Below are 59,697 nucleotides of genomic sequence, written 5' to 3' on the forward strand. Positions count from 1 at the left end.
GGATCAGGGCTGGAGTAGACCATGATCCCTGCAGGAGAGGCTCTGGTGTGTCACCTTGTTCCCACCACGGCCCCTCCTGAGCTGTGGCACGGCCAAACCTGTGGCCCTGGCTGTCCCCTCGCTGCTCCAGGGCCAGCTGGGGATGTGGCCCCCCTAGGGGCGGCTTCGCAGGCCCGGGGCTCCGCAGCTCCCGGGGAGAACAATGGCGCATCCCTGCCCCGGCCCCTCTCCCAGGGACAACAATGGCAGGAGCCGGAGTCGGAGCCGCCTGAGCTCATCTCCCCCCCGAGAGCCTGGAGGGGGCTGGGGCGGGCGGGGGGCCGTGGGCTGTGCGACAAAAGCTCCCTCCCAGCCCGGTCTCTGCCTTGCACGAGTGGCCTCGCTCCCTCCCAGCCATCCGCACACACACCCCAGGGGATGCCGGGCGGGAAGAACACAGCAGCAGAATTTTGGGGGTTCGGAGAGTTCCCCTTTAGCTCCCGCAGCCTCACGGGTCGGGTCTCCCCACTGCGGACTGCCCGCCAGATCCCCACCATCTCCAGCTGCTTTGTGTCTTGGTGTGCCAGGGCATTGTCTGCGAAGGAGAGACCCGGCGAGGCAGCCTGAGGTCACAGCAGCATTTCCCCAGCACCCTCCCTGTGTGCGCGGGGTGGCGCTGGCCCGGGAGGAAGCGGCTTGTGCCCCTTGGCAGCCCGGAACCGGTGCCCACCGGCCCGTTTGTCCCTTGCTTTAAAGCCCTGTGTCCTAACTGTGTGTCCCTGCTGGGAAGCGGGTGGCTGGGCAGAGGGAATCCCTGGGGGAGGAATGGTCCAGCCTTGTTATCAGACATCAGAGAAGTCTCCACGGGCAGCGGCAGCTTGGACACTTGGCTCCCAAGGAGAGCTCAGCCCACGGAGTGACTTTGACCCACGGGGCACGCACAGGGGGAGAAATGTCCGGTCTGTCCCCTCCCCACGGTCCCGCAGAACCGGGACCCCGGCATGGGCTGAGACGCCCCCGGTGCCCGCGCTGATACCGAGATTGGAGCACGGCGAGTCGGGATCCCTGAGCGGGACCCGAAATGAGGGGGTACAGGCTGGGACCCCCGTTCAGAACTGAGACCCTGGGGCCAAGAGCGGGACCCCCCGCGGGAGCAGGTGCGGGTCCGGCCGGGGCAGGGGCCGTGGCCGTTGCCGGGGCCGTTGCCGAGGCCAGACCGGTCCCTGCCCCCGCCAGGCTCCACCCCGGGCGGTGCGGGATAAAACTTCGGGCACCTCCCCGGCAGCTCCGCGTCAGGGCTGCGCTCGGACCGGCTGCAGCGCTCGGGAGGTGACACCGCACCCACCGCCACCTCCCCCCGGGACGTTTCTGGGGTCTCTCTCCCTCTTCCTGCCACCGGAGGCAGCTGAGCTCCCGCCGCGCCGGGATCCGCGGGGCCGTGCTCGGTGAGTAAAGCCGCGCCGGGCCGGTGGGGGTCCGGGTCGGGATGAGGGGGGGATCAGCGGACCGGGACCGCGATCTCTCGGTTGTTTCCCCAGAGCGGGCGGGGTGGCCCCACTTCCCCGGGGCTCCCGAGGGGACGCACGGCAGAGCCCCTCTCCGGTTGTTCGGGAGCTCTGCTCACCCTCAGGGACCCTCCGTGTCCTCGGTCACCTGGAGCTTTGCCTCCCTCGGGGGAGCGGAACCGGGACCGGGATCGGTTCTCCCCGCTCCAGCTGCCGGCGCCCCGGTTCTCCCGCCGCGTCCCGGGGAGCGGCTCCTCGCTACCGAGACCCGGTATTCTGTGGGGGGGGGGCTCCCGGGGCAGGGGCTCTCCATCCCGGTGGGCGAGCAGCGGCTTTGGGGCGCACCCCGGCCGGTGGCTCGGTAAGGGCCAGCCGGTGTGTCGGTAAGGGCTCCCCGGCGCGCCGCCGGTGCGGCCCCCCCGGGCTCCGGAGGCGCGGCGGGACCGGCAGAGGGCGCCCGCGCTTTGCTGACTCATAGCCCGCCCCCCCCCAACCCCCCCGTGGGTGCCGGGACGGGGCCCCGGGGCTGCGGGGTGTCCGTTCCGCTCCCCGGGAGCCGCCAGGCGGGGCTGGGGCCGCTGGGGTGGAGGTTGCAGCTGCAGGATTCGGGGGTCAAGAGCGTGCTGGGGGGGTAGAGGGGGCTTAACCCCTCACCGGGACAGTTCCCGTAGCTGTAACGGCGTCACCGGGAGGGTGACCGGGCGGGTGCGTGCGACCGGGCGGGTGTGACCGGCCGCGGGTGACTGTGCGTGTTCCCCCCTCCCCATCCCCCCCGCCCTTTCCGCCTCTGTGTCCCGGCGTCACTCGGCTCCGGGGGCTCCAGCTCCCGCCCGGCCCCGCGGGCAGTCACCTCCCGCCGCGGCCTCCTCCGGTGCGGGGGCCGCTCACCGCCCCCGCCGCGGCGCTCCGGACCGGCGCCTGCCCGTGTCCCGCGTCCACCCCTCCGTGGCGCCTCGCACGCCAAGCCCATGGGCTCCCCAGCGAGGGGCGGCCCGGTATTACCGGAACCGAGCCGGACCGGACCCGCAAGCCCCCCGCGCCCCTTTGTTGTGCGCCGGGATTATGAATGGCTCCAGGCGCGGCGCGAGGGCGCGCGGGGGGCGGGGCCGGGGCGGGGCCAGCGCGCCCGCGTGGGCGGGAGGAATCCGGCCGGACCGCCCCGCCCACCGGGCCACGTGGGGAAGCTGCGCCCGCCTCCCATTGGCCGCCAGCGCGGATGTCTGGGCGCTCGGCGAGCTCCCATTGGCCCGCGGCCGCCGGAGGAGCCGGAGTGAATGAGGGCGAGGCCCCGCCCCCCGGGACGTTGCTACATTGTAACTTCCCTCCCCCCCCCCGGTGCTCCCACGGCAGCGCGAGCGGCGGCCGGTTCGGCGGGTCCGGCCCCAGAGAAGGGGGAGCGAGGCGGCCTCCCCGCCCCTCGCCGCGGCCTCGGGCCTCACCCCGCCCCCAGACACCCCTCAGCGTGAGCACACAGCGGCGGCGAGCAGAAAGAAAGGAGGCGGCAGGCAGGAGCAGGCAGCGCCGCTTTCCACCACCCCCCCTTCCCACGGCAGCCACCGGAGCGGGGCGAGAACGGGAGATTTTATATATTTTTTAATTTTTTTAATATATATATATATATATTTTATTTTCTCCGCCGGGGCTGTGGAGGGCACGGCCGGTGCAGCCCTGCTTGGGGACCCCCCTCCTATAGCCGCCCGCCGCCTCCTCCCGTCCCCCGCCCGAGGCCTCAGCGCGTAGCCGGAGCTCCCGTAGGTCCCGCCGGGCGTGCGGCGGAGCGGGCCCGGCTCCCTCCTTTGTCCGATCCCCCCGCCGCCCCCCGACACCGACCGCCGCTGCCCCCGCAGGTCGGCGGATGGACCCGCAGCCCGGCGCCAGGAGCTGCAGCCGCGGGGCTCCCGCCTGCGAGGTGGGGCCACCCGAGCCCCCCATGAACCTCTACATCCACACCACCACCGGCACCCGCTATGAGCTCTCGGTGCCCGCCGAGGAGACGGTGGAGGGGCTGAAGCGGCGGCTGTCCCAGCGCCTCAAGGTGCCCAAGGAGCGTCTGGCGCTGCTGCACAAAGAGAGGTACGGCTCGGCGCGGCGCGGCTCGGGAGGCCCGGGGTCCCCAGCCCTCCACAGCGGGGCTGGGCGCGGGGGCGGCCCCCTCGCACCGGGCTCGGCACCGCACAAAGGCTCCCGCCCCCTCCCCCTTCCCGGCCCCATTCCTGTGCGGGGCGGGGGGGGGCGGCAGCCCGGGGGGCCGCGGCGGGGGCGAGCGGGGGCCGGGCCGGAGGGAGGGAAGGAGGGAGGGAGGGGGAGCTCCGGGGCGGAGGGAGGGGGGCTCCGGGCCGGGCCGGGAGCGCGGCCGCCGCCCCCTCGCCCGGCCCTGCCGGGGCTCCTTTGTGGGCGGCGGGGCCCGGCCGTGCCCCGGCCCTTTGTTCTGGGCTCGGCCCCGGCGGCGGCGCGGCCCGGCCCCCCCACCCCGAGCCCCCAGCGCCGGGGGCGGCGGGGGAGCCTTTGTCTGCCGGGGGCCCGGGCCGAGGGGCTGCGCGCCCCCCGCGTGGGGTCGGGCCGGGAGGAACTTGGAGAGTCTTTCCCGGATCAGGGAGGAAGGGGGGGACACATGGGGACACCGCATCCGTCTGCGGGGCTGGGGGAGCAATTTCCCAGCGCTGCCTCCCCCACCTACACCGGTCCCAACTTCTCCCCAAGCGCCCCCCCGGTGGGCAAATTTCCTGTGCTATGGACCCTGTGCTCCCAGCGCCCTCTCTGCCCACAGCTCAGCTCCTCTCTGACCCCTCAGCACCGCCCCGTGCCCAGGGCAGGGGTGCCCCACACCGTGAGCTCCCCCGGGAGCAGTGGGGTGCCAGGGTTCCCTTCTCCCTGTGAAAGCTGGGAATTTATTGAGGTAGGGGCGCTTTGAGGGGCTGTTGGTCCCCCAGACTTGCAGCTGGTGTCCCCCTCTGGTGTCCCCCCCTGGGGGAGCTGCCCGACCTGCACTGACCCTGCTTTTGGCATCTCCTCCCACAGCCGCCTCAGCTCTGGCAAGCTGCAGGACCTGGGGGTCGTGGAAGGCAGCAAGCTGACACTCGTGCCCACCGTGGAGGCCGGCTTGATGGTGAGTGGCCTTTTCCTGCTGCTCCCTCCATCCCTCCCACTCGTCCCTGTCTATTATTAAAGCCCCGGGCAAGGATGAGGATGTGATGTGCTGGCAGCCCCGCGGCTCTGCTGCCCCAGCTCTTGCTGAGGAGGCAGCGCTGGGTTGGGCACGGCAGCAGGTTTAGTATTTCACTCCTTTCTCAGGGCTTGTGTAGAAATAGTGGAAGTGACATGTCATCCCTCCCTCCTGCTGCGGACGCCCCCTCCTTTGCTGCATTTGTAACGTTAATCCCCCCCTCCTCCTTTTCTTTTTTTTTCCAGTCCCAGGCGTCCAGGCCAGAACAGTCGGTGATGCAAGCTCTGGAAAGCTTAACTGAAACTCAGGTGAGGGGCTGGATGCCGGGGCAGGATGGAGACAAAGGCAGAGAGGGTGGGTGGGTGGGTGGGGAGGAAGGACAGACAGCTGCGGCCTCGCTTTGCTTCCCCTCCCAAAAGCTTTGGCGCTGGTTCCTCGCTGAGGTTTCACAGAGTGCTGAGGGTGGTGCCCGGGGCGGGCACCGTCACCCTGGGCAGCAGCGCCGGGCTCGGGGAGGTCCCACGCCGGCAGCCCAAACAAGCCGGGAGGGAGCCGGGGAGGTGAAGTGACTCACTCAAGGTCACGCCGCAGGTTGGTTGGTTGGTTGGTGGTGGCAGAGCCGGGCGGCTCAGGGCCCTGCCCGGGGGTGTGGGGCTGCAGCTCCCCCCAAATGCCCACGTTGGGGGGCAGGGAGCGGGCTGCCATGTGCCCCACAGCTGTGATGGGTGTAAAGGAGGCTGGCTGGGGGGGCTCATGGGGCTGCACAGCCTGGCCCAGCGCCCAGAGATGTCCCTGCTTTCCTTGGAGCCGTCCTTGGGGTGCAGATTGGCCGTGCTGGGGCGTTCTGACCCTCTCCTTGTGCCGGGGCATGCAAGGGGCCGAGTGGGCGGCGTTGGTGGGGCCGTGGCTGAACCGCTGTGGAGTTGTTGGAGGGGGTGGGATGTCCTCGCTGCTGGGGGGTCTCTGCGGTGGGCTGGGAGCGTTCCCAGGGTGGGAGAGCCGTGGGAGAGCCGTGGGTGTGTGCGCAGCTCCTGCCGCCAAGGTGGAATTTACCCCCAGCCGTGCAGGCCCCGCTCCTTTGTTTTCCGTCTCTGTTGCTGCTCTGTGAAACTCTTTCCTTCCTTTTTCTGGCCGCTCTGGTTTTTGAAGGGTTGGGGTTTTTTTGAGCGTTTTTATCGCCTGAATTCTGGGAAGGGGCTGAGCCCCGTGTGGTGCCAGGGCTCAGAGAAGGGACTGGTGGGGCACTGCTGTGCCCCCCGTGTGGGGATGTGCCAAGGGCTAGGCTGCAGTGCCCGCAGTGCCCTTGGCTGCCCGGGGTGACCTTGACTTTTGGGAGCTGCTTTAACCCCTTGTGCGGGCTCTAGGGGTAAGCTTAGACTGGAGCTTTAAGTGGATCCCCAGTGCTGGACGCTGCTGTGGGGGTCCCATGGAGGGGTTGCCCCATCCCAGAGCTGTGGGAGGGGGCTGGTTCTGCCAGCCTGGCCTGGCAGGTCACACATCCTGCCCTCAGGGCTGCAGATATTTCTGCTGGGGCTGCACAGTTCTGCTGTGGGCAGCGAGGTGGGAGCCAGGAGCCTGTGGAGCTCAGTGTACCCCCTTTGCACCGGGCTGTGGCCCCCCCAGAGCAAGCAGAGCGAGGAAGAGGAGGGCGGGTGGGTGGGCTACGCTCTGGCAGCGGCTGCGGGAAGCGGCTCCGCAGCTCCCTGCCCACCGCAGGTTCCTCCGGCTGGTGATTCAGGAAGCCAGGGCTGAGCAGGAGGAACCGCCAGCACCTGGGGGGCGGCGAGGGGGGGGCAGGAAACCACTCCTCCCATTCATGCTTTGCTGGGCTCTGCCTGCGTCACGCAGCCTCCGGAGCACGGGGAGAGCTGAGCCGCTTCCTCTGGGGGCGGTGAGGGGGGGCCGGGGCGCTGCCACCCCCTCCCCAGCCTTTGGGGAAGTGACTGCCGGGCACGGGGGCTTCCTGGAAATGCTCCTGCACTTCCTTCCTCCCTCCCCTCACACGCACGGCTGCCCCCGCTTTCCAGCGATGGCAGGCAGGCGTTGGGTCCCGCTGCCGGCTCTGCCTTCCTTCCCCCGGTCCCTCTGCCCGGGAGTGCTGAGGGGGAGGAAGAACAGAGGATGGGGATGACACATCCTGATCTTCCAGGGCTGGGGGAGCGCGGCCAGGGGGGCTCTGTCCCTCTGCCCCCACCCTTGGCACAGACACAACACAGGTGGCTGGATGGGGGAGGCCCAGCTGTGCCCAGCTGGGGCTTTGGGGGGCAATTCCCGCAGGGGCTTGGGAGGGCAATTTCTGCAAGAGCTTGGGGGGGCAATTCCTGCTCCCCCTCCTCATCCTTGCCCTGGCCTTGCCTTTGCCAATCTGCATCTCTTAGGATGGTTTCCTTGTGCCTGTTTGGGGGTGCTGCCCTCCCCATCGGGGCAGCTCCGGAGTTGGGGGTGCGCGGTGCTGCGGGCCGGGGTGACGCGGGGCCAGGCGTCGGAGCGAGGCGGGAATGCGGCGTTCTCTGACTCATCGGCGTTTCTCAGAAGCAGCTGGGAGACACTTTTGCCCCATCCCCGCAGGGCCCCGAGCCCGGTACCGTGCAGCTGAGCCCCGCAGGGCTTGGCAGAATCACAGGGGACCCCTAAAGGCGGGATTTGGGGGGGCTTGATGGTTCCAGCCCCCTCGGCGAGGCTGTCCTGGCCCCCGCGGCGGAGCCGGCTGGGAGGGACGCGGGGCCCTCCCGGCGTGGGCGGCCGAGCGGGCGGCTGGGTGGGACGTGTTTGCATTGGAGCGGGCTGGTTTCGCCGGGGGGGGGAAGAGAGAGGTTGGCATCGGCGTGGGGGTGGCTGCTCGGAGCCCCAGGGCTGGGGCGCCGCGGGGACCGGGCGGGCTCCGTGCCACGGGCAGGGAGGCCGTGAGACCCCTGTGTGTGAGGATGGATGGATGGATGGATGGATGGATGGATGGGTGGTGGTGCTGCTGCTGGGAAGAGTCAGCAGAGCGGGCCTGGCCGCGTTGGGGTGCTCTGGTTTCTGCTGGCAGAGAAGGGTCAGGCAGGGCAGGGGTGAGTCAGAGGGAGCGGGAGGCGGCCGCGGGGCCGGCTGACGTCAAGGGGCCCCGGGGAGGTGCACGGGGCTCCCCCGGGCACACCTGGGTGCAGAGCTGGGGCTGTGAAAGAGCCCACTCAGGAGCTCAGTGGGAGCAGAACCCAGCTGGGACCCCTTCCCACAGTTTGGTGAATGGGGCTTGGAACCAGCCTGGTGTTGGAATGTACCCCTAGAGTGGCTCAGAGAGCAGCAGCAGGGCTGGGGTGGCCCAGCAGCCTCCATGCACGGGCGAGAGCTGGGATGGGACCAAGCAGTGAGGATGGGGCTGCCAGCCTGGCATTGGGCCATCCAGGCCGCTATGGGAAGGGAAACTGAGGCAGGACGGGGCCAGGTGCTCTCAGTGCACGCAAACGCGTGTGCACACGTGTGCCCCTGTGCACGCCCGCCCGCCGTCCCCTCCCGCCCCCTTGCCCCGTAACCTCCGTGTCCAGAGCTGCAGCGTCTCCTTCCCGCCCACCCCTTCCTCTGCAGCCTCCGCCTGACACGCTCGGGGCTTTGCTGCTGGTATTTTTAAAGCTGCTTTTCCCACGGCTTCTCAGAAGCGGCCTCCGCGCCAGCGGGGCGTGGGGGAGCAGGGCTGGGGCTGGGGGGGCCCTGCTCTGCAGTGCTGGCGGCAGGGGGGGCCCAGCACCCCCACTGGGGACCCCAAAGGTGCCGTGGGGTGTGGGTGGGTGATAGCAGGAGCTGCACGTGACAGGCTGGGAAAGCTGGAGTAGCGAGGGGGGTGTGTGGTGAAAAGGGGGGGTATTGTCCCCATTAACCCGTCCGGGCTGGCAGGGTGAGAGGCGCAGCCCCCCTGCAGCAAACATGAGGGCAAGGGGGGGCTCGTGGCTGTTCCAGCCCCCCCTAGAATGTGGGGCAGTGCTCAGGGGGCTCCCCTGTTCCCTGGCACAGCTGCCGAGTGATTTATGCGCCTGGGGGGAGGCTGAGGGGTGTGAGCTGGGGGGTGGCAGGTGCTGGGCACTGGGGGCCCCCCCACAGCTGCAGCCTGGGGAGGGTCAGGCCCTGGCTCTTGTCTCCAGGCTGCAGCTGCTCCATCACCTGCCAGGGCTGGAGCCTCCGGGCTGGGCACGGCCTGTCCCCCACCCCAGCTGCCTTCGGGGGGGAGGGAGGAGGGCAGGTGGGCTGTGAATCACAATGGTGGGCGCGCAGGGACCGGGCATGTCCTCACCTGCCCCCTCCTCGTCTCCCTGTGCCAGTCCCTCGAGTTGGGGAGGGGGGACACCCCTCCCTTGGCTGAGTGTGCAGCTCTGGGCAGTGCCAGCTGCGGCCCCTGCCCGTCCCTGCCCGCCGGGGAGGGCAGCCAGGCAGGCAGGCACGGCCACTCCGTGGTGGGGAATAAAGGGCAGGAAGGGCAGAAGGAAGAAAAACACCCTCCAGCACCATCAGCTGACGGAGCTGGCACCGGGCTGGGGTCGCGTGGGGACGGCAGCTGGGCTCGTGTGCCAGCCTGGCACGGGTGAGGGCCTGGGAAGGGCTGTCAAAGGGGGTCACCCCTTCTGTGCCCCAGTGACCCATCCCTGTAGCCAAGGGAAACCTGTAGGGGCAACTACATCACCACGGGGGCAACCACCACCCCGCTGCTTGTGCCGCAACTGATGAGGATCCCTTTTCTCTGTCTCTCCCCAGGTCAACGACTTCTTGTCGGGCCGGTCCCCGCTGACCCTGGCCCTGCGTGTGGGTGACCACATGATGTTCGTGCAGCTGCAGCTGGCGGCCCAGCAGAGCACGGGGCAGCTCCAGCACCGACACCTCATCGCCAGCCGGGGCGAGGCGGGCGCCGGCGCCAGCCCCCACTGCCGGACGCTGCACGGTGCCGGCGGCTCCGGCTTCGCCCGCATCCCCGTGGTGCCCTCGTGCCAGCAGAGCCCGGCCCCCAGCCCCACGCCCGCCCCGCCAGCCCCTCCTGTGTACTGTAACGCCCCTCACGCCGCTCCTGTCACCGCCGGCATGTTCCGGTCGCACGGGGCCAGCACGCAGACGGTGAACAGCAGCGTGGTCTCCTCCTGCTCAGAGGTGAGGCTGGGGGATGTCCTGGGAGCTTTGGGAAATGGGGGTGAAGCTGTGGCTTTTCCAGCTCAGCCTGGCCCTTCCTTGGTTTCCTCATGTGTGGAAATGGGTTGTCCCCAGTCTGGCCTCCAGGATGTCCCCAGGTCCCAGGGAGGGGCTCAAGGACAGGGTGTAACCCAAGCTAGCTCTTAACCCTGCCTGTCCTCACACCTTGCCTGTCCCCATGGGTGGACAGGAGCTGCTGCTGTTGCTTCCCTTTCCCCTTTGCACAGCACAGCAGGGTAGGGGGCCTGTTGGGACCCCCAGGCTGGTTCCTTGCATGCCAGGGGTGCCTGTTCCCTATCTGGGCTCTCCTGACCTGGCTTTTTGGAGGGTGGCAGAAGGTCAGGAGGAGCAGGGTTGTGTGCCCCAGCAGACCCCTACCCCGAGGCTGATCCCGTGTTTTTCCCCTCGCAGGTGGACTGTGGCTCCCGCAGCAGCAGCTCCCCGGGCAGCAGCCCGGCTCCCTCAGCCCGATCGCGCAAGCCCGGGGCGGTCATCGAGAGCTTTGTCAACCACGCTCCTGGGGTCTTCTCAGGGACCTTCTCCGGTACGTGCTGCCCCCCTGAACTGCCAGCGGGCTCTGGGGGGATATTGGGGGGCAATGGAGCTGTGGATCTGGGGGTGCTGCTTGTCTCACACTCACTTCTCCCCCGCCTCCAGGCACTTTGCACCCCAACTGCCAGGACAGCAGCGGGCGGCCGCGGCGGGACATCGGCACCATCCTGCAGATCCTCAACGACCTCCTCAGCGCCACGAGACACTACCAGGGCATGCCCCAGTCCCTGACACAGCTCCGCTGCCAGACGCAGTTCTCCTCCTCCTCCTCCTCTTCCTCCTCCTCGCCGCCTGCCTCTCCAGACTTCGCCAGCAAAACTACCTCAGAGCCGCTGCCGGCGGCCGCCGCCCCCACCCTGCACCCCGTCGTCCAGTGCCAAAGCCAGATCCGGATGTGCAAGCCCAGTGGTGAGTCTGGCTGCCCTCGCTTGGGGTGTGAGCTTGGCACCTCTTGGGGGGTCCCTGGTGCATGGCTGGGATGAGCAGAGAGGGATTAGGAACTGGATGATTGACAGGTGTCAGTCAGGAGGGTTGTGTGTTCAGTGGCAATCAGCACCCCTGCGGACTCAGGGAGGTCCCCCCACCCACCCTGCATTGTCATCTCTGCCAAGCCCTGTGGGGACAGCGCGTCCCTGCGTGGGTGGGGGTGTGGAGGAGTGGCAGGTGGCTGTGGTGTCCGTGCTGCCCCAGAGCTCAGGGCCTGTCCCTCTGTGTGGGCAGAGGTTTTGGGGTCACCCAGGCTGTGGCTCCTTCTTTCTAACCCCATCTCCCCACACTGGGGGTGAAGGTGGGCCTGGCCAGAGCGTGGCAGCAGCTCCCCCCAGCATTTTTGGGTGCACACCTGTGAGCCCTGGGGCCGGAAGGTGTCGCAGGCACCCACACCAGACCCCCTGTGATTTGCTTAGAGGAAAGAAGTGAAACCACCAGCGCTGGCTCTGCCCCCTCAGGGTTTGCTGTTCCTTCTTTCCTAGCCAGGGGTGGTCCAGGTCCCCACAGGGGGTGGCTCCAACCCCTGCTGGTGTGACCAGGTCTTCCAGGGCTGCCCTCCACCCATCCAGGGGGATAGAGGGCGTGTTGTGGTGGGAATGCTGCACCCCAAAAAATGGCTGTAGGCCACTGGGGATCTGGTGCTGTAGGACCTGGTGCTGTGGTGGGCACACTATTTTTGGGATATCCAAGGGACTGTGCCATGAAGGGCTCCGTGATCCCCCCAGTATGTGGGTTAGGCCACCCTCACCCCTTTACTTTTGGAGGGCACCTGCTCTAGGGGTGTGTGCTGTTGGGGGCTACCTGCTGGGCTGTGGATCAGGGCGCCCCACCATGACCCATCCTCCTCCATTACAGGGGACACCTGGCTGTTACAGGGACATCCACATGTCCATGCCATGTGGAGCTGGCATGTCCCCCCATGTCAGCCCCCCATGACCCCCTTTCCCCTTTTGGAGGGCACCTGCTCTAGGTGTGTCCATTTACCTGTGCCATTGGGACTTACCTGCTGGGCTGTGCATCAGGGCACCCCACCATGACCCATCCTCCTCCATTCCTGCTACAGTGACGCCCACATGTCCGTGCCACGCGGGGCTATCTGGGGGTTGGCATGTCCCCCCATAGAAGCCCCCCATGGCCCCCTTTCCCCTTTTGAAGGGCTCCTACTCTAGAGGTGTGTGCCATTGGGTGCTACATGCATCAGGGCACCCCACCATGACCCATCCTCCTCCATTCCTGCTACAGTGACGCCCACATGTCCGTGCCACGCGGGGCTATCTGGGGGTTGGCATGTCCCCCCATAGAAGCCCCCCATGGCCCCCTTTCCCCTTTTGAAGGGCTCCTACTCTAGAGGTGTGTGCCATTGGGTGCTACCTGCTGGGCTGTGCATCAGGGCACCCCACCATCCTCCTCCATTCCTGCTACAGTGATGCCCACATGTCCGTGCCACACAGGGCTAGCTGGAGGCTGGCATGTCCCCCCATAGAAGCTCCCCATGGCCCCCTTTCCCCTTCTGAAGGGCTCCTACTCTAGAGGTGTGTGCCATTGGGTGCTACCTGCTGGGCTGTAGATCAGGGCACCCCACCATGACCCATCCTCCTCCATTCCTGCTACAGTGACGCCCACATGTCCATGCCACACAGGGCTAGCTGGAGGCTGGCATGTCCCCCCATGGCACCCCTTGTGACCCCCTTTCCCGTTTTCCCTCGCAGGGGACCGGCTGCGGCAGACGGAGAACCGCGCCACGCGCTGCAAGGTGGAGCGGCTGCAGCTGCTGCTGCAGCAGAAGCGGCTGCGGCGGAAGGCGCGGCGGGACGCGCGGGCTCCGTACCACTGGGTGCCCAACCGCAAGGCCGGCCGCACCAACAGCAACAGCAGCGTCTCCAGCAGCGAGGGCAGCCTGGACCTGGACTTCGAGGACTCGGTCTGGAAGCCGGAGGTCAAGGCCGAGATGAAATCCGAGTTTGTCGTAGCATAGAGGAGAGCCAGGGCCCCGGGGGACTGTGCCGGGGGGTCCCACTGGCTGGCCCCGCTCTGGGGAGGCAGCGCTGGCGTCGCGGGCTGGGGCTCCTCCAGATTTGCTGCGAGCGGACGCGTTGGGCCGACCTGCGTGTTAGGGGGAGCCCCCCATCCGTCCCCCTGCTCGTTTGGGTTTGGGGAGATGGGGACGAGCAGCAGGAGCCGCCCCCTCCTTGCGGCCTCTCCAGCTGGGGTGTATGGAAGCTGCTGCTTTGCTGTGAAAGGGGCACAGCCGGGTGGGCTCCGGCCCCACCTCGTGCCGCCCCAGCCCGGCGCAGGCAGGAGGAGATGAAGTCTCTCTCGGAGGTGCTGGAGCCCCCCCCGATTTGGGGGCCGTTTGTTTTCCTTCCCTTCTATATGTAGCATTGCTCGGCTGTGGGGCTGGGCCCCCCCACAAAAGGGGGGACGTGTGTGCCTGGGCCCCACCGCCGCAGCCTGGGGAGGGGGGACGGGGGTGGGGGGGGCTTTGTTTTTTGGGGGGTGTTCAATTTTGTTTGGGGAGGGGGAAGCCAAGGCGCCTTCCCTCCGCGGCCGAGCCCAACTTCCGAGTCCCTGGACTCCTTCCCACCCTCCGCTTGGGTGGTTGGAATTTTTTTTTTCTTTTTTAACTTAAAAAAAAAAAAAAAAAAAAACCCAACAAAAAAAAAGAAGAAAAAAAAAAAAGAAAAAAACCCCGAATAAATAACCCCAAACTCGGTCCCGGCTGCAGGGCCGGTATTTATAGACATTAATGACCCGACTGAGCCAATACTGACATAGTCTTCATAGGCCGTAGGATCCTTTTTCTCGTCCGACTTGGATTTTTTTCTGTCAGGATCTGTGCAAATAGAGCCCCCACGTGATGTGTTTTTTGTCTGTAAAAGTCTTTTTTTTTTTTTTTTTTTTTTGTGTGTGTGTTTTGGGGAAAGGGGGGCGGGGGGGGGGAAGAGCAAGGCTGTTTCGGTCTTTAATATTTTATTTTTTATTTTTGAAATAAATTTGGGCAGTCTGGATGCAATCGTGTCTGGTGTCGGTGTGGGGGTGACAGGAGCTGCTTGGGTCACCCCAGCAGTGTCAGAGGGTGCCATATCTATGCACATAGCTGCTCAGCACCCACATTTGTACCTGCAGGAGGAAGGAGGGCAGTGATGCCCCATCCTCCCTGTCAGAACAGTTCTGGGGGTTCTTTGAGGTGTTTTCAGCACTCTCTGGGTGCCAGCCCCCAACCCGTCGGTGCTTTCAGACTCGGTGCTCCCAGTCTCATCCCACTGGCCACTGCCTGGAGGAGCTGGGCCGGTTGCACCAGCTGGGCTGGCCATGAGTGCCAGCTCCCTGCCAGCTCCCTCCCTCCCTCCTGCGTCACACCCGGGTGGCTGCGGGCCGGGGCGGGGGGTTGGTGGCCATAAATGTGGCCGTGCCTCAGTTTCCCCACCTGCCCTTGCCCCGGGGAAGGTGATGGGGTGGGGTGGCTCTGGGGATGTGTGTCAGCACCATGTCACCCATGCAACCCTGTTCCTGCAGCCCCCAGGAAGCTGGAGGCTGGGGGGGTGTCAGATGCTGTGGGAGGACACTGTGGGCTGGGACACCCCCAGAGCTGTGCTGTGACACCAACACGGTGACACTGTCACCTCCAGGCACACCTGGGGTGGGGTGAATCCTGACTGGGCACAGAGCTGTTCTGTGGGGAGGGGTCAGGAGTGGCTGCCCACGTCCCCAGGGCTGGGGACAGAGAACAACCCAGAGCTCCAGGGACCCTCAGCACCTCACAGACAGGCTGGGAAGCGAGTGGCTCATCCCATGGGGGGCCCAGTGTGAGCTGGGCAGGGGGGCTTGTCCAGACCCTGAACTCCAGGAGCAGCGAGTGCTGGAGGAAGCCGGGAGGGAGCGGAAGCCGCTCAGGTTCCTGCGGTGGCTTTGTGCCGCACCGGGCACCCTGCGCCCCGGCCTTGACGTCATTTCGGGTAGAGCAGACCTCGGGCTCCCCCCCCTGCAGCCCCTGCACCCCCCCACACCCCCGGCCCGGCCAAATTTGGCAACGGGAAGAGGCTCCGACCGCGGCAGGAGCAGCAGCACGGCCCTTGTAAGGCAATGGCTGCCGGGAGGGTACGCGGGGGACACGCACACGCGTGTGCACACGGGGACAATGCCAGCAGCCACGCACGGGGGGTGGGACACGCAAACAATCCCGCCCTGGGGAGCCCCGCAGTCCATCCCAACAGCTGCTGCCTCCCATGGGCTCAGCTCAGGGTTTGGGGGGTCACGGGGGTGCTGCAGGGACAGGCCTGGCCCCGCAGCCACGGCGTGGCTCGATGGCACAGGACGGAGCAGGTACCCGCAGGAGGTGTCTGTGGCACAGAGAGACGAGGCAGGGCACAGGGCGCTGCCTTGTGCCACACCACAGGGTGACATCACCACACCACAGGGTGACATCACCACGCCCAGGGCCCCCAGATGCTGCTGATAACAGGGGGGTCACTGCCCAGCCCAGGTGACACCCCCTGCACCCCATCCTGGCTCCTCTCCCCATGCCCCCAGCCCTGCACTGCTGCCAGGCCGTGCTCATCCCAGTGCTCCCAGTACGGAGCAACCCACAGCACCAGCATCGTGCCCGCTGTGGGGGCAGCGCGGGTGTCACCTGCCAGGTGCGTCCTTCACCCACAGCCAGTGGGTGGGGACAGCCGGACCGGGTGCCCCTCTTGTCCCTGCGCCCAGCCCTTGCCGCAGAGGGCGTGCCAGGAAACACCCACAGCTCCCAGCGCTCCCGGCACACCCGTGGGCTCCGTGCACGCCCACGGTGCCGGCCCTGCCGCGGCCCCGCCGTGCCGGGCACACCCCGGCACAGGCAGGCACGCCAAGCCTTGCACGCCCAGCCCTTACACACCCCAGACACTGCACCCCCGGCCTGCAAACACGCGTGTGAACCCCACGGCCGTGGGACCCCCGTGACCGTCGCCAGCCCCTCACAGTGGGGGGAACATCGCGCACCCCCAGCCCCCCGGAATCTCTGCGGCTGCACCCGGCGCTGGCTGCGGGCGAGAGACGGGGCTGGCGCGGCGGTGCCAGACGCCGGGTGGGCGACGCTGCTGCTGCTGCCGCGTGTCCCTGGCACGGCTTGGGAACACGGCGTCTGCCGCAGCGGGGTCCCGCGTGGGGGCGAGCCCGATCCCCCGCGTGGGGCTGCAGACGGTGCCCCCATCACCCGGCTGTGAGGCACCCACCGAGGATGGGGCACCCATGGGTGCCCTCTGCATATCCCTGAGGGTGCAGAAGGTTCCTGAAGGGCTGAGCCCCCACGCCAGTTCGCGGTGCTGCTGTGGGGCCGGCAGTGCTGGTGTGGGGTGCAGAAGAGGCCGCGGGGAGGGCCCGGGAGCTGCCGGCGCAGGGATGGATCCTGGAATTAAAAACATTCCAGGAACTGACTTTGAACCAGATAAAATAACAAGCGCCGTGAGGAATGTCTCACCCCGCCCACCAGCCGCGGCCCCACGGCGCTCCCCACAGCCTCCCACTGCCCCACACGTGTCCGCGGGCTCTTGCACACGCGTGTGCACGCACGGCTGCGTGGGGCAGGGGATCCCGGCGTGTCCAAGCTACTGGGGGTTCTGGGGATCTCCGGGGGGTGCTGAACACCCCCGGCTGCTGCGAGGGGCTGCAGCACACCTGGCTGGGCTGTGGGGATGCACACATGGCCGGTGTGCAGTGCACACGCGTGGAACACAGCGGGACACGCGTGTCTGTTGTGTGCACAGCAGCCCCTCGTGGGGCAGAGGGTCCCTCGGTGTCCTCGCCGCCCCCGGGGCCTCCCCGGCTCCCCCAGGCTGGCCGGCAGCCGCGGCCCGAGGAGCCCGGCGTGCATGGGCGGTGACATCACGGGGGCGGCGGGCCCGGGGGCGCGGAGCCAGCCCAGCCCCGCCGGGCCCGAGGTCGCAGCGGGGCCGGAGCAGCAGCAGGAGCCGCGCTGGGAACCGGGAATGGTTCCCAGCCTGGCTGCCTGCCCTCGACAGCGACAAAAACCCCAAATCTCCCTTTTGGAGAACACCCCAAAAGCATCTCTCAGCTGAGGTGTTTTGGGAGGGGGCACCGGCTTAGCTCCCCCTTTTGCCCCCATTCACATCCACTGTTTAAATGGCCCTGGTGACACCGGGATGGGGACACATATTTGAGGGGTCACTCCTGTGTCACCCAGACGCCACAGCCTGTGCCGTGGGGGTCCCGTCCCCACACCGTGGCCCCGGGCAAACACGGGGCTGGTGGGGACACGGGGCAGAGGGCATCGCCGGTGCGTCACCGTGTTTACGAGGACCTCGAGGAGCTCTCGTGACGTCCGTGCTGGTCCTGCCAGCCCAGGCCCTGCCAGGTGGCTCAGTGCCACCACCGCCACGCTACCCTCCGGCCACCGCTCCGATTTTCGGGGCTGGCACGGCGCCACCTGTCCCTTGAGCCCCGGTGGCGCTGGGGGCACGGAGCGGGGTGTCCCCCCCCCCCATTCACAATGTCACAATGTCACGGTGCGAGCGGCAGATGGGGCGGGCGCGGGGCTATTTATAGCAGCGGGACCCACAGGTAGCGACGGTGCGTCAGAGCGGTGACGCAGCCCCGGCGACGCTCGGCCGAACGCCCCCGCAACCGGCTCCGGGCCCCCCCCGAACCCCCGAGGAACGGGGGAGGTCCCCACGTGCGCTGGGCACAGCTGGAGGATGCGGCGAGGGAGGGTGAGAGGGGCGTGTGGCTGCACCGCCCCCGAATCTGTATGTGCGTGTGCATGTGTGTGCACATCTGTGTGCACACGGTCGCTGAGAGTGCGTCTGTGTGTGTCCCAAGCTGTGTCACTGCGTGTTCCCACGCATGTCACCGCGTGTGCCCAGGTGCACGCAGCGCCGCGTTGATCTGCACGCTCAGCTCGCTGCGTGTGCCACACGCGCGTGGTTCTGCTCCTCCGTGCACACGCGCTGCGTGTGTGGCCGTGGCGTGTCCCTGCGTGTGCGCGTGGCCGCGGTGGCCGGGGCTGACTCAGCCCCCAGGCAGCCCAGGAATGCCCCCTCCCCACCCTCTCCCCGCCCCTGGCCTGTGCTGGGAACGGACTGTCCTGGGGGACGGTGACACCCAGGGCTGACCCAGACCCTGCTGGGAAGATGAGGCGGTGCCCCCCCGCCCCGCTCCCCCCATCCTGCCCCCCCCTCCGCCTCCATCCTGCCCCCCCTCCCATCCTGCCTTCTGGGAACCGCTTACAGGGGGGGAGGTGAGGGGTCAGGGCAGGCTGGGCAGGGCTGGGGCCCTGCGGCTGGCAGGGAGGGGGCCCGGAGGAGCCGAGGCTTCCCCAGGGACCCTTCCCCGCTCTGCCATGGGTACTCCAGAGCCCGGAAGGACATCCCAGAGCTGGGATCCCCTTGGTAGTGCCGGCAGCAGCCCCCACCATGATCAGCCCTGGGGGTGGCTAGGACAGGGGTGCACGAAGAGGGGTCCAGCTTTTGAGCCCCTCGGCCACCGGGGCATCAAGGTCTGGGGCTGTCCTGGCTGGGGGCACAGCCGGGTCCTGCTCCGTTCCCCTCCGCTCGGGAAATCCGTGCCGGGTGTTTCCCCCAGCCCGCCGGACCCCTGCCCGCCGCGCCGGCAAAGCCCGGCCCGGATCCGCAGGCAAAGAGCGGGACAGCACTCGTGGGTACCCCGCGAGTTCCGGCCCCGGTTCCCGACACAGCTCCGCTCGCAGCTCGGAGGGGCTCGGAGCGGCCGGGGCCTCTGGGGGATCGGCGGTCCCGGCCGGGAGGCGGAGCCCGTGCCCAGGCTCCGCTCCGTGCTCCGCGATCCGTGCCGGGCTTTCCGCGCTCCGGGCCCCGCTCGTTCATTCATAGATCGCGCGCGCGCTCCCGGCCCATTCATCCCGGCGCGCGGGGAGTTCCGTTACCGTGGCAACCGCGCCCCTCCCGCTCCCACGGCACAGCCGGAGCGCTGGAGGGGCCGGGGGCGCACAGGGGTCCGCATGCCCCTCTATGTGTATTGGGGGGGATCCTGGCGACAGGAGCCCGGGGGGCTGCGCCTGGGGGTCCCCCCGTTCGTACGGCTGCAGTGGGGGGCGTTCAGCCCCGCCGAGGCTCGGGCAGCGGCTGCCACGTCGGCGGGGGCGGCCCCCCTTCGCTCCCCCGGGCTGGGGCAGCAGCCCGGCCTCGGCGGTTTCCATCGTGGGCCGGGCTTGGCGCAGCATAACCTTGACGATCCCTCCCCCCACCCCCCAATTCCCACTCCACCCCCCCGTCTCTGTGGTTGTGGCAATGAGCTCCGGCTCTGCAGAGTGCAATTTCCCCACCCCCCCAAAGTGATGGGGACCCCCCCAGAAGGGCGGGGTACAGCGGGTGTGAGAGCTGTGGGTGCGAGCTGCCAGGTGGCAAAGTGCGGGTGTCCCAGCACTGCGTGTGAGGGTGGCTGCAGGTCACACGTGTGCACCCACGGCTGCGTGTGTGTGTGTGGGGTTGTGCAGACCCTGCTGCCCTCCTTCCGTGCACCCCAAGTTCAATTGTGGGGAGGACAAATGCGGTGCTGCGGGCACCTATTGCACAGGGCTCTGCGTGGGTGGCTGCAGAAAGCTCTGGCATGCATGCAGCAGGGGCACAGCAGGGATCTGCAGCTGGACAAAGTTTCCCAACATCCTCTTCTTCCTCTCCAGGTTCCAGAGTGAGGAGTCGCAGCCTCAGGTGCAAGAGAAAGTGCTGCTGCAACCCCACAGGTGAGCCCCAGCCCCCGGCCCGATGTACAAACGCGCCAGGGCTGTGCTGCAGGTCAGCGTGGGGCTGAGCGTGGATCCTCGCACCGCTCCACTCGTGTATGCTTTGCACAGACGTGTTCTTGTGCATGCGGAGGACGCGGGCGTTCCAGACCCCGGCTGCGTGCACACGTGTCGGTGCTCGTGCCCTCGGGCACGTCTCCGTGTGTGTTCACACCGATCCCACGGACGGGGCGGGCGTGCAGGGCCCCCCAACACGCGGGGGTTGCCCTCACATGCAGCCGTGTGCGCGTCGCGGGCTCCGCACGCCGGAGCCGAGCCTGGCGCTGCCGGGATGAGTCACGGGCTCGCAGAGGAAGCCGTGACTCAGTGCTGGATTCCTGCCGCTCCCCACCCCCCGGCCGCTCCGGCCAGCGCGGCCACGTGGAGCCCGCGGCACCCGCGGCCGGCCCGGTGATGCTGCTGGGGCCGTGCTGGGTGCTCGCGTCCCTCGTCTGGGCTGTAGGGACGGAGGGTCCCTGCAAGCGGTGCCCTCGGGATGCCCCAGGCTCGGGGTGGCACCGTGCCCGCCCCAGCTGGGTGTGGGGTTCCGGACCGGGCACGTTTCCCGGGTGTCTGGGCGGATCCGGCTGTGCAGCGGTGCCAGGCAATGCCCTGAGCTCCAGCCCGGGGCTGCTCTCTGCCCGGGGAGCCAGGGCTGCTCCACCTGCCCTGGGCTTGCCGTGGGTCTGGGCTGTGGCTGCAGCTCCACCTGCCCCTGGCACTCAGCCACAGCTGGCACCGGCTCCACAGCTGCTCTGGCTGGCAGCCCAGCACTGGGCAAGGGTCTGGGGTGCCACAGTGTCATGCAGGCAGGACTGTGGACCTGAGCAGGGACGGGTGATGAGCGGAGGGAGGTGATCAGTGGTGCCATGTGATGCCCAGAGTGCTGTGCCAGGAGCCAGGGGTCAGTGGCACCGTACAGTGCCCAGGGTGCCATGCAGTACCCAGGGCTCAGTGCCATGGCACGGGCAGGGCAGCCTCTGTGAGTCACAGCAAGGTGCAGCAGCTGCCCCCTCCCCGCCTGCCCGTTCCCAGGCCCTGCTCAGCAGATTCACTTTTGCAGTGACTGCTGCAGCCACCCCAGCTCTGCCGAGCTCTCCCTGACCCACTGTGCCCACGCTGCCTGTGGCCTTCTGCCCCCACATGCCCACCTGTGACCTGGCACGGTGTTCCTGCCTTGGCCAAACCCCCTTAACCTCGGTCCTCACCAGCTCCCACCCCAGGAGCTGCTGAGCTCTGCCTTCCTGAGCGAATCTCGTGGTTCCTGAGGGGCTGCAGCCCCCTCGGTGGGTGACAGTGAGGGGGTCATGGCCAGCAGTGAGTCAGCACAGGCAGGTGTGGACAGGGACTGGGATGGGGACGCCTTGACTTGGGGACACCGCGATTGGGGGGGTGAGTCATGTGCTAAACAAACAAACAGGCGAGTCCCTGTGAAGCTGGGCTGTGCTGGCAGCTTCCTCCGTGTCCCAGCACCAGGGAGCTGCTGGTGCACCCCCGTCACCGATCTCCCACAGTGGTCACAGCATTGGGAGCAGTCTGGGAGCTGCTGCTGTGTGCGGTGTCACACACAGGTGCACAGGGCAGCCCTGCCCTGCAGCCAGCAGGGCAGGACAGACCTGAGGGGCCTGAGTGCAAGGCAGGGCTGATGGGCACTGCTGATCCAGGGGATCTCCAAACACCTGCCTTTGAGACAGCCACAGTGCCCAGGGCCAGGCGGGCACCTGGGAATTTCCAAGCTCACCTGGGCTGGGGCAGGTGTAAAACTCAACCGTAGGAAACTGCCCAGCTCATGGCATGGCCGGCCTGCCCGGGCATCCTGCAGCTTGGGCACATGCCCACTGGGCTGAGAGTGAGCTCTGGGCTGGCAGCTGAGTGCCCAGCTCTGGCTTGTCCTGGTGCTGCAGCCCTGACCTGGAGGTGCCATGGCTGAGCCAGTTCTGTCTGTTCTCAGGTGAAAAGTGCTTCCCCCAGGCCCTGCTGCTGCCAGCGTGTGGCTGTGAGTGATGCTGTGCCCCAGCACGGGGTCCATCATGTCCCCAGTCCACCACCAGCACTGTGTGATTTGGGACCTTGTGCACTCAGAACGTCGGGAATGTTTTGTGTTGAGGCTGGTCAGTCGCTCACTGGATTTTTTTCCACCCTTTCTGCTGTGGGTTTGGCCAGGTGCCCGGGGCAGGCGCAGGGGGTGGGTGTGAGCAGGCATGTGATGAGCCGGGTGTGACGGGGCTGCCGAGAGCTGGGAAAGTGCTGAGCTGGTGTGAACCTGCTGCTGCCGTCCCTTCCCCATCTCCTCCTCTCCAGCCCTTCCTGGAACAGCTGCAGGGAAGGTCCCTGCTGTGTGTGTGGTGTGGGCAGCTGTGCCCATCCCCATCTGGGTGCCTCATGCGGGAGGAAGAGCCCGTGAGGCTGAAGGCTGCAGGGCTGGGGGTCAGTGCAGGTGCTCTGGGTGCTCCTGCCTCGCTCTGGGGGGACAGGGTGAGGTGCCCACACTGCTCTGAGGGTCCCTGAGCTGCTTCCTCTTCCCCGTGGTGGCTGTGTGGGGCTGGTGAGAGCGTGTCCTGCCTGGAGCCACACGCTGAGTCAGGGACAGAACAGGAATAGAGCCGGGTGCCTGAGTCACAGACAACGTGTGAAACCAGCAGCACTTCCCCAGGAAGGGGGAACCCCGCAGCTCTGACAGCCCCTGCTACACGCTGGCCACTTCCCTGGGATCAGGGTTGTCCCCTCCTGGGAGGTCAGCCCTAGACTCGTTTGGAGCTGAGAGCAGCTGGCTCTGTTCCTCACAGCCACAAGGATGGGACATCAGGCAGGGAATGACTGCCTCACCTCAGGACCCCTCCATGCACCCACATGGGGCACAGAGCTCACTGCCAGCCCCCAGGGCTTTGCCAAGGGCTGGGAAAACCTTGGGGAAGAGCCAGAGTTCTCAGCCACCCTCCTTTGCAGTTCCCCTTGCACACGTGCGTGCACAGCGCGCCCCCACACGTGTGCGTGCAAGTGTGACAGCCCGTCCTGCACCCCCCCCAGCCATCCATCTGTCCGTCTGTCCGTCTGTGTCCCCCGCCAGCTCCCACAGAACATCCTTCCCTCCCTCATTCCCTCCCTCCCACCTCCCCCGGAGCGTTTCCGCAGCGTCTCCATTGATAAATCTGGAGCGTTGCCACGGTGATGCTGCAATGGGTGCGGGGCTGCCCAGGGGCCCAGGGTGAGGATGAGGAGGGCTGGCTGGGTCCACGTGTGACATTGCACACGTGTGGGTTCCCAGCTGTGTTGTTGCACACGTGTGGGATTTCCCAGCTGTGTGTGCAAGGTCCTGGTGCTGATCGTGAGTCTGGGTGTGCACACATGAAATAGCTGAACCCCAGTATGTGCAGGGCTGTGGGGGCTCAGGGACCCCACTCTGGGGGTGCCCAGGGGCCCAGGCCCACAGCAGGGTGAAGGTGAGGGTGAGGATGAGGAGGGCTGGCTGGATCCACGTGTGACATTGCACATGTGTGACTTCCCAGCCGTGTGGTTGCACACGTGTGGGATTTCCCAGCTGTGTGTGCACACATGCAAGAACTGATGTGTGCTTTGCATGTGCAGGGCTGTGGGGGCTCAGAGACCCCACTCTGGGGCCCTTGGCACTGTCTGGTTCTCCCTGCAGCAGTGCCAGGAGGGAAACTGAGGCACTGGCAGCGTGGGGTTCACCCTGTCACAGTCACTTGGGCTGCTTGGGGACAGGGGGACCTCACAGTGCCACCACCTCTGACCCTTCCTGCGCAGTGCTGGGTCTGGCCAGCGTTGTCACACCCTGCTTGTGGTCTCACACACGGGCAGGTGACCCCACACCCACCCAGAGCAGGGATGGGGGTGCAGGTCCCTGTGTGAACACGTGTGTTCTGTGCATGTGTGTCCACACGTGTGCACAGCCCCATGTAGGGGGCCCAGCACACGGGCAGTGGGACCCTCTGGGGGGGGTGCAGGAGGTTTGGTGTGAGGAGGGGGCTCTGGTGCATGAAGGGGGTGCAGGGTGGGGACCATGCACCTGGGAAACCCTGGGAATGCTCCCCCAAAAGACCCCCAGCACCCATTGGGATGAGCTGCAGGGGAGTGGGGGCTCCTCACTGCCACATCCCCTGGGAAGCCCTGGGACCACCCAGCACATCCAGCACACTCAGGGATGAGCTCTGTGTGAGGCCAGGGGGGCTCGGGCAGGCAGTGCCTGTCCCCAGCAGCTCCTGCTGTGCCCTGCACCCTCTGCCAGCCCACCCATGCCCACTGCACTTGGGGCTCCACGTGTGGATGTAGGGGCACAATCTGATGATTGTGGCGTGCTGATGGGGTGCTGGGCGCCAGGACCAGCCCCGTTTGCAGGACCCTGAGGCTCAGGGTGACACGGGGGTGCCGTGGCCGTGTCACACGCGTGGGCCGTGCCGTGCCGTGTGGGCAGGATCGGTGCATGCAGCGTGGCTGCCCTCTGCTGCCACGGCCTCGGCAGCGCTCGGCACCCCCGGGATGCTGCAGCAGGGACCCCCGGGGGGATGCTGAACAATGGCAGCTCTCTGTGCCAGCCCCCGGCCCACAGCAGAACCCCCCAGCAGGGGAGTGGGCTCTGGGATGCTCCACCCCGTGCCCCCCCCCCCCCATATCTGGGATGGGGTCATGCAGCAGCCAGCAGGTAATGGAGCTTTTTCTGGGCTTTCAGAGCCGTGGGGAAGGGGCTCGGCATGGTGTCAGCTCTTGGTGGCTCTCGGGGTGTGGGGCTGGCACGGATCCCGCCGCTCCATCCCTCCCATCCTCCATCCCGCTGCTGCGTTGGGAAGCAGGTCACGTCCAGCTCCCTGCACGGCAGCGCTGCCGGGGGAGCTCGGCTTTCTGGGGCAGCTCTGGGCTGCTGGAGCTGCTTTTGGGGAGCTCGGCTTTCTGGGGCAGCTCTGGGCTGCTGGAGCTGCTTTTGGGGAGCTCGGCTTTCTGGGGCAGCTGCTTGGAGCTGCTTTTGGGGAGCTCGGCTTTCTGGGGCAGCTCTGAGTTGCTGGAGCTGCTTTTGGGGAGCTCGGCTCTCTGGGGCAGCTGGAAGCTGCTGGGAGCTGCTTTTGGGGATGGTGGGAGGAGGATTTCCAGCTGTGCAGGTCCACGTGGCACTGCCACCCCGGGGATGTGGCAGTGAGGAGCCTCCACTCCCTTTCAGCTCATCCCAATGGGTGCTGGGGGTCTTTTGGGGAGCTTTGCCAAACTCCCCCAAAAAAGCTGATTGCTCCAGGAGTCACAGGGCAGCTGTGCTGGGTGGCACCAGGCTGTGCAGTGCCAGGATCCCGGCCTTGCCCTGTGGAACGCCCGGCTCCCAGGGCAGGTGTGGTGCTGCTGCTGGAGGCACGGGCGCTGCCTGTACCTGCCTCCATCCGGATCCGTGCCAGGGGGGGAGAGCGGGGGAACTTTCCCGACTCGTTCCCCCACATCGAGGGGGGAAAAAAAAAAAAAAAAAGAGAAGGAGTCGCATGACTTGGAGCTCTCCCGAGAGGCAGAGTGGGGAGAGAGTGACCCAGAGAGCCAAGAATCTGCTGGGCTGTGGTGTCTCATTCCTGTCTCATTCCTGCTCCGCAGCGGGGCTGGGAGAGGTTGGGTTACGGGAGGCGCGGAAAGGGGACGGTGCAGGATGAGCTCATGCGAGGAGGGCGCGGGAACCTTCTGGGCAGGGGAAAAACGTTGATGCTGCAGTTCAGGGATTTCTGCAAGCGCGGCTGTTCCGCCGGGCCAGCCCCCCGTGCCCGTGGCAGTGAAGTGACTCGGGGCTGGATGTGGGCTCAAGGTGATTCATCTGCCCTTGCAGGGAAACGGCAGCACACAGCGACCTGCTGAAGGGCACAGAGGGCACACTGGGGTCCTGGGAGGATATCAGGGGAGCCCTGAGACAGCTGGATGATCGCACCCTGCGTGGTATTGTAAGGATGTGAGACCACCGTCCCTACCACAAATCAAGGCAGCAAACTGCAGTGTGACCACTTGAGGGAGTGAATGGAGGAGCCCAAGGGGCCTGGAAAAGCTCCAGCTTCCCTCAACACCTGGGCTGGCCCCCCTCGGTGTGTACTTTACCTCTTGCTGGGCAGGGATACGATGTTCCCAGTTCTTGGCAGCTTTTCCCCTGCAGGCTGTGATAAACCAAACCCTTCCTGCGTCTCCAGCCCTCTGTCCCGCAAGGTCGCCCGGTGTCAGGCGGTCAGAGGCTGTTTGTCCTGTCCTTGGGTAGCATCTCCTGCCCTTAAGAACTCAACGCTGCAAATACTCTTAGATGATGATTAATGAGTGCTTATATAACTGAACTGAGTCCTTAATGCAGACGGGAGGGTGACAGGAGGGAAGGTGGGAGCAATAAACAGCACAGTGCTGCTGCTGCTGCTGCTTTTCCCACACCAGAACAGCTGCTTTCTGTGCAGGGGGACCCTGGCAGATGTGGGAGAGAGGCCACCCATGGGGAAGCAGCTTGGGCAGCCCCCATCTGGGTTTTCCAGGCAGTTTTGGATCCTGGGAGTGAACCACGTTGACCGTGGCATGGCTGGGCTGTCCGGTGTGGCAGAGCTGGGAGGTGAAGGGTTTATGATGGAAAAGCATTCATGTGTGACAGTGGCTGGAATGTTGTGCTGGTGAGCGGGGAGTGCTGGAGGAAAAGGGCAAAAATCCCACAGCAACACCTTAGCGTGAGCTGTGGGGGCGATGAGGCCGCTGCTGGAGATGCTGTGTGCAGTTGTTTCTAAATTTGGCCGTGTTTGGGCAGGTAGGGACAGTCTGACACACAAGATTTGCTTTTCCATAATCTGGCTGGGAAGCACCAGCCCTGATAAAGCTGCTGCTCAGCGCCAAGGCAGCTACACGGTTGCCATGGTTACCACATGCTTATTTTCACCATCTTCCTCGCCTCAGCCGGGGGTGCCCCGGCATTCCCAACCCTGGATCCCCCCCTGACCTCAATCGGGGTGCACTGGCATTCCCAGCTCTGAATTTCCCCGGATTCCAGCTGAGTGCACCACTATCTCCAGTTCTGAATCCCCCCGGACCTCAGCTCATTTCCTAATATTCCAGTTTGGATTTCCTGATGCTGCCTAAGGGCAACTTGAGCCCTGATCTCTTGCACCTTTTTGCTGTGGGTCCCATCCTGTTTTTCCCTGCGGATTCAATCATTCTGCTCTCTGTGGATCCGATCCTCCTGCTCCCCGTGGATCCAATCCTTCTGCTCTCCGTGGATCTGATCCCTGCGGATCCTGTCCCCCCCTGCTCCCGGTGCCTTTGTCCTGCAGCCCGGTAAATCCCGGTCACAGGGAAGCGCTCCTCACCATGGGAACAGCGGCATTGCGTCAGGGCTTTTCTTTCCAACTGCAAAGCTGGATGAGCAACTCCCTCGGGGACAGAAGTAAGGGAGAAGGGAATATTCTTTTCCCTGGGGCGCTTTGGGACTGCCAGTTCCCTGATCCAGCCCTGGTTTGGTGTTTGCTCGAGGGTCCAAGGCTGCCATGGGCAAAGCACGGTGGGGACAGCGAAGGTTCCCATGGCAGGGACAACGAGGGGACACTGAGGACTCCGTGTCCCTTCTCTGCTCCTGGTATAAGATGATCTTGCAGGGAAAACCAGGAAGGAGCCTTGGTGTTGGATGGGGTGGAGGCTCAGCCACGAGCTCTGCTCCAGCCCGACCTCACATTCCCTCCTTTCCTGCAATCCCAGCAAAAACAAAGGCAGAGGAGGCGGCTCTTGCGCCCTGCAGGATGTGCAGGGGCGTGCCGAGCTGTGCCTGGAGCAGGGGGGACGCTCCCAGGGGCTTTGCCAGGCTCTGGAGCAGGAATGCAGGGGGAAGGGGGGGTGCCTGGGGGCTTTGTTCGCTCCCAGCCCCGGGTAAGGCACAGCAGCAGAGGAAGAGGAGGAGATGTGGCACCCACTGCCTCAGGTAAGGCACAGCACCACAAGTGGAGGAGATGTGGCACTCACTGCCCAGGGTAAGGCACAGCACCACAAGTGGAGGAGATGTGGCACACACTGCTCCGTCCTCCCCTCCTCTGAGCACTCCCATCCCCAGCCCTGGCCCGGAGGAGCTGCTCGGTGATTTGGGCACCTCATCAGAGCAGTGCCCGGGGCGGGGGCTGCCCTTGGCTCCCCCACAAGGTACCGGGGCTGCCGAGCAGGTTTGGGCTCAGCTGCTGCGAGGCTCTGGGCAATTCCGTGTGTGCCATGAGTGCAGGGATTGGGAAAGGTCCCCACAAACAGCACAGCAAGGTGGGCACCCCCAGAGAAGGCCGAGCTGGGCGGGTGTGGGATGTGCTGGAGGCAGGAGAGAGGCTCATGCTGATGTGGGAATGGCACGGGATGAAGGCAGGACTCCTCCTGTCACTTTCCGTGTTCTGCTGGACAGGCAGAACTTCCAGGAAATCATTAACAGGATGTTCAGTCCTACAACCTCTGCCCTTGGAAGCTGTAAAAAATAAGTGATAAAAACATCAGTCATGTGTGAGGGGATTGCTTGAATGAGCTCCAGGTGATCCCTGAGCTCCCTCCAGCCTCTGGTGATTCACCATTTCCCATGGCTGCACCTGTGCACACAAACATTTATTTGCACTCCCTGAGGAAGTGCTGGCACTTTTAACAAATTGGGTCACTCAGCCCTGCTCACAGCCACATCCAGGTGACTGAAATTAGGGCTCAGCCAGGGAAAACACCCATGGGTGCTCAGTCTGGAACTCACACAGGAGTGAATTCTGCATCTCCTACGTGGTGTTGCCTGTTTGGGACCCCTGGCCAGGTTCCTTGTGCTGCAGGAGATTAATCTTGGGCTGTTTAGTGCTTAATTAACTGCCCTAATGAGTGGTGCAAGCTGCCTGCCTGGCTGCTTCCAGCCTGTGGGACATGCAGGGATGTCCCTGAGCCCCTTGGGCTGGTGACAGAGGAGCAGCCCCTGTGTGCAGCCTGATCGTGGAATATCCACGAGGATTGTCAAATCCACAGCTGATGCCTGCCCTGAGTGATCTGGAGCATGTTCACCATCTCAGGCTGGAAAATGGCTCTCTGTGCATCAAGGTCGCTTTATCCACCCTCATCACAGACCAGAAACGCTCACGTTAATGGGTCTCTAATTTAATCAAAATGCTGTGCCTGTGATTGCAGGGCTGGAATCTTTTCCTCTCTTGAAGGGCAAAAATCAATTTGCACTAACAGCAGACGGGTCTGCTCCCTCCTCCAGGCCTAGGAAAGTGAGTAAAATTTTTTCATAGTAGGAAAATAATAAAATTGGCCTGGTGTGTCGTCAATATTGGCTGTTTTTATGTGCTTTTGAGCACTTTGGTGGCAGCATTCTGTCCCTGTGGCCCTGTGAGCTCAGAAAAACCACAGATGTGGTGCCCCTGGGTTTCGTAATTACTGTATTACCTATGTGCAAACTGCCCTTTTCCTGCAGATCCCAAAGGGATCACAACAAACCAGGGAGGAAAAGCCTGATTTCCACACTCTGGGAGGCAGGGAATGGGTGATCACTACTCAAATGAGCAGTTGTGGGCAGGTTTCTTTGCATCTCCCTGTGGTTTGTTTTTCCTCAGACTCAGTGCCTGGTTTGGAAATTGGTCACCAAATAGTGGTGATTTCTGTACTCCAGTGATTTTGTTTTGTGCAGCCTGGCTCAGACTGGAAATACTGGGAAGGAAGGACAGAAGGAAGGATGGAGGCTGGTGGCTGCAAACTCCATCTGTGAACTGCAACGTGAATTACAAGGAGTTTCTGGAGGCACAGCAAAGGTGTCTGGTACTGCCTGGGACAGGGATACACAGAGTGACCCCTGATGTGTCCAGTCCTGTCCTTGGTCACAGGACACACACAGTGACAGCCACGCCGTGTTTCCTTCTCTTGCCGCGTTTCCTTCCCATTTCCTGCTCATTGCTATTCCCTCCCATCCATCTCCTCCTCTCCAATCTATTTATTCACGTGCATCTCTTCTCCTCCAATGTTTCTAAACACTTTTCTACATGAGATTGTAGTTATTGTATGAAACCCCATTTTTATTTTGCGGCCTTTCAAAGCTGCGTAGCCTCTCGCTGAGACACATCTTTGGCTTTGCCAGTTTTCTCTTTCAACACAAAGTTTTTAGCGCTGAAGACATTCTCACCTTTGTCAAACCTCAGGATGTGCTTTTAAAGATGTCAATCTTTGGGAAAAGAGGTTGATGAAAGACTTTTATTTTTAAAGAAAACTTTATTGCTTTGACTACTTCTCACCATCATCTCCCAAGTGCGTGTTAGACAACACTGCAAAGAGGGATCATTCCCCGTGGGACAGCGAGGAAGGAGGCCAGTTCGCGGGGCCAGGACGGGTTTCCCGAGCGGGGCGGTGACCGGCCGGGCCGCAGCGGGAGGAGCCGCCGGAGCCCGGCCGGGGGCAGCGCTCGGCGCCCAAGATGGCGGCAGCCCCTGAGGGGGCCCTTTGTCTGCGGCCGCCGCCGCAGTGCGAGAAGGGCGCGAAACTGGGCCAGCCCGGACACGCCCACTTAGCCAGAGGGGCGGGGCGACCGCGCCCCCCGCCCAATCAGCGCCCTCCACTTCCTTCCCTCTCACAGGGGCGCCCCCGCCCGCCTCCGCGCGCGCAGCCAATGGGAGCCGTTCCTCGCGCCCCGCCCCCGCGTGGGTGGAGAGGGCGGGGCCACGCTGTGGTTTTGTTTGCGCGCCCCTACTATCGCCCCCGCCGTGATTCATTAATATTAATGAAATCCCGCCCAATCAGGTGGGGCAGCGGCGGCAGCGCTTTGGTGACGTATCGCCCCTCCTTGCGGCGGGATTTATCTGCATATTCATAAGATAGGCGGGATGAGGCGCGGGGGTTTATAAGGCGCCGCCCCGCCAGGCTCGCCGTACATTTCGCTGAAGCTTTGAAGTGTTGTGTGGACCTCGCACCGCCCGGCTATCGGTGAGCGCAGTCGCGCGGGGCGGCCGCGACCGCACCGGGCCGGGTGGTCCGCAGTGAGCGGAGCCGTGTCCCAGGGGCAGAGGGTCGGGTCCCGCGGGAGGCTAGGCCGCGGCTCCGGACCCACCGATCGGTGCCTTCTGCAGGCACGGGGGACACGGCGGAGCGGGCCGGTCTGGGCCGAGTGGGGGACGGGGCCGCGGCGGGCGGAAAGGCGTGCGCGGAAACAAAATGGCGACGGGCCTCGGCCGTGCAAAATGGCGGGCGGGAGGGAGGGGGCGGCGGGCGGCGCTGCCCAGGCCAGGCCGGTAGGGGGCGATGCGGGCGCGCATGCGCGCTGGGCACGGAGGGGCCGGTACCGGGGGCCCTCCCGGGGGTTGGCGGGACCCGACCCGGCCGCGGGTTCTACCGGGGCCCGGTCCCAATGCTGCTCACCTGCCCTTGGCCCTGAGCCTTGCGGAGCCCCAGCTGGGCCCTCGATCCCGCTCTCCCTGAGGGAGACCCCTTGTAAGACTGGAGGACCACATCAGGCGTCCGGGAGTGTGCGATCACATCAGTGTTGTTATAGGTGGTGTTAAAAGGATTTATTGTTTCAGACCTCGTGGGGATTGTGTGGGTTTTTTGAGTCGCTGACTCGGTTCTGTTGGTTTGGCAGGTCAGAATGGCGTCAGATGAGGGAAAACTCTTTGTCGGCGGGCTCAGTTTCGACACCAATGAGCAGTCATTGGAGCAAGTCTTCTCTAAATACGGACAGATTTCTGAAGGTGAGGCTGCAGAGCCACGATGGGAGATACTTTCCCTAAGTCTTTTAAATTTCCCTGGTGCTGATGGGTTTTTATTTCCTGTCTTTCCTTTTCACAGTCGTGGTGGTGAAAGACAGAGAGACTCAGAGATCCAGAGGTTTTGGCTTTGTTACTTTTGAAAATATCGATGATGCAAAAGATGCGATGATGGCCATGAACGGAAAGGTGAGGAGGCCTTGGAGCTGATTCTTTATTTCTCATAGTGCAGGAAGAGAATCAGAGGTGTGTGCTCCTGTTCAGGCTGTGTGAAAAAATAGATTAATGCTAGTATTTTAGATGAGACTATATGGGTGTATATGGGAAAAATTCGGCTATATGAGTTAATATGTAAAAGAACATACATATATGTGTATATATATATGTACTAGGAGTAAAACTAAAAAGTTCCATTGTGGGGTCTGCATGACTGAGATATGACTTTATAAGCATTCCTGTATATAATATATAATATTGTAATAAAATATAGACTATTATAATAATATTCCATAATATATCAGTTTTTTGCCTACTTGATTTAATTGTGGCATGGAATAGATGTTTATTTATTTCACAAGCAGTGAGTCGTGGCACTGTTCAGCCAACTTAGAAGGCATGCAACTTGTTCTACGTGTGCTTTCTATTTAATTATTTCAGTCTGGCTAACTGTGGTTGTGTTTTAGTCTGTAGATGGGCGTCAGATCCGAGTTGACCAGGCTGGGAAGTCCTCAGAGAACAGATCCCGTGGCTACAGAGGGGGGTCCTCGGGGGGCCGGGGCTTCTTCCGCGGGGGCCGAGGCCGGGGCCGTGGCTTCTCCAGAGGTGAGTGCATGGGGGTCACTCATAATGTCTGCATGGGGGGTGTCATTTGTCAGAATGGTTAAAAAACCTAATTTCCATGTATTTCTAAGGAGGTGGAGACAGAGGCTATGGCGGCAGCAGATTTGATTCCAGAAGTGGAGGCTATAACGGCTCCAGAGACTACTATAATAGCAGGTAAGGGCTCTGCCAGCACCAGGGGTGGTGGGGAAGCTGTGGTGGGGCTCAAAGCAGCAGAGGAGGATTTGAGCAGCTGTAAAGCAAGTTGTGTTTGTCCTGCAGGAGTCAAGGTGGCTATGGAGACAGGAACTCAGGAGGCTCCTACAGAGACAGCTACGACAGTTACGGTAAGTCGTGCTTCGAGCGGGAGCGCTGAGTCCGTGTGCTGTAGGAGCTCTGAACCTGCTGAGCCCGAGCCTGCAGCTGGGGCAGGCTCAGGCTGTGGACGTGTGGTGGTGCCGGGAGATTCTAATTTAATGCATGTGCAGGAGTTGCTCGGATCTAAGGCAAAGCAAGTGTTAAAAAAAAAAAAAGAAAAGGTGTTCCTGGAGCCCAAACTCGGCTGCCCTAACGCACTGACCCGCGGGTGGGGGATCTCAGTAGCCAAGTAGCCGTAGCCTTGGAATAATGCAAAGGGAGTAAAATGCTGGAACTTGTCTTTGCTTCAGTGCCTTTACAATTGTGCCTGCTTCTTGTCCTCAGCTACACACAACGAGTAAAAATCCTTCCTGACTCAAGATCGTCCTTCCAATGGCTGTATTTATAAAGATTTTTGGAGCTTCGCTGAAATGGTTATTGTGTAGTACATCTACTTGTATTTTCACTTTTGTAGTATTATCAGTTCTGATCTTGTCATACACAGCCTGGCAGCTTCTGAGACAAGACTGTCTGATTAGACTGTCTTGGAGAAAGCTCTGCTTTCAAGTGGTTTTAATCTTTTTTGAAAGCACTTCAGATTTTATTTTATCCTCCATGAATGAGCCAAGGTGTTCGTTTTTGGTTGTTTTTTTTAAGTTGGGGCCCCAATTCAGTTTCTTTTGAGCTAGCAAGGACCTTGTACCAATGTTCACTAGAAGCTGAACAAGCTGTGGACTTTTTTTTCTTCCTTTTTTTTTTTTTCAAGTGCATTACCTTCGTCTTTTGTAACATTCCTTTAGTGTAGCAAGGTAGGAATGCAGCTTGGGTTCCGTTGGAAGGCAAACCACCTTGATATATCTAAAGAGAAACGTGCTTGTATGTTCAACCCGCATAACGGTATTTTTACTGTTGTAATGATGTAAATGACCCAGAACTAGACTTGCAAACCATAAAGAGGTTCTTGAAAATGTTTATTTATATTGTCCTTTTTTACTGGAAGAAATATGCATATTCCATTGCTGTTGTATTTGAAGTGGTAAAGGATTCCTGTATACAGTTTTCTTTGGCTTTACGAAGCCTATTAAAAGACCGTCTGAAATGAACTCTGCTCCTGACATTTACATTTCATTGCACAACACAACCCTTGGAGATGAAGAACAGTCTTGGGAGCGAGAGGAGGAGATTAGGGACAGTGGCAGAGCTGGCCGGACGATTGCCCGGACGTGCTGGAATTTTAATCCTAAAATCGGTCTTGACATCTGAATTGGCCAAGAAATTTCACATAAAGTAGTCAAACCTTGTCTGTAGAGGCTGGAAGTACAAACTGAGGGCGTGCTAGGAGCGAAGTGCAGTTGGAATGTTAGGAAGGATGATGGATGTGTCCTGCAAAGCTGCTGTAGGTTACACTGGGAAGCTGTAGAGAAGAGCCAAGTGCTGTAGTCCCTGGGCTGTTCCCTGCGTGCCGAGCGCGTGTGCGATGTAGGGGAATGCCGGGCTTAGCTTAGCTGTGTCATTGCTTACAAGTTCTAAGAATTCTTTGCTAGCAAATGGAAACTGCAGTGTCCTTGGAGAAAAGAAGTGTTGTGCCTCCAACAGAAACCTCTGAGACGAGAGCTGCTCTCTTGGCTAGTTCATATGTGGAAATAGTCCTGTAATTCGAGGTAACTCCTTTTGCTCATGTCCGCATCCTTCCTCTTGTTGAGAGCTCATTTGAAAGTCTAATGTACCTGTGAAATATTCCTTTTGACAATTTTGGTCAGCTGCTGGAAAAACGTTAACCCATGCCGTATGCAACCTTTGGCTTGTGGCACACCTTGAGTTCCACAGATCAGAGTTGGGCATGCAGCCGTGTCTTGCTGTAGGTACGGAAGCAAGATTGGAACGAACTCCCTGACTCGATATGTGTTCATCTATTGAGACTCTTCCTAGACTTCATTAAGTTGCTCACTTTAATTGTAGCTTTCTTTGCCATCCTACTTGTTGCCATTAACTTTTTCCCATGGCCCACACTTCCTAAGCAGCCATGTCCAAGTGTTAACTCTCTGCTTAGGGGGATCCAATCCATGGGCTGGCTGAGCACGGGCAGCAGCCGGCCCGGAACAGTTTTTCCCAGACTGTGCTTTGTGGTGTGATGGGTTCAGCGATGGCTTGTGAGACCCTCGTGCGCTGTGAGCTGTGTGGGGAGGTTGGGGGCAAGAGCAGCCTCTGCCCTGGGCTCTTTGTTAATGCCTCTCTGCTTTAGCAGGCTGAAGGGACCCGGCACACGCCTCGGAGGCCCAGCGGATCCTGAGCGACCAGAGCTGCGTTCCAGGGATGCTGCAGCAAGTTTGCCAACCAGGTAACATCCCTCTCCTGAGGATTTTTTTTTTTTGTCTGTTTCCCTCTTCCATATCCCTCTTCCATTCCTTTATCCAACCTTCTAATTCTCTTGTGTCCGTTTTGTTTCAGCACTGAAACACGTCAGAGAAGACAGAAGGATAGACCCTGGAGTGAGGAGATGAAGAGCTCAAAGCAGTGGTGTTGCTCATTTTTACATGAACCAGATCAGTCAAGACAGAATAAAACACTGAAATGTGGAAAAACAAATCTCTGTGGCACTTTTTGTGGGAAACAGAATGTTTTTGGCTAAAGTATTTGTCCTGGTGCACGGAGCAAACCACCACTGTGGTGCTTGGAGGTAGACGCATTCTGCTCCAAGCAGATTGATGTGTGATCCTCACAGGCAATGAGGTCTTGTTGCAAATTAAATCCCAAAAATGTGGCAGCTCAGTGATGAGGAGGATTAATACAATAATGCTGGGAGAGGCTGACACTCTGAATGTGTTTCTGGCAGGAGATTGCAGGGTAAGAGTTTTTGATCTCAGCTGCTCCTTCCCTTTTTATTTTGTGTTAGAGAAGAGCTGATTGCTTCATCCTGCCCTTTTCTCCCTGTTTTTTTTTTAACTGATAAACTCAGAATTTGGTGATGGGCTCAGTCAGGAGCCCTGAGGACTTGCTGCCCAAGAGCCATCAGTTCCCCATTTTCCACTGATAGGAGTCTCCAGACATTCCTGCCTGCAGGAGGGGATTACAGAGCTCACTTCACAAAACCTACTTTTCCTCCTCTAACCTCTTTCAATTTATCTAAGTGAACAGCATTTAAAAAAAGCAATCAGCCATGACACACTTCTGGGGGTTGTATGGAGCAATTCACCAGTGAGGATTTTTTGCATGTTAATGCAGGAGGGTATTAAATACAATGAAAGCTGAGGAGTGTGTGAAGTCTTTGCTGATAAAAATGCAGTCAGGTGAGGCTGAAATGAATTCAGGCTGAAAATACTTAAAAATAATGCTTTGTAAGACCTTCCTAAATAGGATGCTTAGATGCAAACAGAAATAATGAACAGGTGCAAAAATAGCCTGGTTGAAGGTGCTGTTATTTTTAGCATTACTAATTATGGCATTGAGTTAATGATGTCTTGTTGGGATGGGTGAGGGAATCACTGGAGCCAGGGGCTGGATGTGGAACCCAGTGGCGTCATTGGGAAGGTGTCTGGGTGCCAAGGGTCTGATGTGAGCTTGGGTGACCCAGTTTTAACCAAAATGCCCTTTTTTTTTAAAGTAAACCCTATGTGTCCAGGCAGCTTGAGCCATTCCTTGAGGAAAAATGGGGAAGTGGAGCAGGACTGAAGGGCGGTGACTGAGCCCTGCTCAGCCTGAAGTGTCTGCAGAGGGAAAAATGGGGGATAGAAATTCTTGGAATGCTCAAAATGCTCCTGTTCCCATCTGTGTTCACCATAGGGCAGGAATGGCCACCCTGAATGGAGAAGGAGAACCCTGAGGGGAAAATGGTGGCTCTCGGGGAGAAGGTCCTGCTATGAGGGGAAAGGGGGGATACTGAGGGAGAAATGATGACCCTGGGGGAAAAGATCCTGCTATGAGGGGGGAAATGGCGACACTGAGGGAGAAATTATGACCCTCGGGGAAAAATGGTGGCCTTGAAGGAGGAGGGCCAAGCCTGAGGGGGAAATGGCGGCTCTGGGGGAGAAGGTCCTGTTATGAGGGGGAAATGGTGACCCTCGGGGAAAAGATCCTTTTATGAGGGGGAAGTGGCCACACTGAGGGAGAAATGATGACCCTCAGGGGAAAGTGGTGGCCTTGAAGGAGGAGGGACAACCCTGAGGGGGAAATGGCGGCTCTGAGGGAGGAATGAGAGCCCCGAAAGAGCAACGGCAACCCTGAGAGAGGAAGGATGACCCTGAGCGGAAAATGGCGTCTGTGACGGACGGGGTGTTGCAGTGAGGGAGAAATGGCGGCCCCGCCGAGGGGCACGCAGCTCCCGAGGGCAAGCAATAACAACCCCGAGGGCAAAATGTCGGAGCCCCGCGGCGGCTCCGTGAGCGGATCACGGCCGGCCCGGAACGGCGCAGCCCCGGAACCCGCGAGCGGTTCCGCGGGGGTCGGGCGGGGCCTGAGCCGCGCGCACCGTCCCGGCGCCTTCCTGCGGCCGCCGCTCCCGCTCCGCCGCCCCGGCCCGGCCATGCCGCGCCTCCTCCTCCTCCTCATCTTCCTCCTCCTCGTCCCGCGCCTCGGCCGCGCCACCGCCCCCAGCCCGGGGAACAGCACGGAGCCGCCGCGGGCGGTCACACGGAACGAGACGCAGTCGGGAACGGAGCACGAGTCCGGGCCGAGGCTGTCGGTGGGGTCGGGGCTGCCGGTGCTGAGGCGCGCCGTGTATGTGCTGAGCGCTCTGTCGGCGCTGGCCGCCTTTTACTTCATGCTGCGGGCGTTCCGGTGAGTGCAAGGCGGGGACGGGGCTGTATCCGTGTTCTGCTGCTCCTGCTCTTGTCCCCATCCCGGTGTCCCCTGACCCGGGGCTGTGTCCCCGCTGGTTCCCGTTCCCGTTATCCCGGGCTGTGTCCCAGCTTGTCCCGGTTCTGAGGTTCTCTACCCTGCTAGTCCTGGTTCACCGTGGTCGGGGATGTCACCCTGATTGTCCTGGTCCTGGACAGTCCCCCTTGCTTGTGGCACTGTCCTTGCTTGTCCCGGTTTCCCTGCCGGTCCCGGTCTTGCTCTGGGTCCCCCGAAGCCGGTCACGGTGTCCCTGTCCCAATTCCGCTCCTAATCCCTGGGTTTGTGCCCATTTTCCCTGAATCCCCCTCTCTCCCTCCCTCTGCCAGCCAGAGCTCTGCTTCCCCAGCGCATCCCTTTGGCAGCGAGTCCAAAACACGCTGTAAATCCCTCACGCTGTTAATTACCCGAGGTAATTAGCGCTAAACCATCTCCGCTAAAGCCACCCGCTGGGTGGGGACAGCGGCTCACTCACTGCGCTCTCCGTGTCGCTCAGCCCCAGGTCCGAGGGCCCCAGAAACGAGCCCAAAACTCATTTCAGGTTGAAGAAGCCCCAGAGGAAGAAGTACGGGCTGCTGTCGAGCCAGGACGAGAATATCGAGCTGGGCTCTCTCGACAGCGACGAGGACACCGTGTTTGAAAGCCGGAACCTGAGGCGGTGAGGGAGCATTTTGTGTGGTTTTTTTGTGTTGCTCTTTTCCTCACAAGGGGCTGAGGCTCCTTTCCCAAAGCCGTGGGAGCTCTGGCACAGCTCCTACAACCAGATCTGCATAAATTAAAGCGCCTGTGTGTGGTCTCTGTGTTGGCACACGGATTTATCTCACTTTTCCTCGTTTTCTGGCCCAGGAAAGTCTCACTGACAGGGTTATTTGTGGGGTTATGGAGCTGTTGGGAGAGCCCCTGTGCCCAGTCTGGGCCTCCCTGTGTTAGAGAAACAAAAATTCCTGTTTCTTTTTTCCCTTCAGCTTAGGAATTGCTTCCAACTCATATCACAGTTCAAACTCCCAGTCCCATCAGGATATGCATTCCTGTTTTCCCAGCAAAATTCCTGGTTTATTTTGGGTTTTCTTTTTTTCATTTTGGGAATTGCTTCCAACTCATATCACAGTTCAAACTCCCAGTCTCACAGGGATATGCATTCCTGTTTTCCCAGCAAAATTCCTGGTTTGTTTTGGTTTTCTTTTTTCATTTTTGGGAATTGCTTCCAGGTCTCATCACGGTTCAAACTCCCAGTCCCATCAGGATATGCATTCCTGTTTTCCCAGCAAAATTCCTGGTTTATTTTGGGTTTTCTTTTTTTCATTTTGGGAATTGCTTCCAGGTCTCATCACGGTTCAAACTCCCAGTCCCATCAGGGATATCCATTCCTGCTTTCCCATCATTGTGTTCACATCCCAAAGTTTGATTTCTGGGGAGGTTGTTTTAAGCTGAGGAGGATTGTCACCTCAAGGAATGTCACCTCAGGGAATGTCACCTCAGCTCTCCCTAATTTTGGGTGTCTCCTTTTTTTTTCCAGATGATTCAGGACCAGTGGCACTGACTGAATGATGGAGGGTCCAATCCCAGTGGAATCTTTAGTGCTCAAGTTTTCTATCTGCTTACTTAACTAACAGTCTGAGCCCTTCCATAGCTGGGGCAGGGGAGAGGGGACCAAACCTGTTTTCTTCACGTGCATTTTTTGGGGACATTTCTGGGTAAAGATGGGAGCTGTTCACTGCATGGGGAAAGGCTTGAGGTAAAGGAGATGCTCTTGGGTGATTTTCAACACCTGAAATCTGAGCTCCAGAGCTGCCCCTGTGCCTCATACCCTTCTCTCCATGCCCTGGAAGCATCAGATCCCTTCTCCAGGCTGATCCTCTTTCCTTCATGCAATATCAGGTTACTTCTTTGGGAAGTGTCTCTGTAATCAGCTTCTGGGAGGAGCTGTGAGAGCTCTGGCTCTGTTACAGGAACGGGGGTGGGAGGGTGATAGCTCAGACAGAGCAGCTTTGGGAAGGAGTTAAACGAGTTACATTTTGCACGATTGGCAATTCCTGGGATAATCCAGGTCATTCATGGGTTTACAGAAATGAAAGGGGCCAAAACCCAAAGGAATCTTTCTCCAAAAGGGCTGGGAATGCCTGGACACTGCCCAGCCCCAGCTGTGAGCTCACCAGGGACACGTGTGACATCTGCCAAGCTCTGGATACCTGAGGAAGAGCCAGATGTGAGCCAGGGAGTGTCTTGGAGCAGCTGATGACTGGAAAAGGGGGACCCCAACCCCTCCTGACTGTGATTCAGGGCAGCCCTGGATGAGCTCTCTCCTCTCAAGGACCCTGGAGTTTCATTCCCTTGGCTGGTACTCAGCTGGCATCTCTCCTGCAGCCCATTGTTACGTGGATATTTGGGATCTGATTGTGTAGGACCAAAGGTGAATGTCTCAGGAGGTGTTTTTTGGGTGGATTTGCTGCTAAATCGGTGAAAACTGCTCACCAATGCTTCTGTCTGTGGCCTTTCCTTGAAAACTGGCAGCACATCCTTCAATCCCACTTCCCCCCAAGCTGGTAGTGCCTTTGGAGAACCAGAGGGATTCACCCTGCGGGCAGGGAGGGTCCCTGTGGCACATTTAGGGTGAAAAATGAGGATATTCACCTTTAGGGTGAATCTTTGGGATGTCTGGCTCCTTTCCTTTGGCTTGCAAACCCCCTGTGGATCAGGGGCACCGATGGCTCTTGGAGAAGGGACAGGGATGTGCTGATCCTGATCAGGGGGAGGCTGGGGGCTGCCAGATGCTGCAGGATCTGCTGAGGGAGTGCTGTGATCCTGTGCAAGCAGCAGTTGGTCTGTCAGGACAGGTGAGGTTTCCTGGAGAAATCCCACCCTCGTGGCAGCCCTGTCTCACATGTGCACAAAGGATTTTAAAATACACACATATACTTTTTTAATAACATTGCCATGTGCACACAGCTCTTGCATGTGCCCCATTTTCCTGTTGTTTTGATCGTTTCACACCTATTTTAGGTGTTCCCTGCCTTGTGGGAGCAGGCAGAGGTTCCATGTGGGGATTGCTGGGATGGCTCCACCTGGATCAGCTTCCCTGGGGATGATTTGAGCTCTGTGAAGATCTTTCTTCATCCTGCAGGGCTGCATGTGCTGGTAAAATTCCCTGGCTGTTTTAATCTCTTTGAAAAGTTGTTCCTTGTGCTGCTGGAGCCTGACTGTCCCACTGCCATGCTCAGTGTTTGACCCACACATTCCTCATCCCTCCTTCACCTGGAGCATTCCTTAAGCTCCCCTCTTGTTGGGCAGCTGGGGTTTGCAATTCTCAACTTTCCTCACCTCACACGAGTGGAGCATTTGTTTAATGTTAAATTATTCAGATCAGAGGGAACCTCAAGCAGTAGGTCTTGCCTTGAAAATAATTCTGCTGCAATTAATTTTGGCTGGAACAGATGTTTGTGTTTGAGCAGGGAAAGGCATGGAGCAGGTGATGAGGTGCCTGGGAAAGAAATTGATGTGCCAACCTGGAATTTCTACACTACTTCCACGTTTTCAGAGTCCTCCTGGCCACCTTTAAGGGGTGCAGGGTACAAAGGTGCTTGTGGGGCTGTCACTTGTCCTGGTCTTGGGCTGCAGACAGGTTGGAGCTGCAGTCAGGGACCCTGTGAAGCTGTTTCCACTTCCATGCTGCCCCTCAGCAGCAGTTGGCATCTGGGTTTGCCCTTTGCAGGCTGTGACATTCCATCCCTGCTGTGCTCTGAGCCCTTGGAGACCTTTTCTAGGAGGAGAAAACCCAAGTGACAGATCTGAGACTCCTTGGGATGCTCAGCATGATCCATTTCTCTGGGAAGAATCAGCTGGATCTGGCACTTCTGCAGTGTGAGCAGTGCCAGGGGGGTTTGGGGTGAATCCTGCAAATAACAGCAGCTTTGAACACCTCATGTGACATTTCCACAAAGGAGCAGTTCAGGTGTTCCTTCCATGACTCTTTCAGTTCCTCCATGTGTATTTGATACCCTTGTTTTAGGTCTCTTTGCCCCAGTTGGATCTTCAGATTTCCAGTTGTTTTTCATGCTAAACACAGGAATGCAAACAGACCCACCTGTGCCTGGTCCTGGGCAGGCTGAGGCTTCACCAGGCACTGTTGCACTTTTATTTCTCCTGGATGCCTCAGGGTGTTGGTGGAGGTTCCATGAGCCTGTTGGTCTGCAGGATTCCTGCTCATCCCGCCAAAAAGAGCCAATGGATCACAACCTGCAACAGTCACCACCTGTGTGCGTCGTGACTACGACAGTCTGCTCGGAATTAAACCAAATTTTCCAAAGTTTACGTAATCCCTCTGTTATCTTGGAGGCTTTCTGGGCTGCCCAAACTGACTGGGGTTTCATCTGCAGGGTTAATGGGATCAATGGGAGAAGGGTGAGATCAGCTCTGCTGGTTTTGTTCTGTGCCTGGGATGGGACCTGCAGCCCTGCCAGGGTCTTTGCCTGTGGTGGGAGTCAATAAACAGCACTTGAGTACATTGTTGTGTGAACTCCCCAAGGAGCAGCTCGTGTTTCGCCCTCCTGGAGCTGCTGCTCTGTCTTTAAACAGCCATGGTATTGATCCATGGTTTTCTTGTCATTGCAGCATCCCCTCCCTTGTACTTGGAACCACTGGAATAAAGAATTCCAGCCCACCCATCCCTCCCTGCTGTGTGCATGGGCTGCTGAGCCTGTGGGATGAGGCTGCTCTGGTGAACTCATGGGTTTATGGGGTCCTTGGGGTTTCCCCCTGCTCACAGGGCAGTGACACTGAGCTCCCAGGGCTGCTCCTCACCTTGTGTCCTGTCCAGGCTGGATTGAGCTTGGAGCCATCTGGTCTATGGAAGGTGTGGAATGAGGTGAGCTTTAAAGTCCCTTTCAAATCGTTCAGCGACTCTCTGATTCCCCAGTCATCTCTGGGTTGCTTTCGGTTTTCTGAAGTCTCCTTTCTCCCTGTTCTCACATTAATCCCTTTTATTGTACAGAGGACCAAATAAAGTCGCTGTGAGGCCAATTCCAGCTTCTGCACAGCAGCAGAACCAAGTTCCATTTTGATCATTTGGAGGTGAGGAAGGAGATGCTCTTCCCTGGATCACAGAATCATGGAATCTCCTGAGTCAGAAGGGACCCACAGGGATCATCAAGTCCAACTCGATGGGATGCACAGACACCCCAACAACCCCAATCTGTCCATCCCTGAGAGCAGTGTCCATACTGGAGTTCTTCCAAAGTGCTCCTCTGGAGTTTTGGCAGCTTTGGGGCTGGGACCATTGCCTGGGGAGCATCCTCGAGGGGGAAGAATCTTTTCCTAAAATCCAACCCTAAACCTGCCCTGACTCAGCTCCAGCCCTTCCCTCAGCTCCTGCCCCTTGTCCCAGAGAGCAGAGATGGGAGCTGCCCCTTGGGAGTCTCCCCTGAGTCTCCTCCAGGCTGAAATGGGAATGTCCCAGCTCCTCCCTGCCAGGAATTCATTCCAGAACAAACCCAAGGGCGTTCCCTGACTCACACCTGCTTCTCATCAGTGGCACTGAGAAAACAGAAGCCACTTTCTCTCTGTCCCCCTCTGCCACCCTGTCCTGGAGGAGCTGGGAGGGTTTTGTTTGCTCCAGGATTTCCCCTCGTTACTGGTGGGGTTTTGGGGGGCAGCAGGGTCAGGGCACACCAGGAGCTGGGGCACAGGGGATCCCTGTAGGTGGCACTCACAGACCAGACTTTCAGCTGCCAGGGCACTGCAGGCACCTGGGGAAGCTGCAAATAAATCCTGGTGCCTTGAAAGGCAAATCTGCTTCTTCCAGCAGCTGAGCTGGCAGTGCCCTTTGGGGGTTTTGTCTCTTTTGGCATCAGGGTGGGGGAACAGCAGGTTTTGGGGTGGCTCCTGGGGAGCTGTTGGGGTTTCTGTCTCAGGGGAGTGTCTTGCCCCAGCTCCACTTGAACCAGGTTCCACCTGGCCCTGTCAGGACTTGTTTGGGAAAGCTTTTTATGATTCTGGCCTTGCAAGGTTCCAGGATGCCCTGGTTTGATGGAGTGATGCCACCAGCTCCAGCCCAGACATGAACAGCATCACCCTGGGGGCACCCAGCTTTCCTGGGCCAAATTAACTGCAGTGCTAATGAACTAACAGAGAGCATTCCCTGTGCAGCAGCATGGGCAGGACACCATCACCATGTCCAGTTAGATTGCATATGAGGGAAAATTCCTTCCCCAAAAGGAAGGGATCCAGCCTGACTCAGTAGTGGTGTCACCATCCCTGGAAGTGTTCAGAAGACTCCTGCGTGTGGCACCTGGGGACATGGTTTAATGGTGCCCTTGGCAGTGCTGGGGGGAATAGTTAGACTTCATGATTTCAGGGGTCTTTTCCAAAAAAATTCCATTATTTTGTGCTTCCAAGCTCCGTCTGTGTGTGGTGCTGGGAGCTGCCGCAGGATGTGAACCGAGTGCTTGTTCCTTTTCAGGCTCAGGGGGCTGTTACCCCAATTAGCACTAATTGCTGTGGCCCTTGGTGCTGGACCAGCTGCAGCTGTGCTGTCCCCTTCTCATCCCTGTTCCCTGCTCTGTGCCATCCCCTCTTCCCCAGCTCTCAACGGGGCCAGGCTCCGGCTGGCGCTGGCTGGGATTCCAGTCACAAACACAAGCTGGCGGCATGGATCTGCTTGGAATTTATTTTAAACTCGAGGTAAAGTGCTCTTGATGCTTTGGATGCAAATTTCCTTTGCCTGGAATGGGAGCTGCGGGGCCGGTGGAGTGCCAGGGAGCTCTTTTGATTCCAGAGCCTGTTTGCTGCTGCTGCAGCTCCTCACGCCGCGCTCCGTGGAGTGCGAAATCACCTCTGCGGCACAGCCCGGGGAGGAAGCACTGCTGAGCTCTTCTGTCTCTTCTCTCACTCGCTGTCCCCTGCTTTTAATGAGGGTTTGTGTCTAAAGTTGGGGTTTTTTTAGGTTTTGGTGGGTTTTTGTTTTATTTTGGGTTTTTTTTTTTTGGTGTTTTTATGTGTTACAGCAGTCTGTGTGTTATTTTTCTGGTCACTCTCTGGGAGAAGAGATGGTTCAAATCCCTCCAGCACCCCAAGGATGAAAAAGAGAAAACTATAGAATATTTTAGAATATAGAAATTTAGAATATAGAAAGGATATTTTAGAAATTTAGAATATAGAAAGGATATTTTAGAAATTTAGAATATAGAAAGGATACTCCATTCATGGATTTTGGACTTCTTTGTCACCGCATTTCTTCAGTACCAAATGAACCTTAGGGTTTTTTAGGTGGCATTAACCAAGGCCAGGTTTGGATGGGGTTTGGAAGAACCTGATCTGGTGGAAGGTGTCCCTGCCCATGGCAGGAGGTGGAAATGAATGAGCTTTAAGGTCCTTCCAACCCAAACTGGAAATATCTCCAGGGCAGCTCTTGGTCATGGTTTGTCCCCATGGACACACCAGGCTTTCACTGGGGCCAAGCCCTGGTTGGGTGAGCAGATGAGTGTGGTCAGGGGAAGGTGTCACAAATTTTGTCCCATTTATTGCTCACACACTCACTGGGTGGCTCTTGGTGTGGCTTTGGATGGTTTTGGAATTTCCCCATAAACGTTTTCAGCTGCACTCACAATTCTCCTCTGGCTCTGTCCCCCTCATTGTGGGCAGGGGCTGGGTGGTCTTCCTCACCTTCATCCCATGGACACTGGCATTCCAAAATGTGTCTCTGGGTTGGCACATTGGGAAGGAAGCTGGGGATGTTCGCAAACCTGCTGCAGAGTCTCTGATGTCTCTTCTGTTCCCCTCAACAAAGCACCTCCACACAACAAGCAGATTTTCCCGTATCAGAAATTACCTTTACTTAGTTGGCTTTTTGTCTAAATCCTCCTTCTGATCTTTATTTTTTCCCTTCCATCATGGAAAGGTGAATGGAAGTGGCACTTCAGCCACCAAAGCCTTTCCTTTAGAATTGCTGCTTGTTTTTTGTTTTAAAAATTTTCCAAGGGGGGCTTTGCAGGGGAGGAGGAAGGAGCGTCCGCTTTTCAAGTGACTCTGGGGAATAAAAGTATAAAGGACAGGAATGATCAGAACTGTGCTAGCAACAGAACAATATTTTATTTTTGAGTACCAGAGCTAATTGGAGAAGGAATTCGCATGACAATTTTTGCAATCTAAGGATAAGTAAACATGAAAGGGGCTCTGCGCTCCTGAACGTGCAATTGCAGTGGGAAGGGGGGGAACAGCCCAAAAATTAAATTGGAGACAATATCTTAGATGTTTCAATCTCATGTTTGCTTCTCACAGTGCTGGATCAAAGTCACAAGCTGGGGTACCTGTTGGGGGGATGGAACTTCCATGCACCCATGGGCTGGAATTGCCAGAAAAAGAGGATTTTAGGTCTGTTTTGCTGGAAGCACTTCCATGGGTTGTGGGATTGCTGTGGATCTGAATAGATCCTGTCTCAGCAGGGCTTGGAGAACCTCTGCCCATGGAGAGGTGTTTGAAAACAATTTTTGTAGACAATTACCAGTTGCTTTACTTAACATGGGGAATATGGGGGTGATGGGTCACATCCAGTGCTGGGAAAATGGAACAGAAATGACACTGAAATGGAACAGAAATGGCACAGAACTGGTGTCTGGACACCCTCCTCATTCTCTCTCCCATTTGAAGCATCTCCCAATGCCAGTGTGATTCCCTCCTGCCACGCTGGAATCCCCAGGAATTGCTGTTGGGAGCACCTGGATATTCTCAAAGTGCTTCCATGTGCCACACAGTTCAGAGCTTGGAAATGAGGGTGTTGAGATTTCAGCTCTGCAGACAGAAGAGTCCATTCCAGGGTTATGCTCAGCCCCTGCAGAGCACCAGGAGGTTTGTCCTGCTCCCTGTGAGGTGAAGGCAAAAGGTTTCCCTGGAGAGGCTCCAGCCCCTCCCTGGAGCATTCACTCTGCCCCACTACGCTGCTGTTACGTTCAGGTGGTTAATTACTCCTGCTCTTTAAAAGAATAAAACCTCATGTACTTAAAATAATCCCAATTATTTCATTGTTCAGCCCGAGCTGAGCCCAGCCACCCCCGCTCCTGCAGAGCTGCTGGAAAGGCTGTTCCTGACAGGGAAAAACTGATGGGCATTAACTCTGTGAGCAGCAGTGAGGGGATTGAGGATTTGGGGGAGCCATGGTGCTGATCTACCTGTAACCCCCAGGTGCCTCTCCAGGACATCCCAAGTCCAATTCCAGTTGATGTATGGCAGGGCCTGTTGCAGTAGGAAAAGGAGTGATGGTTTTAAACCAAAATTGCTGAATTAGAATGGATAAAAGGAGGAAATGAGGTGGGGAGGCTCTGGTACAGAGAAGCTGTGGCTGCCCCATCCCTGAAAATCTTCAAGGCTGGGCTTGGAGCAACCTGGGATAGTGAAAGGTGTCCCTGCCCATGGCAGAGGGTAAAACTGGATGCTTTTTAAGGTCCCTTCCCACCCAAACCATCCCAGTGTTCCTGGCAATGCAGGCTGGCAATGCAGGGCTGGCTCTGCTGCTGAGGACACCCTGGAGGAGCAGCTCCTGATGGGATGTTCTGATGGAGGGATATCTGGGGGCTTCTCATCTCACAAAGGGGACCCTCAAAGCAGCCGAGCAGGATCATGGCAGTGCTTCCATCTCTGTGTGTGCCAGAGGCTCAGCGGGACCTCGGGCGCGGTGGCTCTGGCTCGCTCGTGCTGGGGTGTATCGGTGTATTTTGATCCTTTTTCTTGCCAGTGTTATTTTAATCCGCTTTTCTCTCACATCAAACCCCTCTTCCTGCAGAACACACAGAGGCATCGGGTTTGTGCCCTTTGTGATTGGTAGCAGAGGGCTGTGATAGCGTTTTTCCTTTAGAACTGGAGGTTTTATCCCTGTGATAACTTTAGCTGCGCCACAGTCATCGTTGGGGCTTCTTGGCTGGCTCAGATCAGAGCAGGGAAAACGCTTCCCACATTTAATAGAGGAAGAGAGGGCTGAGAGTTCTTAGGAAGATTCCCACCCCTGTCACCCAGGAGTTACCTGCTCGGGTGGGTTGGGAAAGCAGCTGAGTTCAGCCGAGATCACCTCCTGCCTCCATCTCAGGTGGGTTTTATCAGAATTCAGATCAAGGTGTTGGTTGGCACCACTTCCAGGTGGATGATGGCCAGGAGCAGCCTGCTTTTCCTGGGAGCTGCACAGTCAGAGGGAGCCCTTTCCCTTCAGAGCCTGTGTTTCCCACATAGAAAATAACATGTAGGGAATGGTTTTTGCTTTTTTTTTTCAAATGAAGGAAGGATTAAGGCACAGCAAGAGCTGATTTGCCAAAGGGCACCCGGGGAAGTGGTGATGGATCAGAGATGGAAGTGGAATCCTCAGCTCAGTCTTCACCTGCTCCACCACCCTTTTCCTTCCCTGCTCCCTGGCTGCCCAGGTCTTATGGGATAACCAGGACTTGGATTTCCATCCTCTTAAAAGAGGCAATTTAAGGAGCTTTCCAGGGGAGCAGAGCTGCAGGTCACCTCCTCGCCGCTGAAGATGTTTTCCTCCCACTTTCTCCATCCTCGTGCTCCTTCAGAGCCTCTTTGCTCTCCTCCTTTCCCAGCGCTCAGAGCCATTTTCCCAGCTTCAAAAGGTTTCCTAATTACCCTAATGAGGTCAGGAGAGACCAAACGCTTCTGTGACTTAAAGCAGGGGTAGGAAGGGCTTGGGAGGGGGGGAAATATCCCGACTGGTGCCTGAAGGAGGTGTCGTGGGAAGGCAGCGTCTCCCCCTCTGCACATTCCCCCCATCTTCCCATCTCCAGCAGAAGGAAAAAAAAAAAGAAGAAAAAGGGAAATGTGGACAGAAGGTCTCAAATGTATCAAACAGCTTTTAAAAAGAAATTCCTTTTGCCTGTCAAAAGAACAAACAGATACACCAAAAACTGTCAGAATTAGTGTTGGAGTAATTGCAGCAGCTCTCCAAGGTTAATGCTCCATTAACGAGCAGCTCTCACGCAGCTAAAAGCCAGGACGAGACAGGTTGTCAAAGGCTTCCAGGAGATTAAAGCGCTGCGTTCCCAGCCAAACTCTCCCGTGGATGTTGTTTGGGAGGGAGGGAAGGGGGGTGTTTGTGGGGTGGGAGCATCGCCAGCCCTGGCGTTGGCGGGGGAGCGTGACCCCGAGCCCAGGGATGGTTTCCAGGCCTCGCTGAGGTCGCTGCCCCTGGGGCCTCTCTCGGTTTGAAACACTCCAGGAATTTTCCAGCACCTTTGGGCCGGGGTTTAAATGTGTTCTGAGGGCAGCCTCGGGTCTGTGGGATCTGCTCTGATTGCCGAGAAGAGTGGGGTCGGGGTGAGGCGGATGCTGGGGGCTCTGACACCTCAGGAATTGATCCTGCCTGGACTTTAACCAGCCAAGGTGATCCCAGCATGATTTGGTATGGGATTGGGGTCTGATTTAATCTTCAGGCCAGTGCAAACCTCATTTAAATAGAACTGACCTTGATAACTTTTTTGTAGGAAAAAGGAAAACCATTCCAAACTTCCAGTGAGGAAGCATCACCCGAGGGCTTGTGATCCAGTGATCCAGCAGTGACAGACCCAGCATCAGCTTTGGGATCATCTTCCCAGGGGGATCTGGGTGTTCAGCGCCTTCCAGCACAGCCCTGGCTGCTCATGGTGGATGTGGCTCTGAGCTCAGGGTTTTGCAAAGGTGGGACTTGGGGATTGTCCTGTGGAGGGCTGGGATTGTTATGATCCCTGTGGATCCCTTCCAATTCAGGATCTTCTGTGATCCTGTGATTCTAAGGTGGGTTTTGAGTGGGAAGAGGCAATTACATTCCACAACCCTGGAACTGTGGTGCTGAGGGCCACCCTGAGCCATTTCCATCCCAACTTCTCCATATGTGAATAAATCCCCCCTCAAAAGGTGCCAGTGGCTTCCTGCTGCTCCTCGTGACCCCATGTCCTGTGTCCAGGCTGTGGCTGGTCACAACTTCACTGTGGGGCATTGGAGACCCCTGCCAGGACCAGGAATTTGTTCCCTGGGGATGTGGGAGCCATTCCCACACCCCAGAGGGAATAAAAAACGAGAGGAAAATAATCCAAGTGGTGAGGCTGAGCCTTGTGAAGGGGCTGGTGGAGAGCAGGGGGGTCCCACAGTGCCAGCCCCATCTGGGGTGACACTTTGGAGATGTGGCTCCAGCAGCAAGGACACAACATCCCCTCAGACCCTTGGAAGCAGCTGCACCCCCATAATGTGGGACTGGCATCCACCATGGGATCTGCAGGAGGGTGGGTCAGTTTTGGGTGGTGAATTGACTCAAGGGAGGTGTGAGAGGCCTTTGGAAGGAGCAGCCATGGGCAGGGGAGATGAACAATGCCATGATAAGGGAATTAAACCTTTCCTGTGCTTCTCTTTCCCCACCCTGATGAAATTTGTAACGTTCAGACCTGGGGTGCAGCAGGACCAGACGGGGGTGAGTCGTCTCTACAAGAGCAAAACAAGCTCCTGCCCAGCCCCTGCCTCTTCATTAAGTCGATTTGCATTCCTAATCTCCATTTTCCGTTATTATTTTCCCCCTTGTGCGGAGTGAGGGAGATTTGCATAAAGTTCCTTTTTTCTTGTTTTTGTTCACGCTCAAGGTCAGAGACTCGGTGAGACACTGACGAAAACAATCCCCTCCTCACCCTCCTTTAATTCTTTGCAGAAACATGTCCTGGGGATTTTAACATAACAATTGCTGGCGAAGGAAAGGGGGGACCCTGCACGGAGCCCTTGGTGGGGGGAACCTAAAGGGAGCCCTTGGAGGGAGGAGACCCCAACAGAGCCTTTTCTCCCTTTCTGTGCTGGAAAGGAGCTGCCCAAAGGAGAGATGCAAATCCACGACAAGGGAAGGGGGAGATAGATTCAGGAGCAGCACCAGTTGTGCCTCATCCTGCTGGAATGGGAGAGCCGGTCCAGTTCTCTCGGAGCAGAGCCTGTGCCAAACCCTCTCCGAGCTTGGAGCACCAAGCAGCACACCCAGGGCACCTGCTTGGTTCCTCCAGCTCCATGTGCTCCCAGGGAATGCTGCTTCCCTGGGACAGTTCTCCAGTTCTATCCCATTTCTTATCTGGAATCCTTGGAGTTGAGGGATGCCCCATTTGGGGATGCTTGGGACACCCTCGCCCCTTGCAGTAGTGGGAGTGGGATTGATTTCTGAGCTTGGGAAGGGATGGGGGTCTCTCAGAAGGAGCCCCAAATCCTCTTGTTCCTGCTTCACAATGTTCCCCATGGTTCCCACAGGGAGCAGGGCTGGTGATGGGATTTAGGCATTGCTCCCCCCTCCAGGTGTTGGGACAAGGACAGCAGCCCCACCCAAAGAATCCAATTTCCCTGTGGCTGGTTAAAGGAAGAAGGAAAAACTCTCAGCCAGCTGCTGAGGGGCTCATGTGGAGCAGCCCTTTCCCCTCCTTGGAACAGTCAGGTTTCTGGTTTCCAGATTTTTCCTGATTTTCCTGGATCTGGTGCTGCATTCAGAGCCTGGGATGGGGCACAGGGGACACCTGAGCTCTGCATGTGCCCAATGGGTTCTGAACCCCTTAAAAGGGGGAAAATCCCTTTTTAGCCTTGGGGTGTTTGCAGGTTTCTGCTGGATATGGGGAGGAGGGAGTGAGGAATTGGCTCCTTTTCACGTGCTCAAGCTGTGATGCTTTAAACGTGTCTAAATCATGCAAATCCCAGGGTTTGGGCATGTCTGAGGAATCCTGGGGGGCTGCTGAGGGACTGGATGGTGGCAGATGGTGGCTTGGGAGGGTGGTGGCCCAAGTGGATGGGAATGGGGAGGGATTGACTTTAGGAGCAGAGGAATGTCAGGGATTGACTTTAGGAGCAGAGGAATGTCAGATAGCCGGGCCAGGGCTGGCAAGAGCAGGGAGATGGGTTTTGTCTGGTGCTGTGAGCACAGAAATATGTCTTATTTCCCAGCACTGGGAGGTGCTTTTTTTCCTGAGGATGCTCCAGGGCTCTCAGCTCTCGTGATGTGAGTGTTTTCATGCCCCTTTAATGCTTCACTAAACAGTTTGAGCTGCCGCCTCTTAATGCCCCAGCAAAGCACTGAACGCTCCGGAGCGGAAAGAGCAGCGAGGAAGGAGGGTGATGGAAAAGAGAGGAGAAGAGGCTGTGAGGAGACACAAAATCAGGGAAAAGTCACCTTTTCCCTTTCATATTCCTGGTCCTGGCTGTTGTGAAGGCAGCTGGATGGATACTGAGGGTCCCCCCAGCTTCTGCTGCTCCTCCTGGGCTTTGCTCACCCTCTCCATGCCTTTCCTGTGCTCTGTCCCACACCAATGAGCACATGAGGGGGATGAAGATGGTCCCTGGGACACTGAGGGGCAGATATTTGGAGCCTGTCAGGATTCTCCTGACCTCTGGCTCCCCTGGCGAGCACAACATCCATCAGATTGATGCCCTGCATCCCACGCTGGTGATCCCAGCTGTCCTCACCCGATGTGTGCTTCCCAAAGCTTGGGGGATGCCAAGAACGGGGGGGAAAATTAAAAAAAAATCGAGTTTTAACCCACCCAGGGGAAGTTTGGCCTCCGGGGGGGGGACCTGCCAGCTCTCCTGCTCGTAATTCAAGTCATTGCATTCCCTGCACTCCGTGTCCCCTCCCCGGCACCGCTTGCCCTGCGGTTTGATCGGCGAGTACCAAAGGTACCGCCTCGGGCTGCCACACCGGCATCCTCGGTCGCCATAGGAACGGGAGCTGGGGGTCCCCGGGGCCTCTGAAGCTGCTCCAGGCCGGGGGGAGCGGGAGGAACCCCGGAGCACAAAGACAGAGGTTATTGGTGTCAAAGAACTCGCAGCTCCCGAGGCTGAGCCGCGGCTACGGCTGCTCTGAGAGAGGGGAGTGAAAGCCGGGAGGAGGGAAAGGGAGAGCTGGGAGCTGGAGCAAATTATTGCCAGGGGGTGGGAGGAAGAGGAGGAAGGTGATGGAGATGTCAGCAGTGGGGAGGATGAGGCTCAAGGCTGGGTTCAATACTGATCATTGAATGTCCCGGGGGAAGGATCCACAAGGATCATTGAGGCCGGGTCATGGGGATGTGTTGTAGGACTGGGGTGGTGGTTTTAAACTAAAATAGGGTGGATTTAGACAAGGTATAAGGAAGAAATCTGTCCCTGTGAGGGTGTCCCTGGCACAGGTGTGGCTGCCTCATCCCTGGAAGTGTCCAAGGCCAGGTTGGACACTGGGGCTTGGAGCAACCTGGGATGGTGGAAAGTGTCCCACCCATGGCAGGGGGTGGGAGTGGGTGATCTTTAAGTTCCTTCCATCCCAAACCATCCTGAGATTTCGTGACTCATGGAATCATTTAGGCTGGGAAAGACCCTTAGGATCTGTGCCACTCTCCACAATGTTTGGGAATTCAAGCAGGCCTGGGGGGTTGAGCCTTGGCTGTGGCTAAGCTGGGGGCAAAGGCAGCTCCTCCCTGAGGGGACACAGCCCCAGGGCCTGTGGTCCTCACTCCCCACCCCTGGTGAGGGACACACGGAGCCGCCCCGACTCCCTGGAACCACCTCCACTTCCTAATTGCTGACAGTTATTTACTGTAAAGACAGGAGCACACGCACCACCGCCTCTGACAACTCGTGTCAAAGCCCCGCCAGAAACTATCGCTTTACAGCTTCATTTCTTGCCCCGTTTTTTTTTTTTTTTTTTTTAATTTTAAATTTTTTTTCCCCAAACAGATCTATTCCCTCTCCCCTCTGGGCTGCTCCATGGGGCTCCCTGCCCGGAACCATGCCAGGATCATCCCCCTTTTCCCGGTGCATGCCTGGCTGGGCGCTGACAGACGGGTGCAAACGGAGCCCCCCGCACGCCGCCGTGTTTATTTGCTGTCTCTCAGCCCCTCGATGTTCAAACATAATTGGTTCTGCTCGGCGCAGTAAACACTGATGTGTCGCATCAGCGAGCCGGAAGGGCACCTACACGCAATTAAAATAATTGGGCGCATACCTGGCTCTGATCCCCCCCTCCCCAACGCTGTTCTCCCTTCATCTCTGTCCTTTGTTCAGTCCTCTCAGCCCATCCCACTGCTCTGTGCCAGTGAGGGGGTGCCCCACGGAGTGGGAGGTGTCCCATGGAGAGGGGGCATCCAGCACTGCTGGCCTTGGCCTCGGCACGAGTGCAGGATGAGTTCTGCGAGGAGGGAGATGATATTCCAGCCCAGACCCATGAAATATAATGAAGGCCCAAGGGACTGTACCAGCTCCTCAGTTAAAAATGATGCTGTTATATTTAGACAAGGTAACTGGATGCCCCTCCGGACAGCGCTGAGTACAATTTTTTGTTTAATGATTCCATAATCTGATATAATATCGGGCCTGTAAGACATAATGAAGACCTGGGGGAGTTTACATCTTTGCAGCTTTAAAGGGTCCCAGCTCGGGGACGCGGCCAGGTGGAGGTTTGAACTTTGATGCAGTCAAACGTGTTTTTCTCTGGGTTTGTTTGACATGATTGAGGGAATCCAGCAGCCACAGGGAGAGGGAGTGTGGAGCAAGTGCAGCCATGCTCACGCCAACCCTGCAGCTGCTGCTTGTGCTGAGAGGGGGCACTGGAGGAGTTTGGGGGGGCCCAGAAGGGCTGTGCTGGGATCTGCACGGAGGTGGTCACGGTGGTGGGGGCTTCAGGAGATTGTGGTGGTCTTTGGGAGGTTGTGGTGGTCTTTGGGAGGAGATTGTGATGGTCTTTAGGGGTAGTGATGCCTCCAGAGTGGAGCAGCCAAGCCCCACTGTGGGCAGGGCAGAGTGGAGGGTGCTTCCACCCCAACTCAACCTCTGCTTTTGCCAGCCCCTGAGATGGAGTTTTTGCTGTTTTAAGCTGTTTTGGCCCAGTCTGAGGATTCCTGCTCCTACAGCAGCAGTGCCAGGCTGGGCACTTGGATGCTCCCTCTGGCTTCTCCCACCTTTCCCAGGGTGAAACCCAGCTCAGCCCCACTCCCTGTGCCATGATGCAGAACTGAGAGTGGCATCAGGGCTGCTGGCACCAAAACTGGGAGAACAGGGCTGGCAGAGCCTGTGCCACGCTTTGCTGAGCGGTTGATCGCAGGATTAGGGTCAGGATTAGGGTGAGCGTCCTTTGGAGTGACTTTTCCCCCAAAACACACAGCAACACCAAACACCTCCAGGATCAGCATCACCAGTAAATCTCCCTGCTGTGTCCATCTGGGAGCAGATCATGGATCCCCACCTGGAGGAGCTGATGGTGATACCTGAGCCTGAGTTGCGGGCTGGATGCTCCGGGACCGTTCCTGGCGTGCTCTTGTCTGGGTATCCGTGCCTGGAGATAACCTAATCCCATTTAGCCTCGGAGAGAGCCGGCAGATCCCTCCCCTGGGAGCCAGCCCGCGGCGGGGGGCGCTCTGTAATGAATTCCCATCATTCCAGCACAAAGGGAGCTTACAGGAGCGCTCGCCGCAGAAAATATGAGGGTCGCTGCCCTATCATCCCTCCGAGACATCCGTCGTAGTTCAGTGATTCCCGGCTGCTGACAGGCAGCAGCCCTGGGAGGCAGAGCCGGGCCTCGCCTTCCCGGCTCTTCCCTGCCTGGAAAATGCCTTTTTTTCCTGCCAAACTAAAGGATTTAACGCCCTGCCTGCGGCTGTGCTCGCCTATCACCCCCCTGAGCAGGTGTGTGACCCACCCCACGGTGCTCATTCTCCTTCACCCCGTTTGTTGTTCATTTATATTCCAGCAGCTCCTCGAGGATCCCGATGGGAAAACTCTGCCCCAAATCCTGTGGGAGCTGAGAGGTGTCTCAGACACCGGGATGATGCTGTGGTGTTCTCTGGGGGATTGTGCCTGCAGACCCCAGGGTCAAGTTTGGGGGTCCTTGAGGAGCCACCGAGGGGGTCCCTATGGCAGGGAAGCTCCAGGGAACCATTCCCCTTGCCAGGGCCTGTTCCAGCTCCCTGCTCTCCCTTCTCACCTTTATTTATTTAATTTATTTTTTCCCCCCCATCCCACTCATGCAAAACCACACGGTGGAACCTGCCACCTCCAAGCCGGGTTTTCCTGCGGCTCCGCGCCTCGGCCGGGATGTTTCACCTCGGGAGCTGCCAATCCGTCTCTGTCAAGCTGTCAACCCGGAGCGCGGGCTGGAGCCGCTGCAATTCAAAGTGGATTAACTCCTCGGGCTGCCCTCGCTCCCCCCCCGCCCCTCCCCATTCCACTTGGGTGGGTTTTGGCCGAACAGAAGACGCTTTTCCCCCTGCGCTTTCCATATTCAAAAGCTCCCGGAGCGCAGCCGGATGGGCAGCGGGGGCTGCGGGGCTTCAGGACGGTGTGCGGGACACGGTGACAAGGGGACAGGGACACGGGGACAGGGACACGGTGGCCGTGGCACTGCGTTTAGTGGTGTTAATGGGGTTCTAGGAATGATCTGCGCAGGGATCCCAGAGGGATGAGGGGATGCAGACCCTCCCCAAAACTCCCAGTTTGTCCCCAGCGGGTTGTAGGGCTGCGATCTCCGGGTTTTTTTTTTTTTTTTTTGTTTTCTCGGGTGTTTTCCCCAGTCCAAGCAGTGTCCGGGGTTGTGTCGCATTAACGGCGACCCGAGAGCACGGTGACAACCCCGGGGGGCCGCGAGGGGCACCGGCACTAGAGGGGGGTATTGCCTAAGCAATGCGGTGCTGTCGCTCCGCCGTCTCCTCAGCTTTGGGGCGAAACCTCGGGATTTTGGCCCTCGACGCTTTCCCGGCTGCTTTTCCAGGTGTGCGCTGATGTGCAGGTGCCGTTCCCGCCCCCTTCTCCGGGGAACTGTGGGTTAATTCATGATGGGAATTGTTTTGGGGACACTGCTGGAGCGGTGCCACCATCCCCGATGGACGAGGGACAGCGGTCGCCAAAAGCCACCGAGCCCAGGGGGAGCCGCTGTCTCTCGTGGGAAGGATTTATCCGCAGCTGGATTTTGGGGCTGCGCGTTTTAACGAGCATCGGATGGGGCGGCAGAACGAGCCCGGTGCTGCTCGGGAAGGTGTGAACGGCCCCGGGCTGCGGGAGGGGTTTGGGTGTTGCCGAGCTCTGTGTTCCCACCCTGAGCCGCAGGCTGGGGCTCTCTCCCACCCCGATGGAGAGGAGACACTGCCCGAGATCCTGGGGGCCACACAAGAGCTCAGGGTGCCCCCACATTTGGGGTGTGATCGTGGGGTTTTGCGGTTTTGCATGTCTGTGGCAGCGTATTTGGTATTCTGAGTAAACTCAGGAGAGTGGGAGGCTCCAGGGAGGAAAACCTGGGAGCCAGAGCAGTGCCACAGTCTGGCCACATGTTTGGGTGTCCCCAGCGCTGCGAGCCAGGGATGGGCCCCTCCCTGACCTTTGGATGGGATCAGAGTCCATGGATGGGGGCTGGTGCCTCTGGATGCCACACAATGCCAAGGATGCCCCTTGGCTGAGGGCATCACCACCACCCTCTTGTGTCCATGCCGGGCATCTCGATCCTGCTGCCAGCTGGGATTTCCCATCACACCCACCCCTTCCACTTCAGGAAGCTCCAAGGGACCCTTTTTCTCCTGTTGCAGCTCCATTCCCAGCAGCCTGGCTCTGCTCTGCACATCTCAGCCTTTTCTCTGTGACTCCTTCACCTTTTTAATGGGAAGGGTTTTTCTATCAGGAACAAATATTTTCCATAATTTCCTGGCCGATCCAATTAATGCAGAGGAAGGCGGGTGTGAATTATCCCTCCCTGCATCCAGCCTTGCCCCCTGCATGGAGCTGGGGGCTGGAAATTGCAGGATTTGCAGTAATTAAGGCAAATAGTTGGTTTTGTTTGGTTAGAAAAACAACCTGGTGCTGTTTGGAGAAGCCATAAAAATCCTGGAAAAGGTTTTCCTTCCTTTTACCAGGAGTGGGGAAGGAGAAATCATTCCATGCAAAGCAGGGCTGGGATGGGCCCTCCCTCAGGTTGGGACTGATCCTGGCAGGGAGGGAATGCACTGGAGCAGGGGTGGGGCTGCTCCTGCCTGATCCCAATGGATCGTCCCATTTTCCAGGGAATTTCATCTGGGATCCCCCACAGCTCCAGTAGGACTGAGCTGGGATGCAATGGGTTGAACTGGGATGAGCTGGGCTGAGCTGGGCTGAGTTTGGCTGAGCTGGGCCGAGCTGAGATGCACTGGGTTGAACTGGGATGCACTGGGCTGATCTGGGATGCACTGGCTTGAGCTGGGCTGAGCTGGGCTGAGCTGGGATGCACTGGGTTGAACTGGCCCGAGCTGGGATGTACTGGGCTGAACTGGACTGAGCTGGGATGTACTGGGCTGAACTGGGCTGAGCTGGGATGTACTGGGCTGAGCTGGGCTGAGCTGGGATGCACTGGGCCAAGCTGGGCTGAGCTGGGATGCACTGGGCCAAGCTGGGATGCCCTGGGCCGAGTTTGGCTGAGCTGGGATGCACTGGGTTGAACTCAGCTAAACTGAGATGCACTGGGCTGAGCTGGGGTGCACTGGGCCAAGCTGGGATGCCCTGGGCCGAGTTTGGCTGAGCTGGGATGCACTGGGTTGAACTCAGCTAAGCCAGGATGCACTGAGCTGAGCTGGGGTGCACTGGGTTCAACTGGGATTCCCTGGGCCGAGCTGGGATGAACTGTGAATCTCTGTGCCCATTGGTGACCTGGCACCACAAGGCACGGCTGACCCCTTGGCCAGCACGGTGCCCTTTAGATCATCCCCATTCCCAATCCACAGACACTGATGGGATTGCTCCGTGGGGTGAGAGCTGTGGGTTTTACCACACCCCTGGAGCTGCCCCTGGAATGTGGCTCTGCCAGGGCTGGGAGGAACCGTGGCCAGGCCTCCTGGAGAGCCCGGAAAGGCTTTTAGTGGCTTGGCTGGAGAGATGGAAACAAATGAAGTTGACAGACAAGTGTCGGGGTTTATGGCAGCGTCCGCTGACAGGAGGGAGATTGGCTGTCGGGGGCTTGATGGAGACGGATCCTGATGGGAGCAGGATGAGGAGATGGATAACCTTGATGGAGCCGCGGCGCGGGAGGACGCTCCGCCAGCATTATTCCGAAATCATTCGGTTTTTATTTGTTTTGGTTTGGGGTGGGAGGAGGGATGCTGAGCCCCACAGTCCGTGGAGTTTTTCCTAAACAGATTTGCTAAATAAATAATGAGGAGGATCCATATTTTATTTATATCCCACCTCTCCGTGTGGCGCTGGAGGTGTTTTACGCTGGGCCGCTCCCTCCCTTTTAGCACGGACAAACTCCTAAGAGCTCGTGAGATGGAGATGGATTTGCAGGGATATTTGGATGCTGAGCAGAAGGACAGGCAGCGGGATGTGCTGGAACTGCTCCTCCTGATGGACTTAATGGGCGCCTTGGTGCTTTGTGAATCCAACTGGAAGCGTCTTTGCATCTGGAGACACCTGAGGAATTCTGCTGGGAGCCAGCTCTGTCTCTGAGGGGCTCAGGGGGGACCTATACACCTGGGAGGACACTCCAGGACACTCAGGGGGACATTCCATGGTCCTGGGGAGGAGGGTCGGGAGTCTCTCTGTGTTCACTCATCCTTCTGAAGCAGTTTTTGGAACTTGGGGGGACCTGGGGGGCTCTGGGAGCAGAGCAGGTCCTGTGCAGCAAGGAGCAGCTCCTCTAGACAGCCCAAGAGGAGCGTCCTTGCTCGGGGATGTGACCCCAGGGCCGTGGGGTGTCCTGGCTTGGGGATGTGTCTCTGGCACCGTGGGGTGTCCTTGTTCAGGGATGTGGCTGGGTGGCACACCTGTGGCCAAAAATTCCGCTGGATTTTCTGTGTTCTCCCCAAAGTCCTCCCCAGAGCTGGACATGGCCCAACAGCAGCTTTGGGGCTCTGTGTTATTCCCATCACTGTTTTCCAAGATTTCCACAAAGCAGAGTGATCCCTTAACACGAATTATTGTTTAATTTATCCTTATATCAGAGGTAAAAAAATGTCCCTGCAGAGGGTGGGACCTTCTGTCTGTCTGTCTTTCCTTGTCACCTGTGGGCCGCAGGACATGTCCCTGTCCCCATCCCCATCCCTGTCCCCTCCAGTGCAAGCCCCTCACTGCCCCTTCCCAACAATTCCTGCCCATCGCCCCCCGGGCACCCCAAACCCCCCCATCAACCAACCCTTCCTCAAGGTAACGGACCCCCAAACCTCCCTCCTGCTTCCAGAGCCCCCCACCCACCCATGTGTCCCCCTCCTCCAAATTCCCAACCCCCTGCCAGCGAACCTCTCCCCTTTTCAAAGCCCCCCTGCTCTGCCAGTGCGACCCATCCCCTCCCAAAGACCCCCCCGCCGCTGTGACCCCCCCAATCCAAATCCCTCCCAGCCCACCCGGTGCGACCCCCGCCCGTTCCAAAGACCCCCCCACGGTGTCTGTGTGTCTGTGACCCCCTCCCCATGCAGATCCCCCTCCCCCGGGGTACGGGCCGGCTCCCCCCGCCGCTGTGACCCCCCCTCAATC

At 59.3% G+C, this 59,697-nt stretch overlaps 3 protein-coding genes across 10 annotated transcripts; all 3 read left to right on the forward strand.

Annotated features, from left to right (window-relative positions):
• Positions 1–1,280: 1,280 nt before the first annotated feature.
• Positions 1,281–13,168, forward strand: MIDN (midnolin). 2 transcript variants are annotated; one of them, XM_058821149.1, is made up of 8 exons: positions 1,281–1,424; positions 3,332–3,557; positions 4,503–4,590; positions 4,893–4,955; positions 9,373–9,759; positions 10,210–10,342; positions 10,456–10,758; positions 12,549–13,168. In XM_058821149.1, the coding sequence occupies exons 2-8, from the start codon at positions 3,340–3,342 to the stop codon at positions 12,812–12,814; spliced, it is 1,458 nt and encodes a 485-aa protein (XP_058677132.1). In that variant the 5' UTR covers positions 1,281–1,424; positions 3,332–3,339; the 3' UTR covers positions 12,815–13,168. The 2 variants fall into 2 exon arrangements, with proteins under 2 accessions (XP_058677132.1, XP_058677131.1); XM_058821148.1 differs by lacking the exon at positions 1,281–1,424 and having other exon boundaries at positions 2,974–3,557.
• A 17,219-nt stretch (positions 13,169–30,387) lies between these two features.
• CIRBP (cold inducible RNA binding protein) lies at positions 30,388–35,028 on the forward strand. 5 transcript variants are annotated; one of them, XR_009275745.1, is made up of 8 exons: positions 30,388–30,499; positions 31,152–31,260; positions 31,358–31,464; positions 31,959–32,097; positions 32,187–32,271; positions 32,377–32,441; positions 34,694–34,789; positions 34,900–35,028. XR_009275745.1 is itself a non-coding variant. In XM_058820880.1 (7 exons), exons 2-7 carry the CDS (start codon positions 31,158–31,160, stop codon positions 32,811–32,813), a joined length of 516 nt encoding a protein of 171 aa, XP_058676863.1. In that variant the 5' UTR covers positions 30,388–30,499; positions 31,152–31,157; the 3' UTR covers positions 32,814–33,550. The 5 variants fall into 5 exon arrangements, 3 of the variants coding, with proteins under 3 accessions (XP_058676863.1, XP_058676860.1, XP_058676862.1); XR_009275746.1 differs by having other exon boundaries at positions 34,697–34,789; XM_058820880.1 differs by lacking the exons at positions 34,694–34,789; positions 34,900–35,028 and adding an exon at positions 32,797–33,550.
• Positions 35,029–36,965: 1,937 nt separating this feature from the next.
• Positions 36,966–41,584, forward strand: FAM174C (family with sequence similarity 174 member C). 3 transcript variants are annotated; one of them, XM_058821116.1, is made up of 3 exons: positions 36,966–37,224; positions 37,778–37,939; positions 38,798–41,584. In XM_058821116.1, the coding sequence occupies exons 1-3, from the start codon at positions 36,971–36,973 to the stop codon at positions 38,799–38,801; spliced, it is 420 nt and encodes a 139-aa protein (XP_058677099.1). In that variant the 5' UTR covers positions 36,966–36,970; the 3' UTR covers positions 38,802–41,584. The 3 variants fall into 3 exon arrangements, with proteins under 3 accessions (XP_058677099.1, XP_058677101.1, XP_058677100.1); XM_058821118.1 differs by having other exon boundaries at positions 37,823–37,939; XM_058821117.1 differs by lacking the exon at positions 38,798–41,584 and having other exon boundaries at positions 37,778–37,943.
• The last annotated feature ends 18,113 nt before the right edge of the window (positions 41,585–59,697 follow it).

The sequence above is a fragment of the Ammospiza caudacuta genome, chromosome 28 (genome assembly GCF_027887145.1).
Source record: "Ammospiza caudacuta isolate bAmmCau1 chromosome 28, bAmmCau1.pri, whole genome shotgun sequence".
NCBI classification, from domain to species: Eukaryota; Metazoa; Chordata; class Aves; order Passeriformes; family Passerellidae; genus Ammospiza; species Ammospiza caudacuta.

Excerpts from the sequence above, each read along its gene's own strand:
- CIRBP (XM_058820877.1), top strand. The coding sequence starts at position 31,158 with ATGGCGTCAGATGAGGGAAAACTCTTTGTCGGCGGGCTCAGTTTCGAC. Across the intron at positions 31,261-31,357 it reads ATACGGACAGATTTCTGAAG|TCGTGGTGGTGAAAGACAGA; the intron begins GTGAGGCTGCAG and ends TCCTTTTCACAG. Across the intron at positions 32,272-32,376 it reads AGAGACTACTATAATAGCAG|GAGTCAAGGTGGCTATGGAG; the intron begins GTAAGGGCTCTG and ends TTTGTCCTGCAG.
- FAM174C (XM_058821116.1), top strand. The coding sequence starts at position 36,971 with ATGCCGCGCCTCCTCCTCCTCCTCATCTTCCTCCTCCTCGTCCCGCGC. Across the intron at positions 37,225-37,777 it reads TTCATGCTGCGGGCGTTCCG|CCCCAGGTCCGAGGGCCCCA; the intron begins GTGAGTGCAAGG and ends CGTGTCGCTCAG.
- MIDN (XM_058821149.1), top strand. The coding sequence starts at position 3,340 with ATGGACCCGCAGCCCGGCGCCAGGAGCTGCAGCCGCGGGGCTCCCGCC. Across the intron at positions 4,591-4,892 it reads CCGTGGAGGCCGGCTTGATG|TCCCAGGCGTCCAGGCCAGA; the intron begins GTGAGTGGCCTT and ends TTTTTTTTCCAG. Across the intron at positions 9,760-10,209 it reads TGGTCTCCTCCTGCTCAGAG|GTGGACTGTGGCTCCCGCAG; the intron begins GTGAGGCTGGGG and ends TTCCCCTCGCAG.